The following is a 72,089-nucleotide window of genomic DNA, read 5'->3' on the forward strand; positions in this document are numbered from 1 at the left end:
GACTTGTGAGACCCAGCTTGCAAGGAAGGTAGCCTGCATGCTAGCTGGACCAGCGCTGCTGTTGAAAACAAGCCTACATTGGAAAATCGGCTCAAAATTCACCACTAGCTTGTTAAAGATATGTGGTACTTTGTCTTTTGGAGAAAACAAAATGTAATTGAGCTTGCATTTTTTTGCTTGTGGTAGTTGAATAAAAATATTCAAAAGCCAAATGTAAGTTGACTCTTTAAAGTGATACAGTAGTAGGCCCTAAACACAATGCTTCACTTAAGCTGACATTTTAATTTCATTCAAAATTTGCAGTACTGCAACTGTGTAGGTTTCTTAATTTTTTTAGCTGACAGTGGCAAAAACAAAAACAAACAACTTTATAGCAACACATGTCATCAAAATCTTTTGTATTGACATCAGTAGCAGAAATCCTGGACAATATTCATTCATCCAGGCCTCCTCGGCTGTGACCTAAAATGCTTCACATGGGCAAAGTTTTCTCCAGGCCTGCAAAGACAATCAAGCCTAATTGTGCTTCCAGACATAAGTGAGAATGAAGCCAGGTGAGGGATGTTGAAGCGCACTAATTCACTTTTTTTAGGAAGTGTATTTGAATAACACAAAGTTTACTGACTATTTAAATTTCTGTGCATTCACCAGAAGTCACACCTACATCTCAGACCACCAAGGTCACTAAACACATTTTTTGACACCTTCATTCCTGGATTAAAAGGGGGAAAGTTGCAAAGTACAGCCATCTTTTTTATCCCACGAGGGCAAAATAAGGAACTAACAATGTGAAATGATCTGAAATTATTTAACTTCGGCCTAACTATTAACCTGCTAGCTCTCCTGCTAATAATAGCCATCCAGACCTCAAGAAAAATATGCTTTCGTCAGTTAGGATTGATGTGTTGGTATGTTTTGGGTGGCACTTTGCCTTCACCCTGAGGGACCGTGGCCAAACCACCTATCAAAACAAAGAAAAGCAAAATTCTGATTAAAACGCACACAGAGAGAGGGAGCGAATGACTTCATTCTCTGCTCAGGATGCCGTAACTCCACTAAATCTTTGCATGGACAGTTGTTGTTTGGTGCTATATTAATGTTATAAATCTCATACGGACCCTTTAAGTTTTGACAGCAGCAACACAGGATATTGAATTGTTCAGGCAGTAAGAAGACTTAGCACAGAGTGAATCAGTCAAATCTATGTCACAGTTGAAAATAATGCATGTGTTTTTTATTGTGCTCAGATTGTCTTCACTGTTATGACTGGCACCTTATTTCTCCAGCAATGCAGCACTTCATTAGACTGGAGCAATGGCTGTAGACCTTTGTGATCTTGGACCATAAACTGGCGACCTCCATGTGACAGCTTTGTTTGCTGACCACAAGGCTATAGACTCAATTTCAATCCTTGGAATAGCAGCAATATCATTAAAAGAGTCTTTGTCAAGGCAGACTATCCATTTTTGGGTTTTCATTTTCAAATACTGGAGTAAGTGTGTAGATACATGGAATGCTAACTTTAGAAGCCCACGATACAGATGAAAATGCTGTCATGGCTGGCATGGATGAACATTATTGGCCATGCCATACACCCTCTATAAGCTTTTAATCCTAGGAAACAAATATGCATTTGTGTACCCTCTCTGGATGAATGGATTATAGATTATCACTGCCAAGCAGCATATGATGCCAATGGAGATTATGACTGCTGTACGTTGAATAAAGCAGATACCACTGTTTGGGAAAATTTGGCAACAGGAATAACTTCCAAGTAATGTGGTCATACTGCAGTATTTGACACCCATGCATTAGGGATTTTTGTTGTAAGGATTCTTTTTCAATCCAGGTTATATTTTACAGTTTTGATTTGCCCTTGCTCCCTGTTTCTGTTTTCTATTCCTATTATTCCAGTCAACTCAACTGTGAACTGGCTCAAAATGTATTTCCATATTTCCCCATAATTGCAGCATTGTTGAAATAAGACTTTCATCGTTCTCATGGAAACCCCTGAGTACACATCAACCCGGTAATGTCAGAGTGGTGAAAATATCACAGTACACTCCCATTCCCAAAATCCAGCTGGGAAGTATTAAATTTTGAATCTGACCACGTGCATATTCACAGCCACAAGCTCTTTTAAGAAATGACATACAGACTGTTGGCCCATTTTGGTTGGAGCCTTTGATGCTTTGTCTTGCTTCACTGATGCCACACTGAACGTATGTTGAATTTACTGTGCAGTGTACCGTATTGTTAATACCAGCACTTGCCTTTTATCTGTTTACTGTGCCTCTCTCTTATCAAGTCTTTAATTACTTAATTATTCTTCATTGGGCTCAATTAAAACACAATAGAGTGCTGCTTCAAAAGTCAACTATTTCTGCTCCTGCACAGCAGTTTACAAAGCATGGGGGAGATAGAATATAACAGCTGGCCTTCTATTATGTGCTCGGAATAAATGTGATTCTATTATTCTTTGGATGAAAGTCTGGCCTTTCTGATTATTATGTTAACAGCAAAATATAACATTGACTTTAATAAAATGTTCGTGCTCTCTAGTAGGAATAGATTCACATACATGCCATACAGTGCACCGTCCCCAAACAAAATTACTTTTTAGAAATAGAAATCGTTTTCTTTCTCTATTCATGCAAGTGATTTGTTGCGCAATGTCACCTTACTCAACAGTAGCACACCAGGTTTACATCATTTTCTTCCCCACACCTCCCCATGCCTCTATCTAAATCAGTCAATTTATTTCCAAATTGCATGTCGAGCGTAGGTGCAAGGGCTTATGCCGCTATATTAAATCAATGTACTCCTAAAGTATACATTTTGAAAAGGTTTAATTTTTTTCCCCTCTTTTTCTTGATATCGAGTGTCATGAAGGACACACTATCACAAATGTGAACACCCTATATTCATAGGAAAAGAAAAGAACTGTTGCAAAAAGTGAAAGAAGTGGATTAATGGAAAGGGAACATTCTTAACAATATCCAGACTTTGACAGTCTTTTTTGTTGGACTTCGTTACCAGCTTGCACACACCAGTGTATTAGCATCAGCAGGACAGACAATATCACCAAGGGATGTCATTTGAATTTGTGTTGCTTTTATAGACAATCATGAATGAACACATGCATACATGTGTTCCACGTATGTCTTGCTGTGGCGAGCTCATGAATGCACAAATACATCCAGAATTCTGCACACACATGTTTTTGATCACGTATCACGTATCTAATTCCTTTTAGCATTCTACTAGCTTGAATATGGATAAATTATGTAGTTGTTCAAAATGTTTTCAATGTCTCAAAATTCTGCTGAGAACGCAAGTGATTGAGTGACACTCAAACTCATTTATCCACCATTTTATAGCCAGAGTAATGACAGATTTGGCTTCGTGTCATCTGGTTTTTGGACAAGTGTTCCACATCAAAGCTTTGAGATACAATAGAGTTTTTTTGCACTCATATTGTATCTTACTCTGTTGGCTTTTTACAAATGCATGAGATAATTCGAAATTCTTAAATTATGGATATTGTTACATATTTGCTACACGCACACAAACTTTTGGAATATTTACACTGATTTCCTGGAGACTTACCTGAGCCACTACTGGCCTAACCTTAACTCTAAGTGCCTTAACCCAACCCACTTTTATATTTTTTGTCCCCAGCTGCACGTACTGGCCCCAGTTAGCTGGTCTCCTGTCTAGTTTGTATCCCTGAAAGTGGCTTAAGTCATACTCTGATTTTTGGCATTATTTTTTTTCCAACTGTAACTTCTGGAATATTTATAATTTCACTTCAGTGCTGGGCTATAATTTCACAGAGGGAAGTCACTGTCAGCCATTCTGTTTCGTTTAATCTCCTTTTCCTGTGCTTCCTGCTTCCAGTTTAAGTGCATCTATGTATGTATTTATTATGTTGCTGTGCACTTCAGCCTCTATTCTCAGTCAAAAAAGGTTTCAAGATTTCCATTAACCTTAGCAGTCGGATTTCGATTTATTTTGCTTTCCTTTTTTTTCCTTTTTAAACTAAATTCATATTGCGCGTGTGTGTGCTCCATTTTAAGGATTAAATAGCAGCATGTCTCCCCTGTGTGTTTGTGGCACCTTGAATGCCCTTAACCAGCACTAATAGGAGATAATGATTGGTGCTCAACAAAAAGAGAGATCCATTTTGAATTATTAACAAGTTAACTTTGTAGTGGAGGCACTTTATCCCAGAGGACAAACAGCCCAAATGTTTGCAAAATATAATTAAGCTGAGGCATCTTTAAATGTCATTGCTGCCTGTGCCATGTTTCAAATTGTTCTGCATCAACAGAATTTAACGAGATGGCTAAGGAATCCATTTCCTGCAAGCATGTGATAAGCCACACATACAGTGGAGCACTTTCATTGATTGCCAAAATAAAGCATTTTGTATGCAAATGGGGGAATGGAGTGGCTAAGCTGATTCAGCCTCATGGACACCAAATAATGGTCTTTACAATTAATACTTTTACATGCTATCCATTGAAAATTTCATCTTTCATTTAATGGCTCTAAAACATTTACACATGCCCAGAAATGAGGGGGAAAAAATGCACTGTGTTCCAATGGATTAATATGAAAGCCAACAAACAAATAAAGCCATGCATCCCTCCCTCCCCCAGAGTATTGGTCCCTTTCCTGTCGTCTCATGCTCCTGCACATTTTGGATTAACAGATAATCTTTGAACATGAAGGAAGGTCTGCTAACCCCGAGGGGGTGGGATGTAGTGAGTGAAAAAGAGCACAGGATTGGAGGCAGTGTTGCATTGTTTGAATGTAATGTGCTTGTCTTGTTCTTGTAAACATGCAGCTCTATTTGTCGTGGCGATACAGCCTTAAATACCCCGCCTTCACTCCTGCAGGTTCGTGTTACAGGAGACCCACAGGTCTGGATAGATAAGGGACACCCGGTTGGGGATGGGCTATACAGTATAGCTACAATATGGCTCTTGAAAATACCCAGGTTCATTAAGCTCTAACACAGCTGCGACTGTATTGCATCTTTTTTTTTTTTTAATCAGCCAACAGCCATGGAAATCAAATGTAGGCTTCAATCATTTTTCCCACATTTCCCTTTTAATGGCATTTTTCCCTTTGGCTAGCCATCCGCTGATGTTGATGCCCTCATCAGTACAAAATTACTACGTTATCATCGCGTCTTCATTCTGTCGGCAGGAGCTTCACAAGATGGGTTATAATGCTTTGAAGAGTGAGCAAAACATAGGCGACATTACAGAAATAACAGTTGTTGCTAACAGAGGGAAATTCTGGCAAACTAATGGAACAGAACACTATTCACAGGGTTGACTTGTCTGTTCTCATCTGTTTACTAGTAGAACTGAGCCCAGAATCAGGAGCAAAGTACATTTAGACAGATTTTTCTCTGGCTTGCAAAAAGATAGTTCACCAATTTGTGTCCTGCCGGGTTCTTTGTCCACTGCAGTATGTTTTAGTTCCTTATCCTTGCCTTTTTGGGCAGGCACCACTTGTTATTTTTCTAGTTGCTCCATTCAGATTCTGTCACATTGATGTTATTTACACTTTTACACAGCTAAAGAATAAACTCACATTTGTAACCACCAAAGTACTTCTTTACGTTGACGTTGTTAAATTCTGCTGAGTATATTGTGTCATTTTCACACACTGACATGGTGGAAGGTGACAGCATTAGCTTGGGGTCAGAGGCGAATTTTCTCTTTTTTTCCATGTCATCAACAAAAGTGAAAAAAACATTGTTTATGGGGCATGTTCCACACCAGGCTGTCATAGGACTGAATGGACCTCCGGTTGAGAGGCATATACACACGAAGCTATGAAGAAATGAGGCATGAGTTTTGTGATAATATTCTCGTGCTTAGCATAGATTGCTACCCCTACATACTTAAGCACTTTTTTATGCACCACCCCTCCCCATGTGTCGCTCTCTAAATATGAACCCTGTATCCTTTTAGAGGTAAGAAGAGCAGCAAAAAATCTGTTGACAGCAGTGTTTGAAGTAAATGAGAAAGCTGAGCTCTTCTAGAGCTTCTGAAAGGCGTCAAGAGTGCAAGATGGGTAAGACGGACGACGATGATGGGGCTGACCTTCTGATCAGGTGAGCGTGAGGAGGCCTGAGGACAGAATCCCCTCTCTGCTGCTCAGGCTGGAATTTTGTGCTTGAGAAGTGTTTAACTTTGTCAAATCCCAATTGCACTCAGTGGGGAGTGTCCTCTTTCCCACTGCCCACCGGTTTAGTGACTGCCCTGATGCCTAGGCCGGGGGAGGGGGTTGGGCATTTGGAGATTGGGAGGGGGATCAATAGGATGGCAGCTTTCCTGTTAGACAGAGGTGAAGTTAAGCTAGAGAGAGAGAGAGCGAGAGAGAGAGAGCAAGAGTGAGCGGGGTGAGATAGTGAGAGCTGTAGATATCTGAGTAGGAATTATCCATGACACCTGGGCTCTCCAGCTACAACCTTTAAGCACATGATTTAGGATCGCCTCTATTTGTGGGATAGCTGTCGCACATTCAGCACATTCAATCTGAGCATTTTTGCTCTGGTAGCTCTTCTTGCTCAAAGTCCCTGTCAGTTATTTGTTTAGAAATGCTGTTATTGTTAAATCCTTATGCCTATATTGTTTTAGTCAGGCAAATTCACTTCTATTTGTCCCATCTCAAGTTTCACTAAGTTGTCAAAGATGGTGGAAAATGTCCATTAAGTCATTCAGTCCTGCTGGGTATTTTTCTGCACCAATGAATTGAGACGATTTGTTTAATTTCTATTATACTATCTTCGTGGTGAGAGAGTAGTGTCAATACAGTAAAGTAACGCTGAGATCGAATGCAACTGCCTTTCTTGCTGTAAAATCCACTTTCTTTACTTTAAACAGAGACAAAAACATTATTTTCCTCTTTTTCCTCTATGAGTAACCCTGAACACATTGGCTTTCCAAAGGTTGACGTGTATTTATTATAGATATTAAGCTGGATACAAGAGATGTTGCACATTATTGGGAAATGACGATGTCACGCTTCTAAGGCACATTAATCCACAGTGTTACAGAAATGCTGATAAAAAAATAAATCGACTGAATATTTGGAAGAAGTGGCATCAATTTCCCTGTTGACTGTCAGTGAATGAAGATTTCTCAACAGATTGCATTATTTACTCTGTTCAGAAAATCACAGAGCTGTAAAATCCTTGTTGGCATATTTGTGGTGTTCTCGATGTCTGTGAGAGATTCCAACAAAGGCTTAGTCACAATTTAGCTCTCATCATACCTTCATTAATTAAACTTGGCTTTACCATACACTTTGACACCGTCATTACCTTCCAGATTACATATGCATGAAGGATTCTGTCTCGGTGATGAGGAGCTGATGCTGTATGATGGTGAAAATAGCTTGAAGTCACCCGAATCTATGAAAGCTGTACAGCGTGAACACGGCGAGCTGAGGCAGGCTCGCAGAAGTTTACACATCTTCTGTGACACCTGACATGCAGCAGATACCGTTTGCTTATATGATGGTCTAGATTTAGAAAATTATCTTAATGAAGCAGGGAGATTGGCTGCCAATAACGTAGACTTACAAAGGGAATGATGAAGGTTTCTGTCAAGGAGGGAATGCTTTGATGCACTCATTAAATGGAACATAAGAGCAATCATGAAGACAGAATACACCCATCAGCCACATGATTAAAAATGCTGACAGGTTTAATATAAAGTATAATACAAAAGCCCTGCATTAAATCCTCCCATCATGAGGATTATAATGTTCAATTTTTAATGAATCTGTTTTAATAGAGGTGTTGATTTATTTTAATGGTCATTATGGAGGCTGTAATTTGTGGTGCTGGTGAACTGTACTCTCAAACAGATTCAATAAAACCCTTAATATTATAATCATTACGAAGGAAGGATTTATTGCAGGGCTATTGTATTATACTTTATATGGAACCTGTCAGTGTTTTAAACACTATGGAGGATTGGTGTATAATTACACATAGGTGACTGCATTCAAAATATTAAAAGCACCTTTTAATATTTTGGAGGCCAGTTCAACACCATTGCAGACCAAAATCCTCAATAATCAACATGCAGAAAATCTGGCAATTGGATGGATCCGACTTGTTTTTAGAGCATCCCGTCAGATTGAAGGCTACAGGGTCCTATTCGTGTCAATAGAGTAACCACACTGTGAGACAGATTTCCAAGCCCCTGCAACGGCATTGGTCCGTGAAATCAAGACAGTCTGATATCACTTTGAATGAGACGCATAATAAAGGGATATAAAAGTGAAAAGTTGGAGTGTAAAAGGTTACCAACAAAAAGAAAAAAGAAACATCTAAAGGCAGATACTTAAAAAAGAAAATGATAGATTGTGCATTTATTGTTAAAATATTAGTCATCGTTAAACTTTGCTGATGCTGTCCGAATCCACCAGGATCAAACGAAGAGGAGGATTAAAAATGAGTTGAATTATGTTTTTGGTTCCTCCCTGACCCAAACTGAACATTATTATCTTTATAAAGCAGAATTTTTTGACAGTGTTGTTCAATTGGGTCATACTGTATTAAACAACTGCATTTAATTAGATGAGTTTATACATCTACATTTATCAGTCTTTGCTCGACCTCCCATGAAGATGCAGCGAGGTCTGTGGTCATGTTTTCATTTAATTATCCAACAAGGAGTGAGAGAATTTTGGAAATGTTGCAACAACAAAAAGGGAATGTGAATTAGTTGCATTTCTATCAACTGGTTAGGAGGTAAACTAGGCTTTGCAATAATGTTAGAGGACAAGAAGGACGTTCATCTGGGCCTTCCGCTAGCAGGAAGTGAGAGGAACAAAACAACGTGTGTGCTCCTACTACCAGCCATGTTTGAGTGTGTTCTTATTGTGTTTAGGAAGATACAGGAACACAGCAGCAGCCTGAAAAGCTGGTCACTCATGGAGTTAAAAATTTGCTTCATGAGAGCTTATTGGAGCAAAGAGGTTACCACCTCTCGTTTTTACTTTTTTTAAGATATGCAAAAACAAAACAAAAAAAACAGTCACATCCATGAAGCAATGAAGGTTTTTGCGAAACTGTGTTTCCCTCTAGTTTTGCTGTTTCCATCAACCCTTTCTAATGCAATGCTTCAAAAATGCACATCCAACTACTTGTGTTAAGATAATAACCAACAGAATGACCGTATAGCTCTTCAGGACACGGAGAGATTCTAATTAACATCAGCCCTAAGTATATTGAATTAGTGTTCTCCAAAGACACCCCCTCCCTTCCCCACCATTTATTCATTAAAAAAATAGTATAGAAGCCACATTTGGCTGGTAGGTTTTCCAAGGGGAGACAAACAGAGCACAGATGCAAGAAGGCGTTGCTCGGACGTCTCTCCATCCCATGTACTTGTTGAATTAAACATCTGTCTCACAGCACAAGGTAATGGCACAAGAGGTTTGTTTGCAGAGATGAAACTCCCTCTTTTCCATGATGCCCAAGAGTGTTTAGCCTTGATGCATTTTACACCAGCCCAAAAAACCTGCTTTGACAAGTTATCTGTGACCTGTGGTGAGAGCAGGAATAGCTGCGGTGAAAATCAATCTTCGCCTGTCCTCTCGCCTTGAATACCAGCAGAGCAAACAAACAGGCCTAAACAATACGATATATACCACATATCAATTACACTAAATGCCTCAGTATCTATACTTCACTGTCCCAGGCACACACCGGCTACAAGGCACACACGCTGCTGTAAGACGATAATGGCGCTGCATTGTTCCTCACCATCTGGAGGACTGATAAGGCCTGCCTGTGCATAGTTGATAATGAGAACAGGCAGAGGAGAAACTGAGTGTTAAACATTTCCTTGGCCCATGAAAAAGGTTCCATTAAGTCCACTGACCCCAATTGAATATTAATGAGCTAATTAACGGATTTATTGTTATGCGCAATTCCTGGAGGGGCAATTTTTTTCAAGTGCTATTATTTTTTCTAATTATTTTCTGTACTTTTTATAATTGAATCTTTGTAGCTGCCAGCATTCTGTTTGTGCCTTGGCAACAAGAAAAAAAAGCAGTTGGCATCTGTTTTTTCTTCTTTTAGCTTGCTCTAACTACAGCAAAAACAAAACAATGTTATTTTGGATACTAGCGTGTTTGTCATCAGGACTCCTGCCTGTGCCTCCCTCCATCAACGCAGCCCAAGACGCAATATACTACTCCTAAAATGCACCATCTTGCTTATCAGTTGAAAATATATAATGATGTTAGGTGTTAGATTACAAAAGTGCAATTACCTTGGTTACTGCAGGCTGCATTGCATGGAGGGCTTGACAAAGGTTTAAATGGGCAGTGACAGCTGGGGTTGATAGATAGCATAATCAGCTGATGTGGAGGATGCACTGAGGCAGTCCTCAGTGGACAGCTGGCGAGTACTGCCAGCTACTGGTAACCTTGGGAGGAAATGACTACTGATACTTTGTTTAATGGATATATAAGATGTACCGCTGCTTGCACTCTAATGTGCCATTGTACCTACAATTGTACCTTAATGTAACATCCAAAGCCATGTAGTCATTTTTTCCAAGGTCAGTTAAACTTTCTTATAATCCTCATTGCTTCCTTACCGCTAAAAAAAAAACCCACTCAAGCCCAAATGAAAGACAGTGAGGAGGTTATGGCAGGTAGACTAACTCTCAACCAGTTGCAGGAATTTACTTAAATCTTACAGTATCCATGCAGTAACCAGGCAACCTGCTGAGACTAACAAGCAACCGTGCCTGTCCAAGAAATAGTCCATGGCATAGTTCTTGTAAAAAGCAAAACAAAAACGTTTTGTATTCTTGACACAAACAAATTAAACAGATGAATAGCGGCCTCGAGAAGTTGGTGGGAAGTCCTACCTTTGGACAGTGCTAAGCTAGCAGTTTCCCCCAGATTCAAGTATTTAAATGTTACGTTATCACAACTGAGCTGCGCACACAATAGGTGACATGTTTACACCCCTGCAGTCGTAGCCGTGACTGATAGCTAGCATAGGCTAATGTTTCTGACTGCTCATTCTGGTCTCTGGTACATTATCCTGGGAGGAGACGTCATAGGTTTGCTGCTTGGTTCCAGGCTGATTATTTAGTCTTCAGCATTGTATCACTGGAATTTAGCCGTTTTGATCATGTCATGTCCGCAGTATCATGCTGTAGCCTGCCTCGTCCAGCTGCGTCAGGGCCAAGACGGTGTTACGGAGTGACCAGTTTAGTCAAAGGAACTGGACTTTGGGAGACATGTGTGAATAGACCCTTAAATGAACTGGAGAAAGATGTGGGATGTCAAACTGTCTGTTTACCACACAGTGCTATGAGTCATATCTCTCTTGTTAATTATAAATAATTGGAGTTGACTAATTTGAAGAGTTTGTTTTCATCCAGCATTTCTACACTTGTGCACAGACTTACCATCAGTTTGAAATGGCAACTGTACAGGAAATTAGAGCCATTATAGCTGAAATAGTACCTCTCTTTGAAAGCACAGTACAAGCAGCAGCAGGGTCCATTCTGATAACCTTTTCGATAACACTAATGTAATTATTATTACATTTTGCTGTCTGCATGTTTTCCTAATTTTGTTTATGCCTGAAATTCAATTCCAGCTTAATAAAACCATCAGTTTCTTTTTGGTTACTTCACCAATACAACTAAGAGTAATGAACTCATTTTACTGTTGTATGGAAATGTTCTCTCATTACAATAATTTTGCCCGATCCACTCGGCAGTCAATATTAAGAGTAAGGCCCTACAGTCATAGGCTCTGTTATTATGCTATACATCACAAAGTGCATTAGGCTAATAAAACCTGTCAACAATAAGGTTGGAAAGTTGTACCCATGGACCAGCAGGTTAATATATTTCCTTCCAAAGACTGACTAGAAGTGTCCAAGCTATATTGCGGCTACACAGAAACCAATTTTCTATTCGTTGGGGATTCTAGATTCAATACCCATCCCCCCATTCACACACATAACATATCATTAATCGACACAGATGTGTTTCCCATCAAATCAGCCTTTTCAGTCCGTCATCACTTCTGTGCTGTACAGAGAGTTGATCTATTTATGAAGTTGAGATCTACAGTACATTCAAATTGACTGGGCAAGCCTTATGTGGAAAACCAGCCTGTAACTGGAGAGTTTTTCATAAACATACAGAAATGGAGTGAAATTAAATCACTTCCAGACATAGCTATGTTTTGTCTTCATAACACTCAACCTCATCCACAGAAAACGCAGTTGGATGAAATGTTTGATTTTTTTTTTTAATCCTTCCCACACCAAACCTAATGCATGTTTTGGAATGCTTTTAACATGGTTAGGATCTTAGAATTCAATCCACCATGCATGTATCAAAACTGAGACGTAATTGAAATAACTGCCAGCGCAAAAAAGAAAGAGTAATTCATAATTTTAACAACACAGTTTTAGTGGCAAAAGGAACTTGTTATATTCAGAAGTGGAGAATACGCATCACATTTTCATTTAACCGACATCGCTTGATGGAAACAGTGATTACCACAGGACTCACATGGCTGCTAAATGAGTTTTACTTACACACGCACAAGGAACCGAAGTGGGTACAATGCTCAAACAATGCACGGTAATAGTTTAGCAAACTGCATGTCAATGTGAATGTGTGGCGCGGAGAGAGGATTCTTCAGAGTGCTTTAAGGCGTCAAATGCAGTGCTGAAATCGCTTGATGCCTCTTGAAGAGGGTAATCTTTTGTAACAATCAATTACAATACATTCCCCCCCCTCTGTCGAGGCACTAATAGCTCCTGTTTCTGCACACGGTGAGACACGTCTTGTAAATATACACTGTTTTCCTTTTAAATGTCTTATAATATGCATGGCGAACACAGAAACACACTATGATAGAGAGCCTGAGCATCAAAGCCAAAGAAGCATTTCAGTTGAGTTTCTCAGTCAAAGAAATGAGAATGGAGCAGTTTGTGGCTTTCCTCCCATTAGCCAGATTGAATTACTGTGTTTTACTTTTAAGGGCCATCTGTTCTGGTTTAAGTCATATTTCTAAATCTGTCATGTTGTGAGTGTGCATGTGTGTCGAGCATTTCTTTGATGGATGGGAACAGTTTCTTTTTGAAATAAAAGGATGTATAAAGGCTATTGTGACATCTGTGATTTGCATGGAAATGCTATTGCAGTTTGTGGACCGAGGTCCATCTTAAGTTACGTGGTATTCAAGGTAATGTGACCGACAACTGTAAGGTAATTAACAAATTATCCTCCCGAAGGTAATGACAGGACATTCAATCATTTTGCAAAATGTAACATCGGACTTCTGATCTAAATAGCTGACAGATAATTTAAAAAAAATTCTAGATTTGACATAGTGATTAAATAAAGACATTCATCTCTGTGACATGTGTTCTGCCCTCTTTTCTTTCAAACTCTGAAGGATACATAGATAAGTAGACAGCAAGAAGAGAGAGAAAGAGAAGGAGAGACCGAGAGAGACTGGCATGTGGTGAGACAGATAAAAGAGTGATGAGTGATGTGATTCCCTCAAAGGACGTAGTATAAGAGGCCTCATTGAATTGCAATATAAAAAGATTATTCAAATGCCAGACTGTATCAGAATGAACTGAAAGATCTGATGTCTTTTCATAGTTAAATTCTTAGTTTAGTTTTAGTTTGTTTAATTTATAATGATTGGATCTGAAGGCTTTTCAGCTTTTTTACTAGACAAAATGTCAGATTTGTATGTAGCACATGTGCATCCTGGCAGGAGCAAACAGAGTGATTGATGTAGTTTTTACTTTTTCCCTGCAGTTGTATGAAACCCCAGTAGTGAAATCTTTGTTTGTTTGTTTTTTAATTCATGAGCCCCAACTTAAGCAAGATAAGCCCATAAGTTCCAGGATGAGGAAACGAGGTATGTACTGTATGTTGTGGCCATTAACTATGAATTTAGGTTTAGAGTTAAGGGAATGACTTCCGGCGCCTGCTGGCGGTCATTCATTTAGACCTCTCCTGGACTGCAACCTTACACCCCTGGCAGGTTCAGTCAAACCGGACAGGTCAACGGTGAGGACACAGGCAAGGCAGACCCCGGTCCTCTATGTTGAAGGTTGGGTGTCTTTCCCACCTAAGAAAAAAGTGAGTTAGTGAAACTTTGACAAATGAAAACCTAATCACACACCAGGTTGAGAAAGGCGCCCCAGCAATAGGGACTATGATGCTTCTCAGCCAAACCCACCAGGGTGTCAGGAAGTCAACACACGTTCTGAAGCCAAGGAAATGCAGCCCTGTGGGGACATGGAACATCCGACCCATCTTCCAGGCTGGTGAGGCTGCCACAGTTGCCAAAGAAATGGTGCGCTACATTCTCTCAGCCATGGGCTTGGCAGAAACAAGATGGACATAGTTGGGGGAGGTCAAATTGACCAGTGGGCAGTCCATTATCTACTTGGATTGGACTCAGAAAACCTGCCTCAAACATCATCTGAAAAGCCCTAAACTAGAACCCCCAAATGAAAAGAAAACAAGACTGCCCCAGGAACAGCTAGAGGAGAGGGTTCCAGGCAGTTATGTCAGAGTGAGCTCAACTGGGGAGACCTGGAAAGCACCACAAATAACTGAGTGAGGAGGAGGACACATGTCAATAACCTATGCTTCCGAGAGGAGCAAAGGCTCTATGTTAGTAAATAAGGATGTATTTGGGCACCTACTACAAAGCCACTCGTGCCAAATTGGAAATGATTTACGCAAATCAGTTTTCTTTAACTCAGGAGGAACATACAAATATACTAAGAGTTCGCTTGTTGTCCAGACACGGATTCTCTATAATCAACAGACATCTTCAGCTATTGGACTTTGCCATCGTGAGTTTGCTGATGTCGAGGCGACTAAATGAACACTAACTAAATTAATCAATTTTTGTTAAGTTAAAGTAGCTCGGTAAAGATGCTTATCACATGCCAATATAGAGAGGCGCTTCCCTCTGTTTGGTTCATACAATCTTATTTCCATACACTTGTAACTTGTGGCCACATCTAAGGGCAGGTATACCTGTGAGTTACAAAGATGTGGGCACAACATCTGTATATTGTCACGATGTTCTTCTCGCAAGGAAAAAGAAACAAAAAGACCTGCCATGTTCAAAAAATATGTATAACCTTTAGACTATATACTTCAATATTAGTTCACTATACTAAGCTGAATTTTGCTAGCGTATGATACGAAAGATCTACTGTGGCATTTGACCCAAAAGTCAAATAGTGAACAGACATGAACAGCATCATCATTACGCTGGTTCAGTTTAAGGAGCTTTCTTTGATAGTCTTTTCAATCTAACTTTGCTGTTCCGAAGCTTGCCAAGCCTGCTGGCTGACCTGTTCTGGTATATGACAGAAAAAATGTCGGAAAATGAGACTTCTACGAGCTGTCAGGGGTGTACCGCCACCTGCTGCACTGGAGGTGCATGTTCTTTGGTGATTAAATCAATTCTTTCCCATTCATACTGGGAGAACTATAATAGTGAAATCATGCTTATAAACCCACTGACTATTTCACTTCTGGGGCTTTGTAATTTTTTTCCAAATGGACTGTAGTGATATAAGGGACCCAAGAACTTTCCGATTACTGGACCACGTGCTCTACATCTGCTGATGGATAATTTGTCTAATGCTGCTCTTTACATCAGATGCACTTCACTCTGTCTCAGGGATACATAAGAATACCAAGAAGGCTTTTAATTTAATCACTGCTTTCAGACACGCATTTCTGTCATGTCATGTTCTTCTCTCTTTCTGATCTTAAAAGCTGACATTGCGTTGCTCAATTTATGCCTGGAAGAGTCTAAAATTTCCACTGTGCGTCTGAAAAGTTACAGATCCATGGCTTTAAGGGACAAACCATTTCCCTGCCAGCAGAACGACTCCAGAACAACCTCTTGGAGCCCAGCAGGCCTTGCACTGTCACTGAGTCCCACAAATGAATTGAATGGTCCACAGATTACTCAATTATTTCTATATACCAGTCTTCCATGGCAGACTAAAGGCCTATTATTGGAGGGACTGAGACCACAGGAACTTATTACACGTGTGACCTTTTAAAGCTTTTCACCGAGATGGATCTCAGGTGAGAATTTACTGGAATCAATTTTTATCTCAAAGCTTGGTGCTTGCTTACCGGCCCAGTGTTGTGTGAAATATTCACGTAAAAAAAAAAAAAAAAAAAAGCAAGAGAAAGACACCCTCTTTTACTGGAAATGGGCAACATTTTAAAGTAGCCCAAATGCTTTTGTGTCCTTTCCTCCCAAATTAAAAGAGACTTTGAAATAAGGGGCTGGAGGAAGTGCTGCAGCATTGTGCTTAATCAAGGTAGAAATACAAAGACAAAGGTTCACATCAAAAGGTGCATCCCACTTTGTGAGCTATTTAATCAGTTAAAACACAGATGGCAGGCTGCCGCAATTAATTAATCATATATGAGGCATCCTGTACCTGCTAGCAGAAAGTATGTCAGTGCAACCGAGATCTCATTTGGATTCCATTGTAAGTATGCACCACCAGAATAATTGCTGCATATGAATGGAGCTGGCTAAGGGATCTTTGCTGGACATAATGTACTGAATTTGAACTACTGTTTCCCCAGTCTATATTTTACAACTGCTTCGTCTTAGACGAGTAAAGGTCAGTTATCATTAAAGAGCCAACTGTAACATCATACAAATGTCACTGAAAAGGTTTTACTTTCCTTTTTTCTCACAATTTCAGGACTTTGAAAACCATTTATGACCAAGAGTGTTAAATCCTGATTACCTGATATTGAGTCTTTGCGACCCTCGAACTACCTCTCATAATCATCAACAAAAACAGGTATACATCAATAATGCAAAGGATCCCAGCAGACATGTGAATGGGTGTTGTGCATTCAAAGATTAATTTCAATCGATTAAAGAGACAGAGCCGCAGTCTCAGATTGGGAAAAAAACAACAACAAAATCAAATGGGGTGCCATTTGTAAAGCATCCCACTGTAGAAAACAACAGTAGTATTTGGTCACATTTAGCTTAAAACAACATTTTAAAAAGTGATGTGAATTTTTGGAAGTCATTTTTTTCCACATTTACAACAACATTTGTAAACTTAGAAAAATCTTGTATTGATACATCTAAATATTAAATGTTAAATCTAAATGTTAAATATTAAATCTAAATATAAAATGTTACATCTAAATGTAAATGTCAAATGTTAAATCTAAATGTTAAATCTAAATGTTAAATCTTAAATCTAAATATTAAATGTTACATCTAAATCTAAATGTTAAATCTAAATGTCAAATGTTAAATCTAAATGTTAAATGTAAATGTCAAATGTTAAATCTAAATGTTAAATGTAAATGTCAAATGTTAAATCTAAATGTTAAATCTAAATCTAAATGTTAAATCTAAATGTTCTTAGATTAAACATTTAGATTAAGATTTAACACTTAACATTTAGATTTAACATTTAAATTTAGATTTAAGATTTAGATTTAACATTTGACATTTACATTTAACATTTAGATTTAGATGTAACACTTAATATTCAGATTTAATATTTAACATTTAGATTTAACATTTAACATTTAGATTTAGATGTAACACTTAATATTCAGATTTAATATTTAACATTTAGATTTAACATTTAAAATTTAGATTTATCAATGTAAGATTTTTTTTAAGTTTACAAATGTTGTTTTAAATATGGAAAAAAATGACTTCCAAAAATTCACATCACTTTTTAAAATGTTGTTTTAAGCTAAATGTGACCAAATACTACTGTTGTTTTTTGCAATGGGATGCTTTACAAATGGCACCCCATAAAATCATAGTTTTACCATAATTGTGCTTCACGTGCTTAAGAAACGGCACCAATCACATCACCTCCTTTGCATGGGAGAAGTGGGCTAAATGACGGACAAGTCAACAGCATAGGACGCCACAAGACACAAGAGTTATGAGTTGTCTTAAATCATGAGCCAGTGGCTACACGTATGCCAGCAGCAGTAAAATATATCTAAGTTTCAGGAAGAAGGATCAAAATTCTTTTGAAAAACTTTGAGCGATGATAGTTAGAAAGGTCATTCATAAGTTATTTTGTTCAGTGTCTGACGTATTTACTCTGAGATCGTGACAGTAGTTCTGATTTGGATCATAAGGGTGGCGTCAAAAGAAATTTGAAGTATTTTTTTGTAGCTCTTTCTTTAAAGTAGATAACGTGGATCGAACAACAAGCTCTTTCAAATGATAGAAAAGGAAGGTGAAATTGGAGGGCACCTGTAATTTAATGTTGATGGTAATTGTAATTTGAGGAAAATCATCAAACTTTGAAATAGCAATTATAATTGTAATTCCTTTAATAAGGAAAAATCTTTAGGTACATGCTTCACTTAGCTATTAATGAGTCGATCAAGCTGGTATTCCACTGTAATGAGAAGTTATTTTTTTCATATGGAAACAAAAAACACCCTTATGGTACAGACTCGCCTTCGCATTACCAAACAAACTTAAAGCTGCATTTACCAGTGTGCTGTGGGTTTTGTTCCATCAGACTTTCATGGACATTTGTCACAATAAATGACTGCAACAAGTCTCATACTGTGTATCCTCATATGGACTGAGGAGATCTCATCAAAATTTAGAGATTATCAAAAATAATATACATCCTCTGCAGATCATCAACACTCAACAAGGTGATATGATTGCTTTCTCTCTGTCCGCCAAGAAAAGAGAAAATTGCACATGTAATAAAATCCAATTTTGTATTTCATTTTGAGAACTACAATAAATACAAAACAAGCAGTAAATAAGCTTTTCAAAAAGCTGATTACCAAAGCAATTTATTGCCAAGTCCAGGACTGTGTTAAAGCAGAGCAATGCTAGAAGTGAAGGGGCCCACATTCCAAATCTTCTCTCCCTCAAGCTCTTTGCTCGCCATGTTATTAGCCGAGCAGCTCGGTGAGGAGCCAATCTGATCAACTTATTTTACTATATAATGCCAGCAGCTTCGGCTGAAAGCAGTTAAAAAAGGATTGTGATTGAGGTCATCCTTGCATCCATCATGGTGGTAAACATTACTAAGGTCTTTTTCTGTCAGTACATGGGCTGTTTTTTACACAACAGAGGGACAGAGCGCAGTAAGAAGTCAGAAGTATGACAGTTTCATGTCTAAATGTTTTTCAATTGTTTTGTGTGTTTACATGACCAGACACAGCTGTCTGTCGATGGGTCTCCATCAGGATATGGACATTAAGCAAGTGTTTTACGATATCATACACACACTGGCTATCATACAATGTTCTGACTGACAGTAATTAAGTATCTAGTTGGCAAAAATCCAGGTACATTGTCAAAAAGAAACCCTCAATTGCCTCTTTACTCTGCCTACAGAGGTCTTCGTTCAGAAATACTGATAAAACACAGAAGTAATGTGAAAATATTTCTGTTTTTGTCAGCGGCATTGTATTGTTCATATCTTAAATTAGCTCCAACTTTAGGTAGGCATTGAGGGATGAGCAAGAAGTAAAAAGTCTGCATAATATTTTTGAATATAAATTGAGGCAGTGATGGCACAGGAGAAAATGCTATGTGGGGATTATTCACAGTTATATAATGTTAGGAAGAAAACCAGGCGCTTCTCATTTTGGTCACTTATCCCTCATTGTAAAGGTCTGTATATTTCATTGCTGGTGCAGCAGCTTAGGGGATACATTTCAAAGCAGCAAATAAAAATTGGCTAAACTTCCAAAATTAGCACTTCAAAGTCAAACATGATTTGCAGCGAGGGAAGGGGTGGAAGCAGTGTGACTGTGAAAGTGTGTTTGTAAAAGCTAACTGTGTGTGTGTGTGCGCGTGTGTGTGCATGCGTGCACGCGCATGTGTGTGTGTGTGTGTGTGTGTGTGTGTGGTGGAGCTGATGTACAGAGTTCAGCATTAGGCCTTAGAACCAATTTCTAGGCAAATTGGTTTCATTTAAGAATGAGATCACAGAGTAAGCAAACCTCTTTCAGGGCAAGTTCATGCATCTGTAGCCATTTATTTCAGTTTTAAATGCATTGCTTGGCACTGGCTGTTTGTATGTAGAATATGCATAATCTTAGCTACGGGCAACATCCTATATTAATGTGTTCACTTTTACCTGTTACTACCAAGAAGTTAAATAGTTTCTTCCATTTATATTGTTCCGTCATTAAAAGCTTCATCAGTGATTTAGCATGTTGTTTTCTGTAATCCTTCCAGCACTGTTGTGGAATCAGTACTAATCAAAGCCACATGCAACTAATTGCCCTCTCCAGTTCCTTGCACATTGCACAAGCAGGCCCATTAGGCTTCAATGGAACATCTGTTGGAGTTTGGGAGTAGGTGTGAAAATGTGTTTAATTTCAAGGGAAATAATAGTCACATGACCACTTTTAAGAAAACTGTCTATATACTCAATTGTTCAAGGACACAATCTACCACCAAATGCCTGTTTTCTCTGCTATAGAGAATATATGTTATCACTTCAAATAAGTCTACGTATATATATATATATATATATATATATATATATATATATATACATATATATATATAAGCATATTGAAAAATAATTCACTCCAACTTTCACTAACATGAAAACTAGTAAGAAGCTTTAAATGCTGACAGTTATGTACCAGAATAACCCCCTTTTAAAAAGCAGATTTATCCTGTTTCCATTGCAAGTTGATAAGAAGTTGCCTATCTGTTTTTTTTCTTCACATTGGACATCTCAGACGCAGTCGCCTCACCAGAAAGACGTGACTAATCGTTGTATGTGGATGGGAGATGTTAAGCTGGCCACATTTTACTGTGATGGTCCCTGTTTTGTTTCCATCAGTGCCAATCGGAGCTTGTGCTGCTAAATACCTTTGTCTATTTGACAGCCATTTGATGTGGGAGTGACTGAGAGCCAGACAGAAGCCAGCTGTTAGCAGGTGTGAGTGGGGTTTTTTAGCTGGTGGGAAAGGGCCTTTAATGTGTTAATTGACAGCTGTGAGAGAAATAAGGTGCAGATCTTTGGTCAATCCTTAATAATGGTCCTAGATTTCTTTGTACAACACATCCACTTCCAACAAGTGATCTGGAGACTTTTCAACCAAAAACAGCCTTGGTGAAACTATCTCACAGTGTCATTGTCACAGTGTGACTGCTACTGCCCCACACTCCTACAAACCAACCAGGTCTTGACCAAGTTCTTGTTAGAGACACCTTGCACAGTGTGACATGCAATAAACTATATATAAAACTTTGTGACTGCTGCTGTGGGACAGTCGAAAGGCACATTTATGCAGCCCAGGATTCAAGGGATTCTGCTCATATTGGACAATTCTGTAGAAAGTGGAGTGTCCCTTTTATTGAGAAGTATAATGTAAAGAGTAGAGTTGGGGGATCTCAGTTTGTTACAGAGTTTGTGTTCCCATATGACCTACAATTAATATATCCTTTTTTGTTTGTACCATAATGTTAAATAAGAGTTCTATGTGCTTAATCTTAACTTTACCCTGAGTATAGTTCTGTCAGAGGCACTGACTAAAGTCCATTCTTAGCCATAACCCGTCCTCAAGGACAGGGCAAAGTTATATGTATTAACTCTCAGAAAATACATGAAAAGTCAGGGTGGCAATGTTGAAAGTAAATGGCAGCACCACAGACACAATGCCAGTGTAAAATCAATAAGGAACCTTATTCATAGTTGGCATACCAATTCTCTAGTTTGTGGTTATGGGTAACGGGAAAAGTCAGCATCAAGTTGGGGTGGTGGTTGATCCCAGCAAAGATCAGACATGACAGCAGGACATGTTAAGACTGCCATTCATGCTGAATTTCACAACATGAACCTAAGCCACAATGTTTTAATAATCTTAACCAAGTGGTTTTGGGCCTAGACAGAAAGGACCTGGGATGGACTTTCTTTGCTATGAAGCGATAATGCTAATGCAAAAATGCCACCCAGGTCAGGGAAAGCTATAGTGAAGCACGAGTTAGAGGAACAGGGCAGCTTTTCCCTCTCTCTCTGGGTGCACTGTGGAGCCCAGAAGACCACAGGATGGCCGACTGCTAGTTAGCTTAGCTCCGATGAATGGAAGCGTACGGGAGCTGTTCCAAACGGTCTCAAAAGTAAAATACACATTTCTATGACACATTCTTTGCCTGTATTAATAGACGTAGGGTTGTGCTGTGGAGAAAAATTGAAACTAACAAGATGCTACTGTACCCCAATGGTCATTGCAGCTAAGCTAACTAGCTGTCAGCACTCTGGTGGATTCCTGGGGCTCTGTAATACAGGTATACAGGTTGGAGAGAGGAATATCACTCTACTTAAAAATGATACAGAATAAAATGTATTTCCAAAATTGTTGGCATGTTCATTTAAACAGGCAGATTTCATTTGGCTAAGGTGAGTCACTGTTTTGCTAGTCTACTTTTTTTCCCATAACCATGGCATTTGTTTTTGGTTTTGCACATTGCAGAGTTGTCCAATATCAACATCCCACCAATGATAAATTGACTCATGGCAGTCAAAGTAACCAGCTATAAACAAACGACCCAGTGGGATAACATGAAACCTCTTTGTGTTGCTTCAATTATCGTCAAGCTTTTTAAACTTATTGAATTCGGCCGTTTGACTCGGAAAGACGGGTAATTGCCAAACTACTAACTCTTTTTCCAACCAAGGAAGTAATCTAATGAAAATGAGTCCAGAACTGTTAACACTGATAATGATTACAATTTCCCAACACTACAAATTTACAACTGGGTTGCAGGAGGTTACTTTGAGCATCACCTGCAGTAATTAAAATGCATAGTCAATAATTAGTTCCTTCTCCCAAATACATAAAAGTAAAGCCAGTATAATTAGAACTCCTGCATTGTTGATGGACCCAATGTCTCACTACTTTCACTAACAATATTGGCATCCTCTCCACTTATCTGCCCTCCTTGTGTTTTTTATTCTTCGTGCACCCTTTATGACCAGGCTCTGCTGACATCTGTCCCCATGTCACTATGAATGTCTGTCAGGAGAGATTATACATCACATGAATCGAGGCAGATAATGAGCAAGAGGGAAGGGCACTTTTTAACACCCCCTTGTGTGCAACATATGACACAAGCCAAGCTAATTAAGCAGATGCCATAATGCAGTAATCAGGAACACAGAGGAGGTTGGAGAATTCACAAACTTGAGTCGTAAAGGCACAACATTTGGTGCTTAAGAACTTCTCCACCAAAATAAGCAGATGGGAATGCCAAGCTGCAGTGCAAGTGTATTAATGTGCGCTTGCATGTGTGTGGGTCATGTTTTGGAACTCCTAATCATGTCTGTGTGAGCTTATCTGTTTCTCTTATTCTTTATGAGTCTTGAAAGTGCTTGTTGCACATGCAGCTGTTGTGTTTTCTGCATGTATTTGTGAATGCGTGTGCATTACAGAACATACACAACCCTGAATCTCTGTAAATTTACGGCTGGGAACAGTGTAACCTGGTGTGATGTTTTGCTCATTATTTTTCCCAGAAAATGAGCAATCAGCCATATTGCATGGTGGCTGATTGTTTCCCTCTGTAAATCAATCCAGGAATTGCAATTAAAATGTTCTCTTATGTGGTATAATGGATGTCTACCTAATCCTTTATTTGAACACCTGCCGCTGAGTCTGAATTTTTAATGAATTTCTAATTAATGCTCTTTGCACACTTGATTTATGTGTTAGCAAATTATATTGCTGTTTTGTGTCCTGCTGCCGGAAAATTCACACCTGGGTAGAAATGTGACGTTTGCCAGCTTTCACCAAGAAGAAAGATAAACACTGGGTTGAATAAGGATAAATAATGAGTATAAAACATAGCAGCAGAGTTTAGACGCATCGAATCTTGATGATGATGATGATTCTTTAATTGTTGCAGGCAACAATTCTCCACACCCAAGCCATTCTTTATATTTCTATTAATATCTCCATGTGCTGGTGTACATTGTGACTTAGTGCGGGCACCAACCTCTTTTCTATAAATTGTAGTGAATGCACTCCCTGAGACTACCATATTTATTCAGCATTCACAACAGCTGCTATGACATAATGTGTGTTTTAGGTCTAGGTTTGATCGAAACCACAAGCAGTGGCTTGTCGGCATTACTTCCACTGTGAATTGGCGAGAGAATCGCATTGTCCAGGCACTTTTAAACAACCCTTTAAATCAAAACCAGAGACGCAAGATGACCAACAGCATGTCTTTTTCTGTTTTCAGGGTCGAGGATGCCACGTATTAAGTCTTGTGATGTCATTATAACAAATTAAAATCTGTCAGGTAATCTTTCCTGACAGATTTGCAGCCGTCTTTTCTGCTTGAATTTATAAGAGAATATTTTCCCATTTGCATCAGTGTTTTTTCTCTGCTTCTCACGAGGAGAGCAAATGTTTTCTCTCTAAAATATTTGCTCTCCTCGTGGCAGCAGTGTTGAGATTTTTAACATGGCAGAAATAATTTAAACAGACCCAAAGTGGCTTTAAATATAATTAACTAATTGTATAAACTGTTTAACCTTGCATAGCTTAGGGCTAAATAAAAATTACAAACAAAAAAATTTAAATCTGATCTTTGCTGACGATGAACACTGCTGCATTGTAGCACGGCTGCACGTATTATTTGAGAACCATATTTCAAGTACTCATGAGGAAACTGAATGTGCGCATTTCTACCTTGTATTATTATCCAGTTATTGTAGTTATGTTATTTGCAACACTGAAAGAGATTCTTACCAAGTAAAAGTCTTAACTTGACAAACCCACATTCTACATATAGTTGATAAAGTCATGCAACTCTATGTAATATGCAAACTCACTTACATCAATTATTACTTGAGGGATCTGCTGAATATTAGACAGGTCTACCAGTAAGAATATTGCTGGCCTTTGGTGTGTGTATCAGATATAACCTCATCAGATAAACAGGGAAATGTCACACGGCTCCATTAGCGGCGTCTTCTGGGAGAAGTACTTTTTAATATAACTCTGCACTTCTGTCGCTGATGAGTCTGAATGAGCTCAAACTCAATGAGCATTTATTGTCTCTCTAATGTATCTGCTGTTGCTTTTCATTTCCCGGCCAATGCACCCTCAGAATCAGATGGCAATTAGTGAAGCATGAATCACAGAGCACGGCTCCGTTGAACTCCCTCCCTTTCACCACACCTGCAAGTTCACAACAACACAGTTTGGAGAAGCATTCTTTTATTCCAAATAAAATCTTAATTAGTTCATTTAAACAGTTTTTCTAATTCCATCAGAACTCTGCAAAATGTAATAAAACTTCTTTTGTTGCACCATTTTTTTTTTTTAAAGAAGGACTTCAAATATATTATCCTCTTATGAGGCTTTTGATAGAATTGCAGTTTTGGAGACATGATTACATATCAGTGGGCCACCCTCTCCAACAACTTTGGTTTTGGTCCAAGAGAAAAACTCACTATGAACATTTAAGAATCTTTAATTCACACTAGTAATAAAATTGCATTACATTTCATAAAATAAATGTTCCAGTTTATATATACAGAGAAAACAGACTGTACATACCCTCCAATTAACCATTTCTAAAAGGAAAGGAAAACAAACCTGAAACAAATTTCACAAAACATACAAGCAATACAGTGCTCAGCTAAGCAGGCACAACTGTACATCAAAATTTGTAACTGCTCAGTGTTGGGGTGTGGGAGGGGCAAAAAGTTGAACATGTACAATAGAGTCCCTAGGGACTGATAAAGGGGTCTTAAAAAGTATTGCAGGCAAGCAGACAGACGCTTGTCTTTTTCCAAGTGCAGCAGAACATCCATCTTGTGTGTAAAGTGTGGAGCTGATTGTTGCTGCCACGATGTTCCCACTATTGAACCTGTGTCTCAAAGCTCCCATTCAGCTGACCCTCCTCATAGTCCATTTGACACAAAATCATGTTGTTTTTTAGGAAAAACTTGTCTCCCACGCAAAACCTGTTGGCAGAGAAAAACAGGCGAAACTTAACTTAAACCACAGTTACAAGAATTACATTATGTGCGAGTGTTGTGGTGACTGGTCTCCTGAGCTACGACGGTGAGAATGTTGCTTTTAAGAGCAGCAGGTAATGACGTTTTTGTTTGATTGCACACATTTGGCTCAAGTTGTTTCACCTGATGCATGCTGTCACCGGCTGCCTTGTCAGATTCAAAGCTTGTTTTGATAGTCAACATAAATGACCCTATTATTTCAAAGCAGGCACTGGCACCCAGTGAAAGATAGGTCAAATTTGTGTGCTGGCACCACTAGAGTTTCCAAGGAAACTGCCACAGCGCTCGCTGATCATACACCAGTTTGGTTCCAGTGGTCAAGAATGTATTCCCTCTTAAGTCTGTGTCTGTTCAAAACGGAAAATAACACATCACAGCCTCAGTTTCAGCTCACTTTTCTACCGTTTGTTTGTGTGACACAGAAGAGACGGATCCATAATGTGACTGAAGGGGAGTGAAGGTACAAATGTAGTCAAACTAGTTTAGCTTTAGTTATGCACCATGCTGGTAAAACAGTCACAGCCATAGCAATACTGTGCCAGGTGAGACGGCGTCTGCCAAATGAGCAGAGAAGCTGCAGTCATAATTCCCTTACAGCAGGTGTTCACTATGGTAACTGAATGTGGCCTGCAGAAGGTTAATGGGCTTGTGCTGTGTGGAAGAACAGGGTCACAGCACCCCTGACAAGCATGCAAAGGACGTTCTGCTCTCAGACCAGCGCCATTACCAACAGTGTATTGATGGGGAAAAAGCAATATTTGGGTATGTCATACTCTATGTATCTCAAACATAGGCTTTGTGCTCATTTCAATTTCATAATAGTTCCTTTCACTATGGAAACACCATTTCACACCTGTGTAAGTCCAGACTCCAGCATGCAGCCACACACCTCCGGAGGAGCTTCGAGCTCCCTCCTTGAAGAGTGAATTTTATGTCCCTGCAGGCTTTTATTATTTACAGATATGGTCACAAACAACTGAAAATTGATGCTAGTGCGTGACAATAGAAAATAATTAGCAGAGCACAACAAATGTAATACAGCTACCTTTATTTTTACAACACAGGAAGGCAATTTTTTTAGATTTGCAGTGTGCGGACTGCAAAAACGGATCACACACATCGACTCTATTGCACATCAAGAGGAAGCTATTTCAGCAGTTTCTGATGTTGAAGCTATTGGCCATTTTAACAGTCCATTCATGTTTTTTTTAAAGTTTTTTTTTAAGCAACGTTGTTGTGCAGTTATAATGTCTATTCTTACCTCTGGTTACAGAGCTGACAGGCAAAACAGTCCAAATGGTAAACATTATCTCTGGCTCTCATCACCATTTCAAAGGCTGGGATCAGTTTACTGCAGGCTGCACAGTTCCCCGTTGTACCAAAGAGCCTGAAAGACAGAGAGCACAGACAGAGATTAACCCACCTTCCCTTTACCTTGATGCAATAAAAGAGTAAACAAAAATGTACTGACAGCAAGGACAATACAAAAACAAAATACTGCAGTGGAGTGGAAAACAGCAGACTCGAAATATGCTGAGTGTAACGCACAAATCTTTCCTGGCAGCCATTTGGTATTTTTTGTTAATGAGAGTAACAAACATAGATCTTAATTCTTGCTTAATGATCCAATTAAAATGATCACATGGTTTTAATCTCCTTCAAAGAATGTCTCTCTTGCACAATGGGAAAAAAACCCAAGTCTGAGGTAAACCATTTGAGCAACTGTTTTTTTCTTTTTCAAATTAAAAAAACAACAACAATGCGTCTATCTACAACTAAAGCCAGCTGTGTTCTGTAATGAAGCCACAAGTTCAAAACATTTCAGTTACAAGAATATAGGCCCTAGTCTTTCAGAGAGGAGCCTGGGACGCTGATGGGATACGTAACCTTGAAGAGTTAACTGAATGTGTGTCAGTGAGCAGAGGAGACTCACAACTCACTCCCTGCTGCTGCTTGTTTATTAGATGGAAGCCAAATGAAAAAGATCCCAAACAGAGCAGAGTCACTGGTGTAGATCTCCTTTCTCCTCAAAGTAAAGGGACCTCAAATACTTTTCCTAGTCTGATTTACATTTTCATTTTCCAAGCGCCTGCCTCTATGTTTAATTTGGAGATTCTGAAGCACAGATAGATTTATACATTCCAGAGGAGAAGGACCGTTTCATAGCTTTACAAGAGGGGATAAGGCGACAGCAGACTGACAATCCAAGAGGGTTATACGCACTCCCCAAAACTTGTAGGGCTCAGACAGAAGAGTCACACCCTTGATATCCTGCTTGGTTTGTGCTTGTCTCATTGAGTTGCTTTCACCTTGTTATAGAAAACGATTATCCAGCAGCCCTGCTTGTAATTAGGGGCCACTGCCCCAGAGGAGACGGAGAGACAGAAACACTGTTATGTTCCATAAGAGGGACAGGGGGGACAGGGATATTGTTACAAGTGGCTCCTGTTTAAGCCAAATACTGCATGTTCTCAGCAGTAAACATCTGTCACCCACAGGAATGTTTTTTTTTTAATTGCTGTATTGACAGATTTAAAAGAATTTGTATAACATTGCTGGTGTATAGACACTTGAGGGGTCAGTCTACTTGATAAAAACTATTACAAAAGTGCATAATAAAATATTTACAAACTGTTTATCTGCCACTTATAAATGATGAAAAGGATTCTGACCTCCTCTAAGGAGGCTAATATGACTACTGATGAGTTTCTTTCTGTTAGCATGATATCTCAATGCTGTAACAGACAAGATTTTGTAGAAAGGAGGTGAAAAGCTTCAAGGCAACAGCACAAGAACCAAGAGATTAACCGTTTGTGGTGATCTAGACAATAACTGTAGATCCTCAGCCTTTCGTAGGATAGCGTACGACCATGTGGTTTCAAGAATGTTTGGTGAATCAGTGATTTGGATGCTACATTCATATTCTGCAGCCACGTAGGGGTACAGTGGTGGTGGTGGTGGTGGTGGGGGGGGGGGGGGGTTACAGTATGCTCTCTTGTACCCAAAATTCTTTCACCTTTGGGCTTAACTTGCTGCCTCCCACCTTTCCATCCTCTCCGCCACAAGAACCTGTGTGTGTGTTATCATAGCAGGGACTCCACCAGAGTGTGTATAGACCTGAGCTCTACTGTAATGAGAGGTCACATATAGTAGCCATGTCTTTCTCTCTTGCCCTCAGGGAACCAATGCTATAGAAAAGCTTGGAGAGCCTCTACCACTTACAGGGACTGACATCAAAACTCCCATAACAGCTCACAGGACAACCCATTTCCATAACACCCTGCTGGGTTCTGGACATTAGGCTCACTTGATACATACAGGTTGTGAAAAGGCTTGGTGGGGGATGCCCAATTGCTGCTCCTAATCAGTTCTACATTCCGTCAAAGCTGCGTGTGACCCCTGTAAGATTTATCAACTGTATTCAACGCGATTTTCCTTTATGCTTTGTGACGCTCTACAAATATTTAGCATAAAGACATTTTTGTCCTATTCACCGAAGCACGGAGAAGTGGGATGTATGAAACTGCGCTGGATGTGTCAACAACACATGTGTTAGGTTTATAATACGGTATCAGTATACAGCCTAATTGGGCTTTTCCTGCTAAAAGGAGATTGCAGCATGTGTGAGGAAGCTAAAAGCTACTAGAGTTGAGCCGGCAATGTAGTGGTCTCCTGAGTAAAATCTGGAGTGAAAGTACACATAGTAAGCAAAAACATGACAACCTGCCAAATGTAAAGATCACAGGTTCTGATGTTAACTGAGAGATTACAACAAATTGGCACCAAAACAAACAAATAAACAAACAAACAAACAAAAAAACAAACAGAAACACCAGTAAAGTAGATTCATTCCAGCCCGTCAAAGAAGCACACACATCCAAGTTGTTACCTTTATCTTGTCTGAAAGTAACTCTGATTAAAAATCCATAAAGCTAATGTACGAAAGCAGAGGAACAGCCAGTTAGCTTTTGAAGGTTTTTTTTTGTCGCTTTGGACAAAAGCGTCTGCTAAATGAAATTGTAGAATTGTCCGACTGCAATCTTACAGTTCATGTGGGAGGTTTACAAAAAAAACAGCGAAAACTGATGATTCACCTACTTCAGTCATTTTTTTTTTTACTTTAAATTCAATGTGCTTTCAAATGAATGACCTCTGGTAAAAAAAATTTAATGAATTAATTTCATCTTTTTATATATATATATATATATATATATATATATATATATATATATTGTTTGAATACTCAATTTTCTGCAGAATTCCTACTTACTGCTCTGACACATGTCCTGCATTGTAAGAGTGCAGTGGCTCATGCCCTTCAATTTCCCTGGTCATTTGGATTAAACAAATCAATATTCTCAAAAGGAAAGTGGGAAAAAAAAATCAACATCAACACAGTATTTAGCATTTCTATTTAAACAGAGTGTGAATAATGACTTTCTGAAAAATATGAGACTATTGTTCATGGCTTCTCTTAATACTCTCAACCTACGCAGGATTTGCTGATCAATCATATGAATCACATTGAGGTTTGAAGCATAAAATATTCTATTTCTAAATAGATTCTTCCGTGCTGAATTCACACAGATTGGACAGTTAAAAGTGGCGTTTGGATTACACCCCACAACCTCAGACATTCTAACATGGATAAGGATAATAATGGATTGAAGGTCTGGCTGTATATGGACCATATTTCGAGTGTGGTTTGGGGCACACTCATTTCTTAATTATTTCTTGCTCATCTCACCTGATTTTAAAACCCTGGCAGACAATGAACGACAGAAAAGGGATGAATTACCAAAACGTGAAAAAAAAAAACATTCAACATGTATGTGAATGGCAATATTTTGCAACCAAAACAGTGGCCTGCTGAACCACCTAACAGACATTAAAATAAACTGATCCAAGATGGCAGGTTTTCAGAGCAGCAGTTGGAAACAGATTTATTGTCAACTGGGATGGGCTCACAGGTCAGTCTTATAACACTCTAAATCAACAGTCTCCCAGGTTTTGTTGCTAAAAATAGGTGGAAACAATAAGACAGATTTATAAAAAAATAAATAAATAAACCCTGCACTTCAGAACCTATCCACAGTCTTTAGGATGCCTTTAAATGGCCAGAAGTATCTGTAAACACTGTCCTCCCAGCAACGTGTAGGATGGCTGAGCCACTCACACCAAAGAGAACTTCTTTGACATTTCTTTATGAATGTCACGTTTGCAGCGAAACATATTCATCAATTAAAAACAAACACAATCTTTTAAGAGGACATGATTCATCCATCCAACTGGGCTACTGCTCTCTCCATGCTATGAAGTGATTTACTAATGTGTCCAGCTTGTTTCATTACTAAGGACAATTGGGGGTGAGTGTCATTTCTAGAAAGATGTGTCATCATAGTGTAGGTGGTGTGGGTTTGTTAGCATCTGTTCTCGCTACTGTTCAGGTTTCTGCTCAGCACGCCGCACCTGTTCCTTTCCCACAAGATTTCAGTCGGTGATATAAGGATTGGGTCACTAAACCTGTTTGGTACAAGATCATCTATGCAGCTACAGGACCCACCCCCTCAAATGGTCAGGAGAGACGGATATGAACCAAAGTCACCCCGATTATCCTAGAGTGGTGTGCCAGCACAACTAAAGTTTTGACTTTGTGTGCTGATGTTGAGAGCAGAGTTGGACAGCCACAAAGAATATAAGAAACTCAGTTCTCCTTCTCTATTGTTGACTTATTTCAATTACTCTTTAGTGAAAGGAGGCCTTCCTTAGTTCTTTTAACTTGCTGCTTTGCAAACTTCAAACCCTTCAAGCTCCTACAGTGCATCATCTGCCTCTCTGCATTGCTTCTCTTAGATTGGACTGTGGCTCTTGAAGTTTTCTACCTGTTCTCTAAGCCCTTTGAGACTTCCCAGCCAGCACAGGTTTTGTCAGATTTCATAAAAGGGAAAGCTGTTAATGCATTCACCGCATGTTCTGACCTTCCCCAACAGTTGTGTCTTGAAAGTGTAAACCTTTATGTTCAGAGAGGGAGAGCAACTGTTTTACCTACGAAAGAAGCAAGTAGAGGACAGATTTGAAAAAAGAGCCTCATCCAGATGGAGCTATCATCACCAGTTTGTAGATAACTTCTATTGTTCATTATCTTGAAAACATCTTCCTCTTACAGTTAATTATGCCCCCATTTTGATAAGTGGATGACTATTAAGTCCTCTCTAATACATGAAAAAGAAGATTCAATTATTTCAGGCCTGATCATCACACCATGGCTAGATTGTCAACCCCTCTGGAGAAGTGATGCCGTCCTAGAGCCAAGACAGGGAAGAAATGCTTAATTAATATGTTATTATCATTAGTAATGGAAAAATGTGGTGAAATAGCAAAAGAAACACTCAATTCAGGGAAAGTAGCATCTGGAGAATTACTGAACTTTTTGTTTGTGCAACGGTTTGGAGGACAGAGGAGGACATTGTCGAAGGTGTGTGTGTGTGTGTGTGTGTGTGTGTGTGTGTGTGTGTGTTGAAGATTCAGGAAAGCGTGAGTGTGTTCAATAAGTTGCTTAAGCCACTGAAGGACAATCACAGATGGAGCTCCTATAATAATTAATGTGAGCATGGCAGGGTTCCAAACCCTGGGAAATAACCAAAGTGTGTTTGATCCAGCCGCTTGTTTTTAATGTAGTGCAGGAGGCTAATTCAGTGCACAGATTTCACTTCATTACTGCAGGTGAGGGAAGCCTTCATCTTGCCACACACAAGCAGGAAAGAAAAAGAAACTGGTGCAGGATGGAGACTGCATCACCTACTTTTGAATGCTGTGGTCTCTCAAACGGCCTCTTCTCTATACGCTAGGCAAGGTTTTTAATTTGTTCCATAATAGAATTCATCTCAAGCATCTCTAGCCATTAAGAGTTCTGCGTTTGTCGCAGTCTGAAGAGCAAGCGAGTGGGATGGATTTCATTAGGCAATCCAGGCCAAGAGAGGAGCACAGAAAGCTCTCTCCTCCTATTCCATTTTTATTCTTATTTTGGTATTAACAACTCTTGATTTCATTTTCATTCCATCTCTGACCTCAACATCGAATGCGTGAGAAAGCTTTTTCTTTTCCCTTTACGGTGCCAGTTAGGCACTTATGGCTTGGGGGTTGGGGTTGCTGTCCTTTCAGCAGATGTATTTTACCAAGTGAAACTGTGAGCTTCATCATTTTTGCCTACTCTTGGTCATTTGCCCATTTATTATTACCTCATATGGACCATCTGCTCCTTCTGGGGGCAACACTAGGTCTTAGTGGACCTCTCACTGCATCTTAAAAGCATTAACTGTGTGCGGTAACTGATGGATGGTAATGGTCTATCTCAACGCAACGTCACAAAGCATCTCTCAAGTGGGCTGCAGGCTCCTTCTGGGTCAGAGGAAAAGCTGAGATGTAAGTGAAATGTCATGAGGATCCATGAGTGATTTAAGAAGAAAAACAAGCTGATCACAGTTCTTTTTACTTTTAATGTTAGTGATGATTTAAAATGATGTCTACTGTTGAAATGTCTTCCCTTAAAACAGAGAAACTAAATGGTTGAAGCTGAAGATATCAGTGAGCGAGTAAAGAGAAAAGAAGGCAGAAGGAGAATAGAGACAGGAGGGAGGATAGCACAGGGGAGGGAGTTTTAGGAGGGGGACCTAGGGCACTGGCATCTCTAAGTCGGTCCCGTGGGTCTTCCCTCCCGGGTAAATGGTAAGATCTCATTGGGAATGTGACTTAACGCCAAGGAAATGGTCATGTTTAATTTAACTAGCAGATGGCAGGGGCATCTGAAGGGGTGGGGTGGGGGAAGGGTTGAGCCTAAGACACTGGTGAAGCAACAAGCCTGCCTTGAGGTTTCTCACAGCCTAAAGCTCTGGAGGTAAACAGAAACCCAGTTTACTACAGAGCCCAAATCTGTTGTGTTCATTTAAACACATCAGATACATTAAGAATTACTGAAAAAATGATAACAAAAAAGCTGCAACCACCTAGAGATCATGGGTTGCAATTTGATGTAGATCTTGGCACTGTGTAACAATTTTTTTTCATCTCCCAAATCAAAATCCTACATTAGCGACAAAAGCATCAAACAATCATCCATTTTTCAATAACAGTGCTAGAGAATCCTTGACAGTAGCGTGACACCAGTGACAAGCGTGGCATTGAATTGAATTCAAGTTTAACTTTATGCAAGTTAGCCACAGCACTGCTGAAGCCGTTGCCCGAATTATTTTGAGATCAGGATTTGATCAGGGTCAGGAAGAGAAAATGTGATTTTCCTCCCTGTGCTTCCTACCAAAGATCTGCTCCAAACTGATTGTTACAGCCTCCAGTTTCCCGGAGCTCTGAGATACGATGTTGTTGGTGTACCGAGACATAAACAAAAAAAGACATATAAAAGACAGTGTATTTGTCTTTGAAATGGTTACAGAATGACACAAACATCGAGCAGTAGTGCTCATGTGGAAAAAATAACAGTATCCCTGAAACACATTAATTTTAAAACTGTACTACAGCTGATACAGTGCTAGTAGCAAACAGCTAGCGGCCAGACCACCTCTGGAGGTTATTTTTGTGTGAGTGGCTGATAAATTTGCAGGGGAAAAAAAAAAAAAAAAAAAATCCAAAACAGAAACTCAAACCTATAATGGTGGCTGTAGTGGCCTGTAATCAGACCAAGCAGATGTAATTGATAGAAGTGAATCTGAGTTAACTGGGCTTTTGATAGGAGCACAATTGAATTTCATAGCTTTGATGAATGGTGTCTGAAGTGCCTTTTAAAATCAGTGACATCATAGAGAATCTATCAATACTATGATATCGATAATTTACGGAAACATTCTAAAAAAAAAAACAGTGCGGACTGTCAAATGTAAAAATAGTTTACTACACAGAATCTAGACAGAATGTGCATTTATTTATAGATTAAAAAGTAGAACATTTTAAAATTAGTAGATATTTGTTATTTTTGTCTGAATTGAAACCAAAACAGACAGCACTTACACTGAGAAACCAGAGCAAAGCAAAAGGTAAATCTACAAATAAAAAAACCTTTGTGGCTCTATCATGTCACACAGCTCTTGGAGTGGCCTGGCTTTTGTGTTGTTGTGAGTGGAGTGAGGTGATTGCGTGTCTTTCTTGCCTCAGGTAGTCCCTGCGACAGAGGATGAGGTTGGCTTTCGTGTAGAGGGTGGAGCCCACCTCCCCAAGGCGGCAGTCACAGCAGGCACATTTGAGACAGTCCTCATGCCAGTATTTGTCCAGGGCCTTGAGCAGGTAGCGGTCTTTAATCTTGCGATTGCAGCCAGCACACCCCTTCTGTTTCCCTTTGGGCTGGACGGAGAGCATCGGCACACCTGTAGTGATAAGAAGACAAACGGCAATGCGTGATTTACGGCCTAGGAACACGAGTGACTTTTCATGTTCTCCTTTTGATAAGCCGGCTGCTTCTTGAGGCGTCTATGCTTGGCCTTGCGCACGCCACACTACACAGCCTACCTGCTTCATATGCATTAAAGAAAACATTCTTCCATGTAGATAGGCACACAGGTCACATTGGAGCACAAAGCCCTGACTTACTTGTTCCACTAAGAACATGCTGTATTACAAAAGTTACATGATCACTTGCAGCAGGCCTCAGAGTAAAGGGCATGTCTTGTGTATTTCTGTGGATAAAATACACAATGCTTATTGTGTTAATTAAAACGAGCTGTGTTAGTTACCTACCATTTCATCAAAGCCCATTTCACTCAACTGTCCACAGCTGTAAAAGCTCCTCATGGGCTTTGTTTGGTATAGATTAACATTAACCTTTTAAAAAGCCTCTGACCACAAAAACGCTGCTACCAGACCCCAGTGAGATATGTTATGGCCTAAGTGCCTTTTAGCATACACTCACTCTCTGTGTTTCATACATACACACGTAGGAACACACACAGATCGGCGCGCACACACAAACACATACGCACACAAACCACAAACACACACACATTGCATTCACTCAGAGCATTACAGCCTTTCCTCCTTTACACTTATCTGTACTCGTGTGTCTGCAATGAGCGAGCCTAAGTTACCAAACTCGCAAATTGCTCTGCTGTCACGCAGGTTCCCTTTAAGTGCGCCTTTTAGCCTCCTAAAGGACAAATAAAGTCCATTTAATAACTGCACCAAACACTAATAGTCTATGTGTGGTTGACATTTGTGTTTGTACTAAAAGCCCCCCTCAGGCCACTGCTGGTACAGAGGCAGGGGTGCGCAGCTCCCCTTTGTAGCACTAACAGGTCTGCCACAGCTGAAAGCACAAGACAACAGCTCTTAAGACACTCTCTCACACACTGAGCTATTGATCCGTCTAAAAGAAAACACAGTGGACGCCACTTGCCACTCTTTTCAAAACACATTTCTCTCTCGCAATCAAAAAAAAGAAAGAGGGACACTCTGCATCACAGGGGGTGAGCCCAGCATTTTGGAGGTGTGGGTGTCTTTAAAGATCTGGACATGTTATACTGACTTTGACATGGAATGTTACTGAAATGCTTCAGATAAGCATTCAGAATCATAAATGTTAACTATGAATAAGGTCATAAATCTGCTGTTTAAACAGAAACTTTCAATTTCAAACCATTTTTCAGACCACTTTCTAAAATAACATTTCTGAAATAAAAACATTTATCTCCAATTTTATTCTGTTTTTCTTGCATGCACTCATACAGTCTACTTAAGGCATTTTTTTTGAAGTATTATGTACATCAACTTACGCTGATTTCCTGGGGATTTTCCCTAATTACTACCCATTTAGTAAAACTTTCAATGAATAATTTTTAAGAGGATAATTTTAGCCTGAACAAACTGGAGCTGGTCTGTTTTGTCTTGTAATATGTCATTGCTCCTCAAGAGGCAACAATGAGTCACTGTAGCGCAAAGGAAGGGCAGTTTGCACCTATACTCATTGAGCTCTCTGCAGGTCCTCCCTCAGCGGTGGCAGGGATACGAGCAGGAATCTTGCTGCATTACATTCCATGGCAGCACAGTCCAAACCAGCCACCCTACCAAAGAAACTCATTTCAACCACAGCTGTCTCATTCTCTCAGTCACAAACCAAAGCTTGTGACAAGAGGTGAATTTTAGAATTTAAATTGACTGGTAAATTGAGTTTAGGTGTGGACACCACAACTTTTTGGTAATAAGCTGCTCCCCTACTGATTTAGAGTGTGAAAAATGAAGACATGGACATTTGATTAAAAAAAACAAACCGATAAATACACCACCCAAGGTGTTTTACTCCACAGGGGAGCGGCAGTTGTTTTTTTTTCCAATTCTACAAGAGAACAAAATTTAGAATAGATTTTGAGTACCTGCCATCATGACTGAGACTATTTTAATGTATGTTATTTAATCATTTGCTGATGTTGGTTTGTTTGTTGTTGTTGTTTTTTTTTGGGGGGGGGGGGTATTTCTCCTTAATGTTAAAAACAAACCAAGCCGAATTCAAAACCATGACTCCAAAAAACGGAATCCAAACAGAACCATTGGCCCTTTCACCCAACCCAAACCTTCGCCACTGACTCAAAGATCAGTGTTTCACCAGTTTGGAGACATGACCCTCTGTTCCCATTTTCCAATGGCATGACCAACCACATGGTCAAACCCCCACTGATGTCTGGTGATGCACACATGAATAATTCTATGAACGTAACGTAATTAGTGTTTCCTCTCTTTAAAAAGGTGAACGAAGTGGGAGCTTGCTAGTCATATTTATGGCTTTGGTTTATAAGTCAGTACATGTTCAGGTGGTCTTGAGCTGCCTTACTTCTTTATCAGAAGTGGAAAGGAGGGGCTAATTGGTCTGGTTCTGCTGATGGGAGCCATCAATTAGTGTTCAGCTTGCCCTCCAGCTCCCTCACCTCCCTCCCTCCCAAAACAGGCCCCTTGAAGTTGGCACATTAGGATCACAAAACCTGCTATAAATACCAATGTTCAGTGTAAATGAAGCTAAAAAGCTTCAAATTCAAGCCACACTGGCTAAGGGCAGACTCCTCTACCTGCATTTCATGGCTTGTTAGGGGAGCTCTCTGCAGGTATGCCAACAGTACTCGGCTGACAGGCTTCCACAGAACTACAGAACAGTCATAATGAGGAGAGTGTGTATGTGCTTCAGAGCTTGTGCAAAGAAAAAGAAATGCATTGCTTTAAGGCCCCTGGGGATCACAAAAATCTTTAATTTGCCTTTTATGACACCTAATTAAGTATTCCACTCAAAATCTTTGCTTTAAATAAGGTAACTAATTATACAAAAAGGTCGTTCCTCCACCTCCAGAGAACTACTCCTAATTGGTTGAGACCACCACTCCTTAAACATATCACGTGTGTGTTTTACATCAGGCTTGAAAAGGCCAAACCTTCCAAAGATTAACCCATCCCGGAGTTATTGTATGCTGCACACCCCCCGTTCCCCCGCTGGATGCGTGCTTTGTTTAAAACCCCGAACAGCTCATCAAAGTGAAACACTAACACTGACTTTTGTTTTGCAGTTAGTCTCACACTCATTTCTTCTTTCATATGTTCTGGTCCTTCAGGCCTGACTGCAGGAGAGAGATGTCTCAATAGAGGAATGCCTAATGTCTACCAGGAAATTAACTGATGCCTCTTTCTTGATGCTGTTGCAGGGAACAAACACAGGTTTGATGTCTTCTACAAAAGCAGGCTCTGGAAAACACCTTAATATTAGTTCAGCAAACAGGACTCGAACCAACAAAACAAATAGTAGCAACAGAAAAAAGTGACTGTGTCAAGTAAATGTCTTTTTTAATTCCCTTAATGCCATGAGACATCTTCTTGCACCTGTCACCACTCTTGATGATGTGAAACTAGAGTAACATTGGCCCTTCCATGCTTGCTGCTTCCTAGGAACAAAAACTGAGTAATGAAGGGAAGTAAGGAAGTAGCAGACTCAGAGTCAGCCACCACTCCAGCCTGGTTAACAGATACAAGTGCCACTGACCTTGCAGGCTCATTTGATGTCACAAAATGCAAAAGTCTCCACATTACAATGCCTTCTTTTTGCAGGGAAAACATTTAAGCCATCAAAGTGAAGACACAGCACTCGCCCTGCCAAAAATCTCTCCTGAGAAGGAATTTAGTTTACCATTAGTACTGTGTGTAAAGGCCTGTCATCTCTCACTTCTTCAATCCATCTACTTTATTTAAGATTTTATCTTTCAAGAATATGTACAGTAAGTTTTTCTTAGCCCAAGCAGTCTGTCAGAGCATGTATTTTCCATTATAGAGATAGCATCCGATTTCTATGTTACCCTATTTAGACTTCCGTCTTTAGAGCTATCATAAAATCACATCAGTCCTCTAACCTTTTTGATATATTCAAGGTTTTAAAAGAAAATATGCTTTTTTCCCCAGCAGTCAAGGTAAAGTCTGAAAGTAGAGAAATAAAACAATCACATAGGCATGGTGAGACCTGCATTTTCTCAGACTTGCTCTAAATGTCTTCTCTCCATCGTTATCAACAAATTTTTAGTTAGCTTTTTTATTTTGATGAGTGAGCGGGTGCAAATATATGCTGCACAGGTTTTCAATGAATCCTGGAGCTAATCTCATGTTCCCACAGACACAGTGCAGCAAGTCCTGCTGTGTCTGATGTGGCCGATGGCGGGGAGAGGAGTGACTCAGGCTTCTGTATGTATGGAGGTGCTGGAGGAAGTGAGTTTTCTGTTTGCAGTGACTTTAATATCACTACATGATCTCTGTATTTTGTGAAATGTTGCATATTGTTAAGTTTAACTTTGCGATCGTGACAAATTGTGCACAAGATCCAGGGTGCACTTGCACCAACGGTTTATCTGCTGGTCTGGTCTGAACTGATTGATGAGTTTGCCAACTTGGGGTGTTTCTTCCTTGGTACAGTTTATTGTCATACAAAAAAAACCAAGCAAACCAAAATGCATCACAACAAACAATGTCAGGTGGCAGTCGAGCACTTGTAAGCTTGTTAGCCAACTGTAGACATGATATTTATTGGTCAGACGTGCCTGGGGTGAGACATTAAAGAGGAGAGAGATTAAAAACAGGAAGAAGGTCCTGTGTTCGGTCTAATGCAGTTCCTTTTTTGCATATATATGTTTTTTTCTCCATTGCAAACTGCAACTGCTCAGACACTCTAACATGTCCAAAGTACACCAGGTTATAGGAGCCATTTAGGCTCAAACTTGTGGAGTACACTGATAGTTGGGTGGGACAGAGGTTGAATCACTTTCACACCACAACGAACCGCATCAGACATAGTTTGGAATCTTACCGAGACCACCTCTTCAACAAGGTCTCACATTTGGTGCACACCCAACTATGATTGCTGTATTCACACTTGCTCGAAGGAACCACACCGAGGGGCAAAAAGAACCAGACTGAGACTCAAATAAAGAAAGAGGGTGTGAAAGCATCCTTACATCACAGATGACTTCACAAATTTTACAAATTTGTAGGCCTCCAGTTCTGTGTGAGCGTAAGTGCTATAAGGCCCCCCCCCCCCCCAAAAAATGGATTAGTCCTAAAAGACTACTGAGGGCTCCTCTCCTTGAATTTCAAACCAATGAGAATTCTGTTCAGACAGGAGCATCCACTGACCAGAGGACAACCGCCCCAGTGCAGTCTAAAATAAAGGTTCTTAGTCGACATCTTAAAACATCTTGCTTTTGTCGGAGCAACAGTACAAAAACTGAATCCCTCATCTGTTGGAACCGGCAGATGTCACTTGATGACTGAACTGACAAATAAAATGTCTTTGCTGTCATTGGACTTACTAAGAGATGAACTAATAATTTCAGCTCTTTCTTTATGTGCATCAATGTGCCTTCAATAAAACTGGAAGGAAAAGGACGCACAGAATCGCAATAGCCTTCTAGTGCACTTGATCCCAATGGAACATCTGCTCTCATAGTCACTCAGCCTTAATAGCAGAAGGGACAGTTGCTTCTGATTCTCTGTTTTGTTAAATGCCCTTTGATCAATTAAAAGCACTGACGCCATGTTGAGATGCAGACTTTGCCAGTTCACAGGGAGGTAAAGGATCTTGATGAGAATCACTCAGCCTTCCTGACACATGGGGAGGCAGGCTGGCTTTCAAGGAGGTGGAAGCTGCCCCTGGGTGGGTCTCCTCTCAGGGGCCCCTATAATTCCTCCTCCCAGCTGCAGCAAATAAGAGTGTTAACCACCAGCATGGTGGTGAGCTCAGAGAAATTAGATACCACTTTAACAAATGTAGCTGAGACAAGTTTGTCATCATCATCTTCAGCACCGACAGGCACAAGACAACAACAGGATATAATGGCCTACAATGAAACTATAAACTACTGCCCATTATATTATATTATGTTAGTATAGAATGCAATGACCACCATGCTTCTATTCACAGCGTGAGTGCCGTTCCATCAGCAACAGGGTCTAATTGAAAACTCGCTGCTTTGGGTTCACTTGTGTAAATGCTGTGGCCATGGCTGTCCAAAACAAAATTTGTTCCTGGGCCAAGGTGTCTGCCACTAAGGTTAATGGGGATCTCATGCAGATGTCTTGCCATTGTGTGCATGAATCAGCCCCTTTCATTTATCTTGTGTCATTGCTGTAATTGGGCCCATAGACACATTTCTCTCTTGCCAAGACAAAATACAAGACATCTGTTAATAATATCAGCTGCAAAACACATTTCAGTTGAAAGCAAACTGATGAGTGTATTTGGAATGATAAGCAAAATAACGGCCCCTGATTCACTGTGTATGATTCATGTTCCCATGCTAAGTTGGAGCGTATACACAGAGTAAAAGAACAGATATGCATAAATACACACACACACACACACACACACACACACACACACACACACACACACACACGGGGTGGGAATCACACTGACACACTCTTAAATTAGGTAGTTCCTTACAGGGCCCAAGTCAATATTGCATTTCATACTAAATAGTTCTCTGTAAGAGGCCTCTATGTTACTGTACGACATGTTAGATTTCCAGATGGTAGTGTATGAATGCTGGGGTCTGTGAGGTGATTTCTGGGACTGTATGCATGCTATGATTACAACATAATTAACACCCACAGTAAGTGGGAGAGAGCAGACAGGGCTGGTGCAGATGAGGAGGGGACTGTTCATTAACAAGATGCACTCTCTCAAACTTTGCAGCTTGCTGCGGCTAATAAGCCCCGGTGAAACGGAGCCCAGCCGTCCCTTGCATTGACCCTGGCACTGCCTGGGATAAGGGAGGGTTTTGTCTCCTGGAATAATTGCTCTTTTCACATGTTACAAGTGTCCTGACCCCCACGGTCTGCAGCCACTTTCCCTACCATAATTACTCCTGATCCGCTCCAAATGAGTCAGCCGCATTAGGGCTGCAATAACACTGGCCCAGCTTCAAGCGCGGCATGGGGAGTCTCAGCAGAGCAGCCTGGAACAGGACTGCCTTTTCTCCAAGCCCGCGGTCATTTCCATCACGTCAGAGGTGCATTTCTTACACTTGAAGTCAGCACGAAGGCCCTGGGCCCTTTTCTGAGGCTTACAGAAGGCATTGTTAGCTCCTGGTGCTCACTGCTCACTGTGGTTTGGCTGCAAACTCCATCCCAATTAACGGAAAACTTCATTAGGGTGTTTTTTCCACACTTTTCAGCCCCTTATTATTTTTAATTTATTCACATGGGGTTAATTAAAAGAAATGTATCACAGAGATATGCAACGGCTTTCTAATTAAATTCATTCCTGCTTTCTTTTTTTCAAGACATGAAACTGGCAGTTTCCAAATTATTACAGAAGGCGACTTGTTCCAACACTTGGTAGCTCAGTAGTAGGGTGAGATTAGAGGTAGGTAAGCTGTCAACAGCAAAAACAGAGCAACGGGGGGAGAGAGGGGGAAAGAAAATGAGAGTGCAGGAATAAGATGAATAAGGAAAAGAGGAAAGGAGAGGTTACCCCAAATAAACCTCATGAGAACACGAGATGGAAGACTGTCACAGTGTTGACAGAGTAAAGCGAAGATTTGGTACCACATCTAGTAAATTAAATCCAGGTGTTATGAAGGGTTTTGTTCTGCTGTTGATCTGAGGTGTCCTCAAACATGTCATTTTACCATGGCAAGCTAACAGTGTGTGCATCTATCTGATGATATTTTTATCAGTTCACGTATTCAAATATATATACTCATACATTGTATAAAGACACACCTTTAGACTTCAATAAAAGAGACAATCTTATCTGCCACTTCATGATTCCTGCCAAAAAAAATCAAAATCAAACCATTAGAGCTGTCACAATCACTTTCCGCCATCCGGAACAGAATAATGCACAAACACTTTTTAGTCCACATTAAAAATGCATCTGGAGAGGAATAAATGTAGCCATCTAAAGTTTGTGTTGCTCATGAGGTCAGGAAGTGATGTATGAAATCCTCGCCAATCCCCAGCAATTACGACACGCGTATTATTTCAAAGGAAATGCTAGGAGACAGGTGTGCCATTCAGGGTCCTCAGTGTGTCAAAAATGGCGGGGGGAGAAGGAACAGCATACTGTGGTGCACTGTGCAATGCTCTTTAATCCTGAATAATGCAAATTCCCCACAGGGGGCAGATATTTAGCAGCACAGGCCTGTAATGTCATTCAGACACCTACTCCCACACCTGATGGGGTAAATAATGAGACAGGTCGGTTGGGTGAACATTTAGGAAGGAGGTCTTCATGAAGGGTGGCTGTGACATCATTGCGGACGGTAAGTAGTCCCATACAATACATTCTAGTTTAAAGACATCAAGAGAGAGTCATATTTTATATGAGATGAGTTGCTTTTTATTATATTACCTTTCCTCATGGAGTAATTCATGTTACTGGCTCAAATCATATTCAACAAGAGACAACTGTTAAATGAAATGAAATCAAATTTAATGAAAGAGGTGTGACTGTTATGAGGTGTATGTTTGGGGGGGGGGTTGTCTAACATCTTAGAAACACACTCAAGTCAGTGCTGCTTTCAGGGGGAATGTGTGTGATTTATGATCATTTGCATCTGAATTTGTGGTTGCAAACATCATAGTGCAGCACTGATTAAATCAGCAACTTCAATATTCAAACCTAATCAACTAACACCTAATCACAGACTTGAATTAACTGTTCAATATTTGATTCAGTGAAGGTCATCCAATGAGAGATTAGTTCTTTGCAAGTTGGCTTTGATTTATTTAGCAACAAGATGGCTTTAACATCTGAAGAAAGTGTGAAGCTCCGGTCCTTCATTACTTTAAAAGCAGCACTGAGGAAGCTTTTAAATTTGTTGGTCGACCTAAATAAATATGTGACATTTTGCTAAGAATAGATAAGTAAAGGTCATCTGAAGTTGAAGTAGAACTACAAGGTACAGTACATATTTAGTAATGTGATGAGGAGAAAAGCTGTATACCCACTAAACACATCATGTCTGTAAAGTGTTGAGATACAGAATAGCATCATCCTCTTATATGGGATGCATGAAGAACATTTGTCAGCTCATATAATTTACTGTCTGGCTAATAATATCAGCCGACATTGGTCTATCATAGAAATGTTAATTTTGGTGTATTTGATATGTTGTCTGATATGTACTTTTGTTAGATTTATTTTAATTTATTTATTTTTTCAGAGCACAATTCAGAAAACTATGTGCGATCTTGCCTCCAATACATATCTTTGGAATAAGCTTTCAATCAGAATCCATACAAATACACAAAAGATTTTAGGCTTCTTTAGACATATTGATTTTTCCTTTGTCATTTTGGTTACACTAAACTAAATTATCATGTACCTGGTATATATCTGTGTCACAACTATTTGATCAATCCAAAAATGATTAATGTCTTAGCCAGTATCAGGGGTCTTGTTCAGGCTTATTTTGGTATCAGCATCCGCCCCAAAAAAGAGCGTATCGGTCGGGTCCTATCTGAGATGCTACCAGGGTCAGAGAGTTTACCTGAGAGCAAAGCCACCTTGTAACACTCAATCAGCAAAAAAAAGCATTTGGAATAAAACAGTAGCGTTTGGAAGAGTGAAGGTCTTGCGCTGGCGGCCCCTAGAGGTTGTGCTGCTTCATGTCCCACCAGAACAAAGCCTCTATTACGGACTGACCACTACTTCTGTCCTCAGAGCCAAAAACTTACACAACAAGAATGAGCGCAAACCAGAAACTTCCAGTAACAACATGAATTTAAGGGTCTACAGTGATTGAGTACTGTGAAATACTTAACGATCGCGGTTCTGACACATGGAAAATATGACACATTTTTGGATCACTGAGTGATGTGCAAAGAAAAATACAGCTTAGTTACATTATATAACTGAGTTTTTGTCCTGAAACTATTTAATACAATAATAAAGGATTTTTTATGCAACTGCAACAGCTTAATAAAACAAATTTCCCATGAATGTGTGTGTTTGCTCCAAACCAAAATTAACACAAGTTCAAGTTAACCAATTAAAGGGAATTCCCAAAAGGGTATCAAAGGGTATTGTAAGGGCATTCCACCAAAACTCCCACTCAGTTCATCTGGAGCTTCCTCCTCTCAACAAGAATGTAAAGAATAACATATGCACATGCACACAGATCATTTAGGCATCTGGCTTTTATTTTTTTTGGTTTAGTAAAGGGCTTAAGAGCGCAACAGATTCACGTACCACTTCTAAATAACAATATATAATATTCTTTCCTTTTAAAATAGTAAAGTTTTTCCTTGGACCAGCGCTCAATCGCCAACGAAAGCTAGACGTGCCAGCTGCTAATCTGTGTCTGTCTTTTTACTGAGGCTCTGGTGACAGGATGAAGGAGAAATTATTTTTCCGGAGAACACAAGGTATAAACTTTACACAGTGCTTCAGATGCCAAACAAGTCAATACCGAGAGTGTGCGATAGGTAAACAGGTGAATAAATACCTTTAGGTGAAAAAAAATGATGGGAAAGTGTGTGTGTTTGTAAAGCCATCAATGCAGGAATAGTTTCCACCCACATCAACAAGAGTGTAGACAACAGCAGCTTGAGATACCCACAACTTTCCAGGGTCAAGTGGAAAAGAGACCTGCTTCCAAAAGGTCCAAATATTATTCACACTCACTTGCCAGTTTTCTATACTGAAAGGTTTTCCTTATTTTGTTCCTACCACTTATATGAATTAGGATTGGGAAGGTTCTAGGGATGCCTCTCAATATACAAAAAAGACAGAAAGATGTGATACATCGCAACATTATATTCTAAAGAAAGGCTTATCTGGTTACAAGAAATAACACCTTGTCATTTTTTTTTTTTTTTTACTAGCACAACAATAGATGACTCAGAGTGTAGTAGGCTTCCTGTAGCTCAAAACAGTTTTGTTACTGTGCAACATCAACATCAGAGCTAGCTTAAAAACACTGGCTTTCTAGAAGGTGGTTTAATTGTAGGAACTGAAGCCAAACTGATACTGGGGATTAGGGGCAGATCCTATAACATACCTGGGAGCAAAAAAAAAAAAAAAAAAAAAAAAAAAAGCGGACATATCGATGTCTTTTAGTTGTAATAGTACATTAATACTGTCCGTGGAGATGCAGATGGACTTGAAACTGTGTCACAATATTTCAAAATTTTTGGGGGGGGGGTAAATGGTACTGGAAAAAAAACATTTTGGCTGTGTAACCACAAACACGCATCTAAAAAGCTGACAACCATCATCAAACACTTACAGCACTGTCTGTAGCACATTGGCCGTTACACTTTTTGTTATGTTGTGTTACTGATAGCTTGTGGGGTAAAGTGCTGTCAAAAAGAATTAGCCCTCCGAGACAATAAAGTCTAAGTCTAAGTCTTAATGCCAATTAAACTGGCTAAAAAAACTGGATAAGAGATTTGATCCACAAGTCAAAATTCCAGTGAGAATGCAAACCCCACTCACAAGATTCAAAATCCAACCAGAGCCACAGAAATATGAATGTAAAAATACTTTCTTCTGTAATGGTGAGAATAATGATTAGGTATAATGCAAAAACCTTATATGGTTGACAGTATGACAAATTATTATCCCGAGGAGAATTTGTACCAATATCATGGACAATGTGATAAGGCACAGCACAAAAATGACAGCAAAATCATGTAGAAGCATCAGTAAAAACACTCCCGATGCAAAACGGCTCAATTTAGCCTGTTACATTCATGATATAAACATTTGTGTACTTAATTATTATGTTTATGTATGAATTTTGATACTGTCATTGTAATCTATGTATAACAATTCAAGTAATGAAATGTAAGAATATTTATTTACTCAAATACTGACCTGAAATGTTGTCGTTGTGGCACACATCACCCGGCATTTACACCAGTACGATCTATCTGTACGGATAAATATCAGCTGACGAAACCATGCGACCGAGATACAGGTGTTAGCATAACTTTGGATTTTGTAAAAGGGTACTTGGAATATTTAGAATGACCCTTGCAGCTTTGGCGCACTTGTTTGTTCATGTAAATATTTGTATGACACCCTGAACTCCTCCTGCTGCACACAACTCAACAACATAACAGAAATTCTAAAAGGAATTATTTGCAGTGTGTTGGACATTGACCACTGAACATGCATCACAGGGCTCATCCTCTCCTTGTGCTACATGTGGCACCGCGGCCAGACATTGTTGTGAGAATATTGATGACAATATGGCTAACATGAGGCCTCTGGCAATAATAAACGGGATGCTCTTACAGCTCAAGAGTGCATAATTGAGTCTGCGAGCCACACTGATGAGTGCAGCCATTTACATCGAAGGCAGGTGGGCGCGCTCGCTAACACGTGCCTCTTAAGTCTCAATTCACTCCCTTTGAATTCCACCAAGATTATGGAAAACGATACACATCTCGCACACTCGAAGATGTGAAACAATCAGGACTGATAGGATCAAGAGGTTTAATGGTGACAGATGAAATTATCTCCAGTGAGAATTCTGCATTTGTGAGGTGGAATTAAACAGTCAATGCACAAAAAAAGGTTTGAATGTGATTTCCGAAGCAGTTAAATGGAAGAGTGATAACAGCTTTAGTATATCATGAGCAGTCAAAACACTGAGGGCACAAGATGTTATTTGTCACCCCAAATAATTCAAGTTATTATCATGTCTACATCAGAGAAGAGCTACACAGTGTGTTTTGCTATTATTTTCTGAAGTGTATGAATATAAAACAGCATTTTCCTGCATTCATTTGTGCATATGTAAGTTTACTTGAATACAGGACTGTCAATCTATGTTGAAGAGAAGCTTGGGAGAGTACAACAAATGCAATACAGGAGCCTTTATAAAAGCTTTATTAAAAAACTGTGAGTGACTTAAAGAAATATGAATGAAGCAATGTGTTTGTAATATTATTCAAGGCCCAGAGCACAAAAACCAGATGTAATTTCAATATCTGAAATGGGCAAGTTTAATTTTGAAGTGAGAGCAAACCAATAAGCTGAGAAAATAGCAAATACAAGAGAGCAAATTGCGTTCCTTTGGAAAAGTGAAACGACTTAAGGAACATATAAAAGTAATCTCCAACTGGAAATTAGAAATCAACCCTCAGAAACCAAATAACAGAAAAGAAATATTACTGTCCACTTTCTAAATCAATATAACATTGCTACAAGACAGAATTACCATGGTAACACTGGTAAAGAATGAAGCAATTCTTATTATTTCAAAATAAAATCTGAGCCCGAAGCCCAAGTTTTATTATAGCAGCCGACAGATCACCAGTCTGTATTCATCTGAAGGATTGCTTTTCAATCACATGCTTTATGGGGGTACAATTTTTTCTGGACAGTATGATAAGGGGGCCGTAAATTAACAAGCAAGGGTAACCAGAAGTGTATCAGTATAGCAAGGGAAGAGGATTTTTCTTCTGCTAAGGTCTATACACTTGTGTTAATGTTCAGTAACATTCCCAGAGAGTGGACCTGCTCTTGCAGTTGATATGAAGTGGGAGGAAGAATGGCTGAGCAGCTTTTCCTCTTAAATTAGATGCATTTATATGATGAAGTCAAATAAAATGCTGACACTGAATATTCAGTGACATGTGTGGAAATTCACATGACCTGCATAATAGATCATTTCATAAATTAGCGCATGTATTCCTTCAACAGTCCTGCGTCGTAGTCCCCGATTTTGCCTCACCGGATGGAGTATATCATACGCTAATGGCAGAGTAAACTGCGGTGATGTTTTATGACTCTGAAGATAAAGGTTAACAAACGTTACGATAAGAAATATTTTTCTAAACATGTTTATATGAAACCTAATACGGCCTAATCAAATCAGTATTTTTGGGTCTGCGTCGATGGAGACGGTTGTGTGATGCTCATTGTTGATCAGATAAACAGGTGGATGATTATTGCTTTCATATCTGAAATTGGCACAGACTTTTCTGTGGAAGTCAAAGTTCATAACATCTGTCTACCAAATGAGCTTCGGAGCTGACTCAAACACAAATGATCTGTTCTACAGGCAACCAAAGGACTGGAATATGAACACTTATGAACAAACACACACACACAAGCATACCAGTGAATCAATTGAGAAAAAAAAAAAAGTTGTCATACACCCATGTGGCCACCCAAACATGCATGTGCTCACACATGCATTTATTTGTGTAGGCCCTAAGTGGATACATTAGACAAGAAGGTTGAATTGACAAGCCTATAACTTTAGAGCCAATAAACGTTAAGAGGCACCACAGAGAACGAGACCAGATATAAGCATCTCTGCTGACAACCTGGCCAAACTGCTGGAGCTAGTAGTCGCGTCCAGCAAATAAAGGGTGAAGCTTTTAGGCAATGAGCAGCAGGTGATCTCAGCTTTTCTGCAAGTCCTAATGCTCCTAAAAGCCACTCTCCCTGGTTCTGTAATTGGGCATCAGTAGTTAATGTAGTATTGACTGCATTACATGCTCTCGTGCATCCTTTCCCACTAATGCCATTTGCATCACCTTGTACATTTACCATATTGCTTAGCCAATAACTGTTAAAAGCAATCTGAATCATGAATCATATAGGAAACTTTTAGTGAGACAGACATTCAAAGCAGACAATTTACAGTTCAGTTAATTTGGGTACATTAGCAGCATAACATGGATTCAGGCAGACAGACCAATTTATGTCAAAATGTATTGGTTTTTAGATGTGAACGGATGCTCTCCTATGAAAATTTCCATTTTCAAACATAAATAATTGCTTACAAATGCATCTATTACTCTTTTTTTTGGGGGGGGGGAGACAAGCCCTGCACTTTGAGAAATAACAAAGGTATATATGTATATATTTTAAGGTTTGTAGTCATATGTCAGCAGGTGGTCTGTTTTATCAGGACAACCACCTTCAGCTCACTCCTTAAAAGTGTCTCCAGAAGAATAAAAAACAGGGAGGAACTTAATTTCAGTGCACTTTAATTACATACAGGCTTTCAAACTAAAATAATTTTGAATGCATTCACAGTACACTGAGCATCATTCAAACTTGTACAGCGTGTGATAAATGCACTGCACGTCTCACCACCAGTTTAAGCCAAAATGGGACGTCATTAGAGGCGAGTTTGATTTAAATTAAAATTAATTAGATTGCCTCACCCATTAACCTAAATACATTGAAATAGATAAGTAATGCGAGTAGGCCTATTTGGATGGAAAGTGAGTGAACGCTGCACGGCGTTATCCATAATTTGCAATCAAGTTAAAAGCACTCTGCTGTCATCTCCCATCCCGTGGAGATGTCAAAGGCTGCCTCGCTAACTTCACAAACGCGAAAAGCACTTAGAGGAAAGCAAAGAGGAGCCACATGCACTGCAGGGTCTGCCGTCCCCAAACCCCCCTACATATCACATCTAAATAAACATATTCTCAACTAAGCTGCAGTTTGGAAGGAGATGCATATGCACCCAAACTTCAGGGTGAAAACTGTGAGTAAATGGAGAAAAGCGCAGGCTGCAGGGCGACGCGGAAAAAAAAAATGCCAATAGTTTGCCGTGTTACTCCCAGGTTATTACATCCTACTGTGGGGGATGTTACTCACCCTCTTCCTTGTCCAACACCATCGTCCTGAGGAACGAGGAGTCCTTCCCCGGGCGATCCGTCCTTGGCTCCAGCAGGCTGGCTGCACCGCTCGGTCTGCTCGGAGCTTCTCCTGGAAATGGCTTTGAAACGCGCGGCTGACTAGACTACGCCTCGATCAACCAAAACCCTCGAAAGATGAATTGCCGTCTGCACGTTTTTCCCCTCCTATCAATAATAATAATTCATACGCGTAAGATATAAACAGCGAGATTCCACTATCCGGACTGAACTGCAATGCAAATAAATCGCGATCAAACAGCGTTGGTTGCTCTTGATAAATTCCATGCGAGTGAAAAAAGGCAAAACAATGAAAAGCGATATAAATCTATAGTGTCGCCTGTCTGTAATGGTGCACACACACACAGATCACAAGCTCACACTGAACGGCTGAGCTCTCCTCGCTCTTAATATGCTCTCTTTCCCGTTCTCATTTGCTCCGAAACGGCAACTATATTCAAACAAATCCAATTGCAAATCTGACAACTGCTGAAAGCAAACTCACGCCGCCTCTCTCCCAGTTTATGTGCCGAGCTTGCCTCTGCTGCTACTGAATAAATGCGCGCAGTTTCCAGAGACCCCAGGATTCCCCTGTTAATTAAATCAATTCATTATGCTCAGATCTGATTAGCAGCCCTTCCCCCCTCTTTGAATCAATTATTCAATACACAAACATAATTGCTTGTGCCAGAGGTGTCTAAGTATTAGCTTATTTAACTCCAAGGACACTAATTACCCCTAGGGCAAGGGAACTTTTCTCATTAATTCTGACAAAACACAAAAGCACAGCTAAGGGAAAGTGTGTGTGTGTGTGTGTGTGTGTGTGTGTGTGTGTGTGTATCTGTGTGTGTGTGTGTGTATACCAGAGTCTGAATGTGCGTGATAGAGAGGAGAGGAGCGCGCGCGCACATAAGGTTGTATTGACGCACGTGCACGCGCATGAGTGTGTGTCAAGGCGAGAGAGAGAGAGAGAGAGAGAGAGAGAGAGAGATGTTGCTCCATCAGTGGCTGGTACAACATATAAAATGCGTTTATTGTTGTCTTCTCCTGACTTTTCCTGCAGAATTGAATAGAAATGGCACCTAATTGTGGTCTATTTAGAAGTTAATTAGCGTCCAGACACAGTTATCATACATGCTGCAGATAAACAGTCCTTTCAAAAGAGCCGGCACAACAGATGGGCTGCGTTTTTGATTAGTGGGCAGATAGAAGGTTCACTTTTGAATCTGGTAATATAATTGTTGCCTGTTATTGCCAAGATGAAAGTGTTGCTGTTTCATGGTGGAGCCTTAAATAGCACCACTTTCACTTGCCCTGCGGAGACTGTTAACCAATTAATGGTGAGATCCAAGAAAGATTAGCCATTTAGGAGAGTGGAGTGGAGTATAGCTACAATGATGCTGGTTTGTCAGCAGCCAGCAGGCTGTCCATGGTGTGAGCTCGCTCAGTCTGTCCTTGCCTTCTGTCACATTTTACACCAGAACCTACAACCCTGTCATCCTTCGCTAGTCGACACCCAAAAGATAACACTTATTTGAACACAAGACATTTCCAATTACTATTAAAAGTATTAAGAGCCTTTCATTAGCGCGGGCCTAAAGATTATACGTGACGGGATTTTGGTCCTGTAGCGCCTCATCATAGTTCTGGGTAAAACATCGGTATCTCAGCAAACATTAGCATGCAAATGAAATTATGCATTTTTACATCCCAATGCCAACGAGGGTAAAGCGTTTGCTTGCTTGTCTTTGCTGTTAGCAGGATTAAGTAAAAACTTTGACTTTGGCAGAATTTCACCAAATCTTGGTGGAGGGATGCAGTACGAGCAAAGAAAGACTGAAAAAATTGTATTTTTTCTCCAATGGGTTTTGCTGAGTTCACGTTGGTGGAGGTTTGAGCTCAAGTATAGAGCCACAGTATCATTATCACACAGTTGACATGGAGTATGGTTTTGTGTGGGTGTCAAATGCACTTTAAATGTATTTAAAAGGCCTTGCTAATGCAATCGTGCACCACCAATGTAAGGTAGAGCTTATTGTACATAGCCTATAGGGATAATTTCACTTCTCTGGGCAGCCGGCTGTGGTAAGATTGGGTTGGCCCTGAAATCAATGGGCTGATCCCTCTCTGTCCAGCTTCTTGGCTGACATGCTTGACTTTTCATCTCCACGGTCACATAGATTGATGACTTATGACCGAGAGTGTATGTTTGCTGACCTCTAGCAAAGTGAGTGACACACAATTAATCCAATCACGCAGAAAAATGGAAAGGAACGGTGAACGAATGGTTCAGTATCTTTATGGCTTAACTTCAAATAGCCGTTAGATGTATGATTGTGGAAAAAACACGGTGTAGACCCTTCAGGAAGGGAATGAAAATGGTGATTGTGTGTTTGTGTGTGTGTGTGTGTGTGTGTGTGTGTGTGTGTGTGCGCGTGTGTGTGTGTTTGTGTATGCGTGTGTGTCTCTGAGTATTTGAAATGGAGGGTAAAACACAGGATGGAGCAAAGAACTGACCGCAATTACCAAACGAGTACAGCAAATTTTGAGGTCAGTGTGTTGTCCGACTTCAACTCACGTCACTGCAGATGTTTAATGTGTATTTGAATCCCACTGACATGTGAGTGAAGTGACATTCAGAGTGAGGTAGCCGCAAAACATTTGGTGAGATTCCTGTTTTACCTGATAATATGGAAACATGACTGGGTTTCATTGCGGTTCTCAATCTAGGTGGCTGTCATCGTTATAAATTACCTGTGTTACTTTGTGTGAACACTTTCAGTGTCTTTGATACATGGCTTGTATAGGCCCCTCCCTGTCTTGGGTGCGGAACCTTTCCCACTCCCCATCCAACATCGGGGTCAGAACATACGAGAAACAGACCCCTGAGTATGCTTCTCTGATACACAGTTAATTAAAATTCATTTCTGAGCATGCATTAGCCATGCCCATCTATTTATGGGTGGCTCTCAAATGCAGCCACTACAAAACAGTGCTCTGTAATTAACCCCACCTAATCAGATAGCACACTTGTGTTGTGTTCCTATTCCTCCTCAGGCACACAGCCATTGGACAGGGGTTTCAGAGAGAGGATGAGCCCATTCTATAGTTCAGAATGGCTAAGCAGATTAAAACCTCATATCAAACATGATATTTACAGGCAAAGCTCAGTGGAGAGTGCTCCTTTTATGTAGGATGGAGAGAGGCTCCGGGGCTGGGCTTTTAAAGCCGTGTCCCTTAATTGTATTCTGGCTAAGTGGGATGAATGGTGCTTTTTAATCAGACCACAGACAGGGCTCTGTGTTGTAAAAGTATAGAGATGGTGTTTGATAGTTAAGATGCTGGGCGATGTGCTTTTAGTTCTGGTTGGCCAGCTTCTAGCCATATTCAAAGGCACTGTAGTATTATGGCAATATTTAGAACCAACAGTGTAGTTTCTCCTGGTGCTTTTGTACAGGCACGGTGACAAAGATTCATCCATGGAGTCTTTGAATCACTCAGACATACATTCATTCACTGTTGTATGCTGTGCATTTAACCCGTTCAGACAGAAGCACATCCTCCAACTTGTAAGAAGTTTCATTGAACAGTGAGACCTACTTTACTTTCTCTACTCTGAGATTTAAGGTGCAGCTCCTCCTAGTGGTTGATTTTTGCCATGTTTCCCCTCAGACATGTACACAAATGGCTTGGACAGCAGAGGTTTAACATATCACATAATAAATTGTAACCCCCTTTTTTTTATTCACCTCCTTGCAGAGCTCCTGAGATGGTGGGAGGAAAATAAGAATAGATGGGCTCTTTCTGATGTAACCTGACAGGCTCGCCATAAAGAAAGTAATACAAACGCTTTAAGCCCCTGCTGTTCAAGTCATTCTAGTCCATTTGAATTTCATGACCAATCAAATGTAGACAAGGTGTCATTTGGTGGGTAGGGGAGAGGGAAGAGTGAATCCCTTTCCCAAACAGTTAATCCAACTTTAATCCTAGTCATTAGGAATTAGACATGCCGAGCTGTCCGGCCGTGCCTCTAAATTACAATCAAACGGTTACCAATTACACAAATTATTGATGGTAGATTCTTTTTTCAACTGCAAATTAAGGCTATTAAGGAAGGCTCCTTTTTAATGCAAAAGTGACTAATTAACCAGCGGATGGGAAATCTGCTGCCCAGATATCAAAAAAGTTCTCAGCACACATTGCAGAAACACAAGGGAACCAATTAGTTTAATTATCAAAACAGCTAATTAAAATTGCACAGTTCCTAATTAGTTCTTTGCTTTTGCCTCTAATTGACAGCATGGAGATAAATGGGCTGCCGATGAAAATGGGGAGAGGAGAAAAACAGGAGAAACTTCGGTGGAATATTTATGCTGACTTTATCTCCGTCTGTGTGGCAGCGCTTGAAAGTGGAAAATTAATGACCTTAATTCCCAAACTGTTTTTCCTCTAACGGTGCTCCCCTCTGTGCTCCTGGTGCATGCTCCTTTGTATGGGCCTGCCACCCTGCCAACTGCTGGAATGGGAAAAAGGGGCACTTGGGGGTGGGTAGGAGCCACGATTCTCCTCCTAATGTGACAGCTCCCACCTAACAATGGAGGAAGATGAAAGAATAGAGCAGATGTAACCACTGGGAGCGTTGCATCATGGGACTGCAACTCTGTTGGACTTTCTTTTTTTTTTTAAGTGCCTCTGTCATCTATTAGGACACACATTTGTCCCATGCACAAGAGGAAATTCAGCAGGGACACACATAAAAGACGTTTGATAGCATAGAAATACTTTTAATACATTTATTATTTCTATTTTGATTAATATGATGTCCTCCAAGCAAACTGTTCCTGAAACTTTCCACAAATACATATGTGTTGAAGGATGAAGAGCTGTCTGCAAGATATATTGTTATAGTTTTCAATCCTGATTGTCCTTGAAAATAAAGAATGATGGATCCTGCAAAGCAGAAATGCGGCTCTTTCAAGCCAAACCGTCTACCTTACAATAATCCCACGTTAGGTTTTTGAACTTTCTTGCATTGTCTCTTTGTCCCCGCAAGGCCAACCTTGCTTTGTGTAATCCTGTCCCTTCGGCCTGCATGCATGTGACATGTGAGTACTCTTGGCATATTAGAAGATAAATATCAACTAATCAGTTTACTTTTGGGACTGTGTTAAAATGTAAATTACATTAATGCTCAAATTATGCATCATACTACGTAGGTAGACCAGACCAGAGGCCACATAATTTTAGAATCATTCAGTTAGTGGCTTGTACATGCAGCGTTAATGGACTATGATTTCCCCTGCTCTGGTTCAAATCAAGTGTTCGACGTCAGCTGGTTGGTGTCTGGGAAACTGGAGGAGCTTTGTATCAAGTGGAAGAGAAAGCCTTTTTTTTTAAAAGCTCTAGTGTTGCCTTTTGTCTTATCCAGCAGACAGGATTTCCCACTCCATGTGCATTTTTAACTGAACTCTTGGTTGAAAATGCAAAATGTGATTTATTGGTACTATCTATTTCTAAATAACACCCTGAAGTGGCGGGTCTGTTGCAAATGCTTGGCCTGGATGAACTTGCTGCCCATGACTAACAAACACACGTCTACTGCTAATTGATTGTCTAGTGTTTTATTTATGGTCCTGTAGTAATTAGTGGACAGTATAATGTAAGCCATTCATTAGCACCTGGCTACCGCTATGGATTTCACTGCTTTGTCTCAGATGCACACATAATTAGGGAGAAACAAAGACTGGAATTTATTAGCATGGCTTCTTATAAACATTCTTAAAGTCAGTGTGCCTTTAAGGGAGAGCACAAGCCTGTAAAACTTTTGTCAGCATTTGCTCGCTGATTCCATTTGCTGCAGAATATGTTAAGGAAGAGCAGTATAAATTTAATTTTAATTGTTTTGTACACACGCCAGTGAAAAGGAACTGATTGGATACAGTTCAGAGACAGTATATTAATACGTTATTTTCATATGTTAATTGGTTTGCATAATCTCTCCCTTTGCTTGGTTTGGAAGTACCTGGCATTGAGATGGGGACTGAAGAGAATAGAAGACTCCAATTTACATAAAACCAACTCCTCTGAACATTAAATAATAATGCATCTGCAAGCTGAAGGTGTGTTCAGTTAGCAGAAAGCACATTTATATAATTTATAGTCCAGCTGTTTCAGTGCTTTCGAGTCCATTTTCCTCCCTGCCTGCTTTTAATGAAATCTTGTTACTGGAGAATTGACTGGAGTGAATTGAGATTTTAATCCCATTGACGTTCTACCGTGGAAATGCACACTGGTGGGAACTTTTAATGGCGGGCCCTGTAATCAGACGACACTTGTATTCAGCTCCCTACAATAATGAATCTCATCAAATGTTAAAGCCTTGGCCGTGTGTGAGGGGCTCAAATTTCAAGGTTTTTGACCATCCCTATTTGAGAAATTCCTCAGGGAGTGTGTGATTACTCAAGTTTAGCAGTTTATTGCCTCATCTTTCAATAGCCACTGAAGCACAAAATTCTCATCTAGGTTGCTCTTTTTTTTTCTCCACTTGAAGAACAGGCCAATATAGACTGCAGAACAGCTGCTCAGATCCCGAGGAACTGCTGTTGGCACTGCAATGTTATTAGCTGCCACCATCATTGTCCACTCACTGTGTCATTTAAAAGAATGAAAACTGAATTCAGTGTCTGAAATCACTGCTGTGATTATAATTGTCAACGCTGTGCACACAACAGTAGTTGTATTTTTGACTGCTGTCGCCATTTCCTGTTGTACTCTGCATGCATGAGGTGGTTTCCTTTGCATTTAAAACATGTACAAATTTAATTAAGATAGACTATAATATTTTTGAAACAATGACTGAGCTGAAGAAGTATATTTTAATAGAATTCAGGTGTTATTTTCGTGCCAACACACATCTCATCCAGCTTCTTAAAAGAGATGTCAGCAATATACTTTTTTTCTCAAAACTCTGTGAATATATCCTCGCAGTTCGTCTCTTCCTCGTGTGGAGGAGGTGCTCTGTTTGTATGTCAGACACTAAAGTGATGAAACATAAACACAGGAGTTATTACCTTGGCAACTTGCTATACAAATATTTCAGTTTCTATGACAGACCTCACATTCTCACCTTTACGTCTTCACTTCGTCCCACTTCTGTGCTCGCCTGTGGACTTACAACACAGTCAGAAGATATTCTAAATAATATCAGAGCTAAAATGCTTCGCCGACTGTGATAAGTGTGTAGTATGGACACCTTTTTAAATTTTGACTTACTTTTAACAGAATTCCCTGTGTGTGTTTAACAGCGTTGAAATTGCTTCTTGGTGAGGCTAACTTCAGTTAACTCATTCTGTTCATAGAAACTGGCCATCTTACTATCACAAGCAGACCACCCAGCACTGGCTGGACCTCATTTACATAAGGTAGACTACTCGTGATCATGCATATTAAGATACGTTGATTGCTTAGACCACACCATCAGGCACCGTGTGGGCGGATCACCTGCTCTCCATTAATATCAAATATGTTCTGATGACTTCACAACCATCGCTGGATTCAGTAGGTAGTTTTACCCTGAGGCAGCAGTCGCTCTGATTCTTACATATTCCTCTGTCATGAATTTGTAGGGGGCGGCACAGTAGTGGTCAGCACTGTCTCCTCACAGCAAGAAGGTTCTGGGTTTGATTCCCGGCTCCATCACGGGATCTTTCTGTGTGGAGTCTCCATGTTCTCCCTGTTCCTGTGTGGGTTCTCTCTGGTACTCCAGCTTCCTCCCACAGTCCAAAGACATCAAGAGGGGACGAGGCTGATTGATACTCTAAATTGACCGTAGGTGTGACTGTGAGTGTGAATGGTTGTCTGTCTCTATGTGTTGGTCCTGTGATGGACTGGTGACCTGTCCAGGGTGAACCCCGCCTCTCACCTGAAGGCTTCTGGGATAGGCTCCAGCCCCCTGCAACTCTTAATCAGGATAAGCAGAAGACAATGGATGGATAGATGGAAGGATGGATGGATGGATGGAATTTGGAGGGTGGAGCTTCTAATGGATCCAACATCAGCAATCCTCCAGAATGGGTAACTCTAGCTTTTTATTGATATTCATGCAATTAAATATGGAATGAATCACAGCAGAATGTGTTGGTGCAGTGTTTGTTCAGTTTTATGACATTGTAGGCTTATTCAAGGGTTCACATTGCTCTGTAGCACCTACCAGAGGTGAGGTGAGGAAGTTCTTTTTTGATTGTGGACATTGATGAGAGGTTAAATATCAGTAGTATCATGAAATCATGTGAACCTTGAAGGCTAATTATGCAGCTTTTAGAAAGCAACTGTGTTTTTGTCATTTTCCTCAGCCATGGAGAAGTCTCCAGCAGGCCTTATGGGTGAGGCTGGTATGGTGCTATTTTATATTTGAATGACTAAACGTGACCTTTGAGATTAGCAGAGGAGTAGCTTCTCGGGGGGCTGAAGAGAGTCCCCGCTGCTATGAAGCTCATGTCTCTTTGATCCCTCTGTAATGAGACTAACACCAGGCGTTGTGGTCACTGAACACATTGACACATCACTGGAGAGTCAGCAGCTCTACAGCCTGGTACCAACAGCGTGTGTGAGCACAATAGATGGGTTCCTGTCCAATGTCACCACGGAGACACACCTAGAGTGCAGAGAGCAGCCCTCTTCAAACAAGCTCTGGGGTAGAGAAGATGATGAGGTGTTTGCAGGCAGATGCACCAACCTCCAAAACATACAGTAGATGGAAAAATGACATTAAACTTCATCACTTGCACCTGACCATGAAGTACATACAGAAAAGGGTTTATATGCATAGAACTATTCCTCCGTATAAAATCTGGGCGTCTCCTCTTTGTGTGATGTCTGGCAACTTCATATAAAATCCTTCAATGGCGGTGTTGGTTGTCTGTCTGCAGGTTTACACAAAACCTACCCAGTCAGTTTTAGCCTTGGTAGATCTATTCAGTTTTGAAGCAGATCTGAATCATGGGGGGTATTTTTGACATTGTGAGAAACTGTTTCATCTGGAATGTTTGAAGGGTAGTACGGGTGACACAGTGAGAATATATAAGAATGTTCTCAAACATTTTGCCAGAATATAAGCAAATATGTCTCCTCTTAGACAATACAAGAAGAAGGGCCCTTTTTCGCCTCAGCATGGTATTTTGGTTTTAGAATTATTTCGTCGCTGCAGGACATCGAGGATGAAATTCATGTTTTATTCACTGGACGACTCGATCGAACTGCAACCCGTGAAACCGTGTATCAGAAGTGACCAGCACACCACGGACACATAAAATGTGGTTTCAATGCCGCTATCAACAATCACTGTACCTTTCTGTGGCTGCAATACTGGACTGGGAGCTCATTGACCATTTCATGACATCGTATTGGAGAGCCAGACCATACTGCTGGGCCCACTGGCTCGACGAGAGCCTCGTAGGAAGTATAAAGTAGACCTTGATTGGCATCGCTCTTAGTTCTTTATGATTACAATCAGATTACATTAGCTACCTATTTTAACTCAACTACCTAACTCAGCTCAAGGAGTTGACTCAAGTTTTCTGTTGGTGTGATGAAACAAGTCGGATGCCACTCCCTCAAACCTGAACAGATCTGTGGTGAAACCTAGCTCTTTGAGACATCTTTAAAGAGTCGCTGAAGATCAATCATGACCAGGCCCGTTCCCACGAGACCCTTGGTAACAGCCACTGATTGCTTTCTGCTGTGCAGGCCGTTAAGTGGTGTCTGGCAATGGGCTCCTGGACAACACTTAACAATCAATCAGAGGGCACAACCAGTCCTCATTGCATGCCTGTTCTTCTCTTGCTTTACACAGAAACAATATTTCAGGTGGACACAAGTGACTCTTAAGAATCACTGCTGGAGATCCACAATTTTGCTGACAGGACAATGCTAACCTGTAGACAAAAACTTGAAATCGTAGGATTAACATAAACCCAGTGAATTAGGATGCAAGTGAGTTTCCACCCATTGTTGTTTAGATAGCACAGTTAAGGACAAAGTCCTTCTCAGCATGTCTTGCCACTCGGCAGCCATCTTGGTGAAGCCTCTGGGTAGTTATTCTGGGTTTACAAGACCAGGCTCTTATCTAAATGAATTGGGAGCGAGCCACAACCGCACTTTCAATTGTCAGTGGGACATAAAAACTGCATGTATAGAATCACAAGTCAAATCTGATACAAGGGTGATTATTTTGCCTTAAAATAAGATTCAAAACTTCCACCAGTTGTACTTCAACTACACTAGCACAATCAATGTCTTTTACAGCTCAATCCAGAGTGCCGTTCTGTGACATCGTTACCTCATCCAGCAGCATATCTGTCCCGCATTAAAATTTATACTGGTGTGGTTTGACAGTCAGAGCTGGCTCAGGTCATGCAGGTTTGTGTTGGGACGCTTCATCAATCACTTCGCGAATTTGATCTTCCACTAGCAACAAATAAAGAGAAGGAAATAGATGAATTATTGATTAAGATGACACAAACAATAATATATTGGACTTTAATGATAACGTGGATCACTGCACATATGATTGTACTCTTAAGCACTGCGTAAAGTAATTCTGTTTTTAAGTCTTCTGATGTTTTCTATACGTGACACAGCTTGCTTACTGTAAGTATTTTTGGCTTTGTTTTTTAATATCAGAGGGGATTAAACTGATTTTTAATCATAATTGAGAGGCGTGTAGTTTGTTAATGTGCTGTTGGCTTTAATTAAGAGCACATGCTCTGCAAATCCTGTGCTGCTGAGAACACGGACCTAAATTGCAAGCGTAGAATTTTGCTTGGAGTCTGACCCCATCTCAAGAGCTTGTCACATGTATCTCATCTCTCAGTTCTGAAAACAACCTTTGGAGGATCCTTTTACAAATAATGTTACTTCAGAATTTTGTCAGACTAAGAGTTTAGATAAAACTTTGTAAATGAAAGTATAAGGCTTAAAAATAAGACCGAGGCTGCCTATAGCTCTTTGTGCCTCATGCTTGTAACTAGATATCTAGTAAAATGTTTGGCTATTGATTAAGGATTCCATTGACTTAATGAACCTTCAACCTTCCATCAGATGACTAGCCAATATATGTTCTAATCTCTAAAACGGATGTCTGGCTGTGGTTCCTTTTAAATGAATTGATCCACTCAGCTCTCCCCAAATGGGGAAATGGGCAAGTATTGATATGATTCTTGACTCAGTGATGGATGCATGTGATGAGAGCCATGAGCTACATGGGCCTGCCAGTACTGGCTCTTCAAAGACAAAGCAATATCATTTGTGTCACTGCCTGTACTCAGCCCACCTGTTTGCTGCCTCTGTTCCTTTTTTAATTATTAGTAGAAGTCCTGTTTGCTTTACTTTGTTCCTGAAGCCTTTTTAACCTTTCATGTCAAGAATAATTACGTGTGTCTTTTGAATAAATTTTCATTCCACCTTGGGTTGAATATCATAATGTTCTTGTACGTTTTAGCAAAGAAGGGCCATTTTGAATAAAAGTCTCTTGAAGGCTAAAATCCATCTCTGCAGAGAAGTAAAGCTTTCACAGCGAGCGTCATAAGAGCATCACAATGGTTGTGTGTGATGTTCAGGCTGCATGGCAAATATTTATTGAAGCCAGATTACACCAAGGGAGTCAGAGATGTCTGCATCCCTCCAAATCTCTGTGGTTTCTCTGCAGAGAGACTAAGAGAAATGTGTTAGATGATTGTTCCAGCAAAGGTTAGAAGTTCTAAATGTTCACTTCCAACAACAAAAAAATCATTGTTCAATCTCTCCAGGATAATAAGCGTGAGTGTCATGAGTGATTACCACTGTGTCAAGTAGGGGTATTACGATCCTCAACACTGGAGAGTCTCAGATGGCATGAAATAATTTTGTCTGTCTTCCCTGAGAGAGCTAAGCAGCCCAGAATGTTTGATGTTCCCACAGTTCAGTTCAATAGCTGAGAGGTGTTTTGAGGAAATTCAAACAATCAATTTGTTCCTCTGATCTTTCTTTACTGGACACAGCTGTCAAAAGAACCCAGTCTTGAAGCTGAGCTAGAAAGGTCAAGGGCTCACATAATTTGAGTTAATTCATTCACTAATTTTCTGATGAAGGCTAAAATAATAAATCAAAAACACAGTTCCAGTTGCTCTCAAGATTGCATTCTAAATGTCAGCTAAGAAGGGTCCTGTAATTAAGAGAAAGAAATTGTGTTAGTGAAAAGCTTAATTTTGAATTTAAATACCAAATGACCTCAACATGGGTGGCACGGTGATGCAGTGGTTAGCACTGGACTGGTGACCTGTCCAGGGTGAACCTGTCTCTCACCTGAAGGCTGCTGGGATAGCCCCCCCCCCCCATACAAACATTTCTCATCTGTCCTTACACTTGCTCAATGTCTGCCAAGTGTCAAAGTCTGAGAAATGTAGCTCCCATGTAGAAATGTAATGCAGAACTTACTGCAACCTGAAGCCCAGTGTTTGTTTCTGACACAACGAAGTTTTGTTCAGAGCAGATTTACTGATTGAATGAAAGAGTCAAAGTACCTGCCAATCAGAGGTGTCTGAACTTTGAATTTCTCCGTTACTTTGGATACTGGGGACCATTGGGCTTTATTAAACATTTGGATTTGGTATGAGGCCAGCGGTCTCCTGTGGTATCCCAAGGTTCCATTCTAGGCCCCTTTTATTTAAAATTGCTTTCTGTATGCTTCCATTGAGGGTTTTTTTTTTAAATAAGGTTGTAGTAAACCAAATAAATAGTTGCTATAAGCAAAGTGTCACAATATTGGACTTATGATTGATTTGAAAGTGCAAACCTACAAATTTTTGCTGTCGATGGGGAGGCCAAAATAGCTATACTTGCATTAATTGATCCCTGAGAATAAACTTCTGTTCATCAAAGTATATTTCATATATATAATGTGCCTAGAAAGAATCATCTTCGATTTAACTCTTAGATTGATAGTCCTCACCTCTACTGTGCCCACCCAAATTTCTCAGGCGTTCATTTGCATTCCCATTTTTAAAACTCGCCTTCAACTCATCATGCTCATCAAAAATTTTGAGTGCTAGTTTTATATTTGGTCACTTCTAATAACAAGAGGTAATTTTAAAATAATTAGGCCATACATGTTCTGAAGAACAGCAAAGTGTAAAAGGTTAGAACAAAGGAGCTGATATTCAGTGGAATAAACAGCCTACAATTTGTGCAATTTGGATACAGACAATCATGGGAGCAGTACCTCGGTGGGTGTTAAATTTCTGTTGCCTGTGGTGAAATAATTTGAATCCAAACCTAACAACACCATGTTGAAAATATCAGAAGGTCAGAACAAACAATATACTGTAAATAGTTGTGAGGGCTGGATGACTTACGGAACTGTCATGTGTTTTTTGTATCGTTCTTAATAATGTTAATCAGTGGTAATAGGCAACAGCAGCCTTTGTCTTGAATGGGTTTACAAACCTCTAATAATGTTATGCTAATGCTGTAAGAAAACCTTGGTTCTGATAACCAGCTTTGACAAGTTAGCTTCATTATACCAACCGTGATGAAGTGACAGTTTGACACCATTATGGACCTGGTAATGGGCTGCTGATGGACCCGGTTCCATAGACAAGTGACAAAAGTGACCTGAATTCATTATTTCAAGATGACTCTGTAACTGAATTGTTTTAGTGAAAATATGGCGGTGAGAATTTAGTTTGGATTTCTCGTAGCATATGAGAGACATAAGCAGTTAACTTGAAATTAAGATGATGCAGAGGGTTGCTAAAGATTCCAGTGTCACTATTTGTACTTAAGCTCTGATGAAGGTGTCAGTTGCAGGTGGATTTTTTTGTTGTTTGATTGTTTGAATGAACAATTAATAATCCAATAAACTGGAGGCGATCTTTATGGTAGGATAAAGGGTTGTGAAAGTTAAGACTGAGACTTAGAAAACACGTTGGAAATCATTACATTTAAAAATAACAATATTGCTGCCATTGTAATATATTTTAAAAGATGTTGTTGTGTTTTGTCCTTCAGGAACAATATATTTAGGGTAATTTACCCCCCAAAATGAATGTAAGTCAATGCAATGTCCTCTTCAGCAACGGACACACAAACTGTGTGTAAATGTGGGGAGGTACAAGCCCTGTTCACAGTGATGTCACGCAGCTTCTCTGCAGACTGGCTGGGTAAGAGGAACAACAGAATTTCAGCTGAGGAGATCAATTATAGATAGAAGAAAATGAATGGGGAAAGTAATTTAATAAATTATTGACTTGATGTCTTATATCATGTACAAAAGCAAATGAAAAATTAGATTGTGCATTTGGATGAAGTTGGATTTAAAGAGCTTCAAAATTATATTTAATTAGTCAAAGAAAAAGTGTCATGAGCGTATGAAATTTCACTGGGGAGGATAAATTAATGATCACATTTGTGATCATTTTTGTGCCAATAGCAAATAATGTGCCTACTAAGAGCAAGAATTGGGAGATGGCGGTGTTTGAAAGAGTCTCCCCTTGTTCACATTAGAGAAAAAGACTGAAGACGGTTGGCTGTCTACCTTCTACATATGTGATGTTAATACAATACTATGACCTGCATCTTCAGCACACAGCTACAGATGGACAGAACAAGAAGAAAAGCTTTTTAAAGAGGGGGGAAATGTCACCGTCGTTTGATTTCATATTTGAGGATTAATTAAAGTATACCTACTTAGTTGTGAACTCAATGCAGTTTATTTTTGACACACATCTTTTTTGTCATTTATAAAACAAAAAAATTTCACCACCAGTAACCAGCAATCAACAACCGTTCTCTATAAAATCCCAGATACTTCCATCTGTACATGAGGTTTATATTCCAGGCAATCCATCAATCCATCGCTCCATCCATCAATTTTCTATACCGCTTATCTGTTAAGGGTCAGGGGGGTCTTGAGCCTACCACAGCTGACATTGGGTGAGAGGCGGTGTTCACCCTGGACGGGTCACCAGTTCATCGCAGGGCAGTCAGGAGCAATTAGGGGCTCAGTATCTTGCTCAAGGATACTTGGATGGTCACCAGGGGAAGTGAGGATCGAACCAGCGACCCTTAGGTTGGTTATCATAGAGCCATGCTGCCCCCTTCCAATGTCTCATCAAATAATATTAATTGACATGCAGTGCATACTCACATGCTTTGGATCAACCAAACTGTCCTGAAATTGTTTCTGATATAAAGGATTGAGTCATTCCTTTTGTAAATACTAAAATTATGATGTCACAAATTAAACATGCTTTGTCCCTGCTTGTGTCAGTACTGATCATTTTAGATAATTTTCAGGATATTATCTCATAAGTCAATATCTGGTAAGTTTGCACAGTTATGAATGATTGTATACCCACTAAAACACTGCTTTAATTTTCACTGCGCACCTCGACCCAAGACATGATCAGGACCCCTGGGTGATATAGCCTACTCAGCACTTTAGCTGACTGAAGATGAAGCTTTCAACACAGCAGGGTTTTTGACAGGCAAATGACACAAATGTCAAAAACCAGGAGCAAAATAAAGGCAGGTGAGCACACACTGACAATCCTGAGTATCTTCTAATTAGCTAAATACGTTTTTTAGACTACACCAGCGCAGTGTTGGTTGTCTTTCTCTTTGCAACAATGATGTGACAAGAATTGCTAATGTATTACATTAATAAAGGTAAAAAAATTTAAATCAGAAGTTTATTTTCACCCATGCATAATGTGGGTGTGTTGCATGGAAGTACATATACAACAACCGTGTCAGCGGGCTATGTGATCTGAAAATGAATCTAAACCGGGGGGGTAAATAATTCATAACCTGGAAAAAGTACAAAAGAAAACAAAGTTTATAGCTTTTTGTATGAGCTAAAAATGGAATATATTTTCCTCATAATACACTGAATTATGTGCTTCATTGTGTGTCTGAATTTGAAGTAAACTTTATTTTACACTCTTGTTTTATTACTCCAAAGGACGTGTTCAATGCTGAAATAAACATCAGTTTCAAGACCTAAAAAGCTGACATTCTGGCTCACACAGGAGCCCCAGGAAAGTAAATACAGATCCACTCTTATAATTAGATGAAGAAAGTTTTAAAGTTAAAGAATTTCACTCTCTCCTTTGCATGAACTGTGATGTGATGAAGCCATGGGACAAATAAGGGGGAGAGGGGAGGAGCAGCGGCAGGATAAGAGAGGGAGGAGAGATGGGGGAATAAAGACTAATTTATGAGTGCGCCTCCAATGCCATCTCTGGGACACTGTATCCCCTTAGATTCTGTCGCCTGGTGTCTGAAGAAGCTGAATGCAAATGGGGCAGGTTTCTAGGTGAGGTTGGGCGTAGTCGTAGGCCCATGTTGGGACCCGGTTATGCGGTTACTAAACAAGTCTTCTTTGTCATACAGACCCCCAGGGGCTGAGCCAAACGAATCCTATCATCTGCAGTGTTGTGTTACTTAAGCAAAAATTTCTCAATTCTGCAGCCACTATTTATAAGATGAAAGACTTTCTTCAGGGAATATAGGAATTAGTTGTTTTCTTCCCCAATTAATGTGTGTTGTATGAATATAGTTTCATGGTCCCTGTATAGATTCCCCTGTGGATTGGTTTGTATGCTGTGTATTTGTTCGTAGTCCATGTGTCAAACTAAAGGAATAAGAAACTGTTTACTGACTTGGTTTTGCTTGCTTTCATGAACCCTGTTCAAGTGTTGGAGATCGTTCTCAAATAATAGAAAATCTATTCAATAGAGTGGAGAGTTTATTTACATTTGGGAAAAAAAATCATGACATCTTATGATTTCTCTGTCCTCCCAGTTGAATAGACCCCTACATGCTGACTAATGCCCGCCCCAAGTCCTTGACGAAATCAGAAAAACTTTGTTGACTAATTGACAAAATCATCAGCAAGTAAAGATAACATCCTCACTGTAATTGAATGTGAAGCATCATTTATCTATAGATTTGTGCCAGACTACTTTATTGGATTGCTTTCCCATGCCTGAAATATGTTTTAGAAAATGACCTAAATTCTTACAGTTAACATAAAAATCAGCGTAATTTACATCACATTTAATTGTCCCCCAATCCATGATGTGAAGTTTTATGATGTGCTCTCTTTTGACAAAGTATAAATTTTTAGACTTCTTTGTGTTGAAGGGGAAAGCTGCATATCCCCGGGCATTGTTGCAGCACTGGAACAGAATAAGGTACTAATAATTAAAAAAAAAAAAAAAAAGGAAGAAAAATGAAAAAAGTGTGATTCTACTAATGAACCTGTTTCTGCAACTCAAGCACTTAATTATCATAAGGCATTCACTAATGTGCTCATTCAAATGGGCAACACTTTCCTTGGAATAATCTGTATGGCTTAATGACTTGAGAAAAGAGCCTGATGACATCCTGCTCACTTATCAACGCTTCCTCCAGACCGGCGGAGATGCTGGGTGGTTATGATCAAACTGGCCCATTACTGGTAGCTAATAAGGTGACAATTCAAAGCAGATTCAACATTTAACTGTTAACTAAAATTTTTTCATCTGATTTTAAGCAGAGGCCAATGATCTGAAATCCGTTTTGTAGTGTTTGAGGTCAATTTGTAAACAAAAATAAGTCTGAGAAGACTTTGTCTTTTCTAAGTTAAATAAATGACTGACATCCTCTCAGCGCAGCATGAAAAGCATCACCTAGAAATATAGGGAAATAAGAAGAACACACACATGTTGTTGACCTTCAACTTCAAGCACACCACAGTTGGCATCATTGGCTGATATGTACATGTTGTGATATGGTCTATCCCACCGAGATATTTTAGAGATTAGATTAGATTAGATTAGATAGAACTTTATTAATACTTTGGGCAGAGCCCTCAGGAAATTCAGACAAATTGAAGACAAAAACCCTAACACTTGTTCTCCAGACAGGGCAAACCTTCTGACAAGATCTCTTAAAACTGCATGGAGGCATGTAATCTGTTATTCTTCCATCCATCGTCTTCCGCTTGTTCCTGCTAAGGGTCATGGGGGGGCTGGAGCCTATCCCAGCAGCTACGGGCGAGAGGCAGGGTTCACCCTGGACAGGTCACCAGTCCATCAAAGGACCAACACATAGAGACAGACAACCATTCACACTCACAGTCACACCTTCGGTCAATTTAGAGTATCAATCAGCCTCGTCCCCTCTTGATGTCTTTGGACTGTGAGAGGAAGCTGGAGTACCAGAGAGAACCCACACAGGAACAGGGAGAACATGCAGACTCCACACAGAAAGATCCTGTCCTGGAGCTGGGACTCGAACCCAGAAACTTCTTGCTGTGAGGCGACAGTGCTGACCACTGCACCACCGTGCAGCCCCGCAATCTGTTATAATTTGTGCCAAAGCAATGCTGTTGGATTCATCATCATAAAACACGGGAAGTTCTACAGCAGAGGGCAGGTTGGGGAGGTGGTTGGTACCATCAAAACCCCAACCAATCCAGTCTAGTTTATACCACCATATTTCGCTACTGTAACCTAACCAATGAGGTTTTTCTAACCTTAACAACATGGTTTTTGTTCCTAAAGCAAACCAAACTATAAGTGGATCGGCACATTATATATAAAAAAAAAACCCAACACGTACTGGGATCTGAATAGGCTGTGGTAGTCATTTTTGAGGTGAGTTCATATATTTCAACTGACCTCCTGGGAATAGAATATCGCACAAATTTATAAAATCAACGATTGATGATGAACAACATAACAAATCTTGTTGTAGTCGATGTTACCTTCAGCTTACAGACTGACAGAGTCGTCACAACTTAGAGCTCAGAAATAAGGAACTGACGCCACTGCTCTTTGTATGGTAAAAGAGATAAAGAGAGTGGAAGCATTACAGGGTATTTTCAAGCGCCTTTTGCTCTGAGTCTAAAATAGGTCTACTTTGACAGGCAACATCAAAGTAAGTCATTATGGCTGTATATGATCCATCCATTAGCTACACACTCAACTTTTGTGCCATTAATTGCTCTTTGCGCGAGTGTGTGTGCCCCTCTTTTGTGTTCTGTATGTGTGATCATTTACTGATATGTATGTGAGTGGTGTATTTGTGTGTGCCCACACACACTCACACAGCCTGTTCTGTCAAGTAGAGGTGTAAAATTAAATCCCTCAGTGCAGATGCATGCAGATGACGTGCTTCAGTGGCCTTGCTGCTCTTTGCACCATTGTAATTGAATAACCTACAGAAAAGTCATCACATTCCCACTTTTCTATTCCCTCTCTATGTAACATGTAAAAAGTCCTCTTGTAACTACCTGGGAGAGCAACCCATCAACAGCTGTTAGAGCTGACTTGAAGGTTAAATATTAGGAAGGAATCCAATTTCTCTTGTCTATTCAGCTCAGCGGTGTGTTAGATTGCAGCTGGACTGTGCTTACGGAGTGTGGGATATGAAGTGGGCTAATCAATCCCCTCTGCTTCATTCTCAAATTCCTCTCATATCAGGTCCCTGCCCCCCGGGCAGGCCTTCTGCTTTCCGAAAGCCAATTCCACACGAAATAAGAACTGTGACCTGCAGCTAGAGGGTGAAGTTGAGTTTTCCCTTCATGATTAATCTCTTCTTGGGTGGTTTTCAGAAAAAAGGAGAGGGGGAGGATAGAGCGAGGGGGTGAAAAAAAATAAGAAAACATGCAAGTCGCTGCCTTGTGACCTGCAAGTTTTTTTCCTCTGAATGAGCCTGGTGCACTGGAGCCTGCTTATCTCCCGAGAGAAAGACAGAATTCATTTTTTGACAAGGTTTCATGTTGACACTGAGAAAATGAACTACCCGATTCTATGATTAAACCTGGGCTGTCATAATTGTCATCTGAACTGTGGCAACGATGAAAATGTAACGTTTTTTCATGGCTTTTTGGAGGAGTTGGAGCTCAAGAAATGGAGTCTCGATTCACAGCTTTATAAAACACACTATTGTTAGAAAAAGGGATAAATGCGGCTTTGTTTTGAGAGGATAATAACCTCATACAATAGATGAAAAAATAATTACACACACACATACGCTCACACACACACACACACACACACACAAGCCATTTTGACCTGGCAAACACATTGCTCAATAGATTTCCAGTCTCAAAACATTCCTCAGAGTTTCAATTCAGAGGGAATTTAAAATTTTATCTTAATAAATAAACATTCTAAAAGTAATGATGTTGAACACATTGCCAATATGACCTAAAACAAAGGAGCATGCCCTTATTATTCAGCAGATGGGCTGCCACAGTTGAAGGGTAAAATGATATAACCCTAATGTGCCAGTATAACATTTAACAGGTTATAATGGCATCTGTCACTGAGAGTGGACCTGTCAGACACTACTTTCATGCAGTTAAATTGCTCTTAATGGCTGTTTCTCCCGGTTCAGACCCACTTTTAGATGCAGGGTGATGTCTGTCTAAGGAACAGTTACATTAAAAGCATTGAGCTAGAATGAGATGGACTAACAGACCATATCTGCTGCACCACCTGTCCTTTGTTCAGTGTTTCTGAGCTAGCTCGCCCTCTTTGTTGAAGAAAACCTCCCAGGAGGTCAGTTATGACTTCAGCATTAAATGGTCAACATTGAAAGCATCAGTGTAGAAGAAACGCAGTCACACAGGGATTCTAAAAGGCCTCTAGAAATGTTTACATTTTTAATGCTATAATGATGATCCCACATTCAATGTAGCTACATGTTTTACTCACCCATCTTGTAAATTTTTTAAATGTGTAAAACATTCCATTTGGGAAAACAGCCCATTTGCCCACTACCACCTACCAAACAAATT

The 72,089-nt window shown here is 40.0% G+C and overlaps 1 protein-coding gene across 1 annotated transcript; it reads right to left on the reverse strand.

Annotated features, from left to right (window-relative positions):
- Positions 1-25,559: 25,559 nt before the first annotated feature.
- On the reverse strand, positions 25,560-52,038 carry lmo1 (LIM domain only 1). Its single transcript, XM_086182844.1, has 4 exons — positions 51,225-52,038; positions 35,283-35,496; positions 27,387-27,512; positions 25,560-26,071 (listed from the first exon to the last, which is right to left on the reverse strand). The coding sequence occupies exons 1-4, from the start codon at positions 51,244-51,246 to the stop codon at positions 25,966-25,968; spliced, it is 468 nt and encodes a 155-aa protein (XP_086038970.1). The 5' UTR covers positions 51,247-52,038; the 3' UTR covers positions 25,560-25,965.
- Between the last annotated feature and the right edge of the window lie 20,051 nt (positions 52,039-72,089).

The sequence above is a fragment of the Aulostomus chinensis genome, chromosome 2, assembly GCF_037954235.1.
Source record: "Aulostomus chinensis isolate RoL2024-O1b breed Wild chromosome 2, RoL_Achi_v1.0, whole genome shotgun sequence".
Taxonomy (NCBI): Eukaryota; Metazoa; Chordata; class Actinopteri; order Syngnathiformes; family Aulostomidae; genus Aulostomus; species Aulostomus chinensis.

What these genes read in the sequence shown, in the direction of transcription:
- lmo1 (XM_086182844.1), bottom strand. Translation starts at nt 51,246, where the DNA reads ATGGTGTTGGACAAGGAAGAGG. An exon ending in TGTCGCAGGGACTACCTGAG is followed by an intron (nt 27,513 to 35,282) that starts GCAAGAAAGACA and finishes TCTGTCTTTCAG; the next exon opens with GCTCTTTGGTACAACGGGGA. An exon ending in TGTCAGCTCTGTAACCAGAG is followed by an intron (nt 26,072 to 27,386) that starts GTAAGAATAGAC and finishes CTCTGCCAACAG; the next exon opens with GTTTTGCGTGGGAGACAAGT.